The sequence below is a fragment of the Nannobrachium achirus genome (assembly GCF_963921795.1).
Source record: "Nannobrachium achirus genome assembly, chromosome: 20".
NCBI lineage: Eukaryota > Metazoa > Chordata > Actinopteri > Myctophiformes > Myctophidae > Nannobrachium > Nannobrachium achirus.
This window is the reverse complement of record NC_137827.1, coordinates 1366483-1427430: the sequence shown is the minus strand read 5'-3', so window position 1 is coordinate 1427430 and position 60948 is coordinate 1366483. Positions and strand designations below refer to the sequence as shown.

The 60948-nt window shown below is 41.1% G+C and overlaps 1 protein-coding gene across 1 annotated transcript; it reads left to right on the top strand.

Moving 5' to 3' along the window:
- Positions 1-210: 210 nt before the first annotated feature.
- Positions 211-22103, top strand: LOC308306451 (glycine N-methyltransferase-like). Its single transcript, XM_080751459.1, has 7 exons — positions 211-305; positions 3185-3408; positions 14745-14872; positions 15913-16026; positions 19018-19160; positions 19323-19435; positions 21789-22103. The coding sequence occupies exons 2-7, from the start codon at positions 3200-3202 to the stop codon at positions 21958-21960; spliced, it is 879 nt and encodes a 292-aa protein (XP_080607585.1). The 5' UTR covers positions 211-305; positions 3185-3199; the 3' UTR covers positions 21961-22103.
- Positions 22104-60948: the final 38845 nt, after the last annotated feature.

The window sequence follows — 60948 nt, the reverse complement described above, 5'->3', positions numbered from 1 at the left end:
CATCCGGGGTGACCACATTCCACAGGGTCACCAGACTCGGCGTGACGCGGTGTCTCTCCTCCCACCGCCCTGCTCTCCTCCAATCAGCGGAGGAGGCGTTGAGCGCAGCGCGGCGCCTGATTGGCTCAAAGTTTCCTGTCGGGGGAGCGGCCTCTCCGGTCACGCCCACCAGCACGGACACCCCTTTCCGTGTAACGCCGCCGTCCGGAGGGTCTTTATAAATAAACACAGTGCGGTGTCACACTGATAGCTGTGACCCTGCTTTAACCACTACATTCCACTGCTGCTTCCATAAGGATCTACAGGTAAATATACTTTATTTACTGATTCTGTTGTAAGACATGTGTTAGGATGAGTGGGGAGGAAATACTCACATGTTTTACTGAAGTAAAAGTATCACATACTGTAGCCTATACTGTAAAAAGTAAAAGTATCGAATACTGTAAAAAATACTGTACAAAGTACTGCTTTATAGAAATATCCTACTCTGTTGTATGTCAAAGTCTGGAATTCCAAAGATGTAGACTACTTTAAGTGTAGGCTATTGGCATCAACATGTACTTAGAGTACCAAAAGTAAAAGTACCCACAAGTTTGAAAGTAGCAGATCTACAAGCTGTGAGCATTGTGAGCTTGTAGATCTGCTGTTTTTTTTTAAATGACCATGGTATAAAACAGGGCTAAAGTGGATTAATGTAGGCCTATATGGTTTATAATATAATCATTTGTTTCTGAAAAGTAACTAAAGTTTTCAAATACATGTAGTGAGTAGTGGATCCAATATGTAGTGGAGTAGAAGTAAAAGTATTGGAGATTAGAAATACTCAAGTAAAGGACAAATACCTCAAAATTGCACTTAATCCCATTACTGAAGTAAATGTACTTAGTTACTTTACATCATGTGTTATGATATCATTTGCGTTGTACTGTGTTTTACTGGTCTGTCATTTAATGTTGATGAATTGAGTACAAATGAAACGACCCCAATTTAAACAAACCCAAAGGCTCTCTTGTGGTGTTAAAGGGACATTTCACTTTCAAAAAAACCTTTTGTCATTTTATCATCTGTCAATCAGACCAGTTTTTAATTTGTTTGATTAAATATTTAGATATTTGATGTAAATGTTACCAGGCCCTCCAGGCCCAGGGCCTCTCCCCACGATAGATTGATTAAAAACACACATTATTTTATACTATTTTATACTCATACTACCCTCCTGAGCAGGCTGTTTTCGATTACTTTTTTCATTTATTTTTAATAATTATTTTTTTGTATTTCATTTTTTCCATTTTCCCAAATAATTATTAAAAATAAATGAAAAAAGTTATCGAAAAAACACGGCATGCTCACGTATTAGGAGGGTAGTTTGAGTCACCAGAAAAAATAATAATGGGTGTTTTTAATGAATCTATCATGGCTAAAATGGAGTTTGAAGTTACAATGGGTGTGTGTGGGGAGAAAAGCCCATAAGCTGTTTCCCTGTTGAAAGTGGAATATCCCTTTAAATCCTTGTTTGAGTTTACCAGTGACTGTACTTGCACTGTTCTCTATTTTTATCTAATAAAATATTCAATCAATCAATCAAGTCATGTACCATAGGGATGGGACGATTATCGTTATTATCGATTATCGTGATTTAAAAAAAAAAACTACAAAAAAACACTCACAATAATTTTATGTGAGATTTTGCTCAGAGTCCGTCATTCACTGGGATCAATTCACTTGGTATTTGCAGAGCTGCATTTCTGGTACCATTTAAACCCTCTAGAATTGGTCAAACGGACCTGGAAATAATGTACTTTAGTTGATACAGTCTATTTATTTTTTATTTTTTTCATTCTCTACCAAATCTATTTGCCAAAAAATTGCTGAATATCTGCTTGTAGATCTGCTATTGTTTGGCAAATGTTCTGCCCCGGGATAATGTTGGGGACCCAACCCAAAGTCAACTCAAACAAAGGGTCAAACTCGTTCTTCTGCTATGCCACCAAAATGTGGAACGCCCTACCGAAGGCCTTAAAGGAGTGTGGTTCCCTAGCATCCTTTAAAATCGCCCTGAAAAACCACTTACAGGTGGCAGCCGTTCGCAACTGGCAATAACAAACCTAGCTCAGCCTCCCCTGACCCCTCTTTGTATTTTTACCTACTGTATATATATTATTTTTTTTTTATTTTTTTTTATTTTACCAGTGAACTGTACCGTCATGAAACTGTACCTTTTTCTATGCAAACTGACAATAAAGTCTTCAATTAATCAATCAAGGAGGAGGTTTTTACCTAGAAACGGAAAAAAAAGATGTTGCTATAAAACGTTGCTTTTTATGTAAAAACTATAAAAAATGTTGCTATGGGGGTCATACATATAATTCTAGCGGTCCTTGGCATTAAAAGGTTTGAGCACCACTGAAATAGAAACATGTTTTTCAGAAAGTCGTAGATAGGAGGTTTTGGTGTTTAACACACATTTTCTTTTTAATTTTCCCAACAAAGTGAATGTTTCAGATAGGAGGTTTTGCCTTTTCCTATTCTAATAAAGTCTTCCCTCCCTCCAGGCTCTCCTCATCATCATGTCGGTGGACAGTGTGTTCAGGACCAGTACTATTCTAATAAAGTCTTCCCTCCATCCAGGCTCTCCTCATCATCATGTCGGTGGACAGTGTGTTCAGGACTCTCCCTGGGCGTGGGGTCTACTCTACCAGACCAGTACTATTCTAATAAAGTCTTCCTCCCCTCCCAGACTCTGGTCATCGTGGTCATGTCAATGGACAGTGTGTTCAGGACCAGTACTATTCTAATAAAGTCCTCCTCCCTCCAGGCTCTCCTCATCATCATGTCAGTGGACAGTGTGTTCAGGACTCACTCTCTGGGCGTGGGGTCTACTCTACCAGACCAGTACTATTCTAATAAAGTCCTCCCTCCTCCAGGCTCTCCTCATCATCATGTCGGTGGACAGTGTGTTCAGGACCAGTACTATTCTAATAAAGTCTCTCCTCCCTCCCAGGCTCTCCTCATCATCATGTCGGTGGACAGTGTGTTCAGGACTCTCCCTGGGCGTGGGGTCTACTCTACCAGACCAGTACTATTCTAATAAAGTCCTCCCTCCTCCAGGCTCTCCTCATCATCATGTCGGTGGACAGTGTGTTCAGGACCAGTACTATTCTAATAAAGTCTTCCTCCCTCCCAGGCTCTCCTCATCATCATGTCGGTGGACAGTGTGTTCAGGACTCGCTCTCTGGGTGTGGCGGCGGTGGGTCTACCAGACCAGTACGCTGACGGCAAGGCGGCCAAGGTGTGGCAGCTTTACATCGGAGACACGCAGTCTCGCACCGCCGAGTACAAGAGCTGGGTGGTGGGCCTTCTGAAGGAGCAGGGGGTCCGCACCGTGCTGGACGTGGCCTGCGGCACAGGGTCAGTATGAGGGGGGGGGGGGGGGGGGGGGGACCACATGGACCCCTGAGGGTCCGTTTGGTTCCACCTGGTAGCCTGCTGCCACAGTTACAACATTGACTGTAGTTAATTTGTTGTGAGGGTGCATTTGGAAAATAATAATAGTAATATTTTGTGGGGGTCCATTTGGTTCCATTTGGTACCCTGCTGATCATACTATGGTTAATATGTGATGGTCCATTTGGTTCCATTTGTTGACCTTCTAGAGCAGTGGTTCTAAACCTTTTCAGGCCGCGACCCCCAACATAATCATATTGTAACTGGGGACCCCCCACCCTGACAAGCACTAAGAGTTGAGGCATTACATTTTGTATAACACGGTTCTATTGTGAAAATAGCAGATCTACATGCTCACAACGCCTCTGCCTCTAATATTTGACAATTTGGCCAATGTTTGATATGTCATTTTAGAGATATTAAAAAGTCCTTAAATTGTCACTTTAGAAATGTGCAGATACCCTCTATACACTTAAACTTAATGTTGGTTTGTTTACTGTTGAGTGAGAAAACAACGTTGCACATTAAGTTAATCATCTGGGGACCCCTCAAAATAATTTGAGGACCCCCCTGGGGATCCCAACCCACAGGTTGAGAACCACTGTTCTAGAGTTACAACATTGATGATAATTTAATTCTGGACCCTCACAAATGGAATGGGTTCCTCTTGTGTGAGGGTCCATTTGGTTCCATATGCCTCTGTAGGAACTTCCAGCATTTGATACCAACTCCATGGCTTAGTAAAACACAGATCATCATGGTTATATTGTGAGGGTCCATTTGGTTCCATTTAGTGTTACTCTCAGGGCTGGGATATCTATGATTAAAATGTAGTTCTTCTATTTAGGACCCTCACAAATGGAATGGGTTCCTTTTTTGTGAGGGTCCATTTGGTTCCACATGCCTCTGTTGGAAGTGTTCTGTATGGATGGATTGGATGCTGATCATTTCAACTCTCTGATAATTACCTATGGTTCTATTTAGGATCCTCGTCGTCATAAAAGCTTAATTCTTACACTCTCAGAGTTACAACCTTAATAAGATGATGGTTCTATTTAAGACCCTCACAAATTGAAAAAACTAAATAAAAATAAAAATAAAGAAAAAACACACGAAGAAAGCCATTTGTTTGGTATTAAAACAGGCAGATAGATTAATTAACAACGTTTGCTTTTCAGGAGCTGATATTATTATCAACCAGCAGGGATTATATTCATTTCAAGAGTGAGAAATCACAGTAAACATTCTTCCTCCACACTGGGAGAGAAAACAGCTTGTGACAGTTTGATGGAATGCATTTCACACACGAGGCAGTGAACACGTTTCCCCTGCATATTATGAGCTCTGGGTTTCTTTTGACCCTGACCTGAGCGCAGCGCGCATACTGGTTCTTATCAGAGTTATGTTGTCTGGACATGCGTCTACACATCGACTTTGGAGATCTTTGTAGATCTGCTATTTTCCCAACAGACGCTGAGAATGAAATGTGAAAACGTGCAATGTTTTCGAAACCTTTTGATAACACAAATCTTCTATGTTCCCCCCTGGTACAACATGTTTTCAGATGGGGACGAAATAAATACGTTGGGTGAATTTAGTCATTAAAGTGTGTGAGAACAACAAACAACATGAGACCATTAGAAGTCCTGCCCTCATAGTTAAAGGAGCTATAGTCAACTTTTTCTTGAAAAACGGATGCTAAAATAAAAATAATGTTTCGAAAATATTTTATAAAAAAATAAGCTTCATATATGTGTTTCAATTAAAAAATGACCACAAAAAGCGGAAAAATAAAGATAAAATAATCATTTTGGCCCTTTGTTTACATTTTTCGGACCCTGTAAATGTAAACAAAGGACCAAAATGATTATGTTATCATTATTTTTCCGCTTTTTGTGGTCATTTTTTTATTGAAACACATATATGAAGCTTATTTTTTTATAAAATATTTTCGAAACATTATTTTTATTTTAGCATCCGTTTTTCAAGAAAAAGTTGACTATAGCTCCTTTAAAGACGGGGTGAAATCAAAAACATGTTTTTAAAACTTTTAGAGCATATATGTAGTGATAATATGGCCATACCTATCACTAGATGCCAGTGTTAGGTATTTTGTGTATATTTATATCAAAGGTCCCTAAATAGGCCATTCTTAATTACTTCCTGTGAACAGAAATTCAAAAAGTGATGACATCGATAGGTCTGCTTGCATATAAATGAACCTTTGATTACATTCACCTGTTTGTTTCCCATTGCTGGCTCCCATTACTCCCATTACTCAGATTTTAAATCCCATCGCCTGAGGGGCTGGTCCCCTCGGATAGGTTCAGAAACACACAGGCTTCCTTTTCAAACTGAAACTTCAAAATAAAATACCCAAAATAGTCATTTCATTGGGTCTTTAATTGTCGCTTATTTTGTGTCTTGTTTTCGTAGACCAGAGTCGCTTGGGTTCTCTCTTGCAAAATGTTGTTCTTTTATTAAGTATAAAGCTGTCAAATAGGACAGTCATTTCTTTGTATATTTAGGTTATGTCTAATGTGTCATATCTGCCAAGCAGAAACAACAAAAACACAATTAAATCGCTAATCGCAGTTATTTGAGGGACAATTAATCGTCACGTACAGTAAATTGTCATAATTGTGACAGCCTTAAGTGATATTTTCATCACAGACCCACGAGGGTCCGTTTTGGACCCCGGTGTGGGTCCCTTTGAGCAGGGCTTCTCAACCTTTTCAGACCGCGAAACCCAAAATACGTCATTATATTTTAACTGGTGACCCCCCCCCACCCACCCCCACCCTGACGAGCACTAAGAGTTGAGGCATTACATGTTGTATAACATGATTCTATTGTGAAAATAGCAGATCTACATGCTCACAACGCCTCGCATTGCGTGGCGTTGCATGTAGATCTGATATTTTCACAATTTCTGCCTCTAATATTTGACAATTTGGCCAATGTTTAATTTGTCATTTTAGAGGTATTAAAAAGTCCTTAACTTGTCACTTTAGAAATGAGCAGATACCCTCTATACACTTAAACTCTATGTTGGTTTGTTTACTGTTGAGAGAGAAAACAACGTTGCACATTAAGTTAATCATCTGGGGACCCCCCTGGGGGTCCCGGGCCACAGGTTGAGAAGCAGTAGTAATTTAACCCCTGGTTGGTTGGACGGTGGGAGCAGGGTCCACAGCGTGTCCCAGTGACCCCGCGACCCCCGGCCCGCTCCCAACCGGCGGGATCCGGAACTTATGACGGCTTTGACACCGTCGTCATGGTTACCATAGTTACCAGGCGATAGTGTATCTCTGTTCCCTTTAGAGCAAGGTCATCCTGTGTGTGTGTGTGTGTGTGTGTGTGTGTGTGTGTGTGTGTGTGTGTGTGTGTGTGTGTGTGTGTGTGTGTGTGTGTGTGTGTGTGTGTGTGTGTGTGTGTGTGTGTGTGTGTGTGTGTGTGTGTGTGTGGATCATTTAATTTTTTCTTTTTTTACCTTAAAGGACCTGTCATTCTGAAAAGCCTTCTAAATCCTAATCCAAATTCTTCTTGAAAATACTTCAAATTTGTATTCCTTTAAGACAGAACTGTGTCACTTTGGCTATTCAAAAATAGCAGACATACAAGCTCACAGCATTAAACACTTTCTACTAAAATCTTTGCTTCTGGGGGGGTCCCTGGAACAAAATATTTTGAGAAGGGGGTCCGCACACCGTCAAATACATATAATTCTACTGAACTCAAGGGCAAGGCCAGCACAAGATTAGTTTTTTTGTGTGTGAAAATAGCAGATCTACAAACGCGACGAGGAGTATTCATACTTTAACTCATAGTGCTGAGGTTGAGTACTTTGTTCAGCAGTATTGGATGTTGTCTGACATGCTGGAGGTTCTGTAGTTTCATAAATTATTATTATTTTATTATATTGTTTTGAACAGTGGTCCCAAAAACCTTTTAGCTCGAGACCCACATGCTAAATCTGATGTCTCCGTGAACCGTGACACTCTCTAGGCCCTTCTAAGCAGGGGTTCTTTCTAGGCCCTTCTATCCTCTAAAGCAGGGGTTCTTTCTAGGCCCTTCTGTCCTCTAAAGCAGGGGTTCTTTCTAGGCCCTTCTATCCTCTAAAGCAGGGGTTCTTTCTAGGCCCTTCTGTCCTCTAAAGCAGGGGTTCTTTCTAGGCCTTCTATCCTCTAAAGCAGGGGTTCTTTCTAGGCCTTCTATCCTCTAAAGCAGGGGTTCTTTCTAGGCCCTTCTATCCTCTAAAGCAGGGGTTCTTTCTATGCCCTTCTATCCTCTAAAGCAGGGGTTCTTTCTAGGCCCTTCTATCCTCTAAAGCAGGGGTTCTTTCTAGGCCTTCTATCCTCTAAAGCAGGGGTTCTTTCTAGGCCTTCTATCCTCTAAAGCAGGGGTTCTTTCTAGGCCTTCTATCCTCTAAAGCAGGGGTTCTTTCTAGGCCCTTCTATCCTCTAAAGCAGGGGTTCTTTCTAGGCCCTTCTATCCTCTAAAGCAGGGGTTCTTTCTAGGCCTTCTATCCTCTAAAGCAGGGGTTCTTTCTATGCCCTTCTGTCCTCTAAAGCAGGGGTTCTTTCTAGGCCCTTCTATCCTCTAAAGCAGGGGTTCTTTCTAGGCCTTTCTGTCCTCTAAAGCAGGGGTTCTTTCTAGGCCCTTCTATCCTCTAAAGCAGGGGTTCTTTCTAGGCCCTTCTATCCTCTAAAGCAGAGGTTCTTTCTAGGCCCTTCTATCCTCTAAAGCAGGGGTTCTTTCTAGACCCTTCTATCCTCTAAAGCAGGGGTTCTTTCTAGGCCCTTCTATCCTCTAAAGCAGGGGTTCTTTCTAGGCCTTCTATCCTCTAAAGCAGGGGTTCTTTCTAGGCCCTTCTATCCTCTAAAGCAGGGGTTCTTTCTAGGCCTTCTATCCTCTAAAGCAGGGGTTCTTTCTAGGCCCTTCTATTCTCTAAAGCAGGGGTTCTTTCTAGGCCCTTCTATCCTCTAAAGCAGGGGTTCTTTCTAGGCCCTTCTATCCTCTAAAGCAGGGGTTCTTTCTAGGCCTTTCTGTCCTCTAAAGCAGGGGTTCTTTCTAGGCCTTCTATCCTCTAAAGCAGGGGTTCTTTCTAGGCCTTTCTATCCTCTAAAGCAGGGGTTCTTTCTATGCCCTTCTATCCTCTAAAGCAGGGGTTCTTTCTAGGCCCTTCTATCCTCTAAAGCAGGGGTTCTTTCTAGACCCTTCTATCCTCTAAAGCAGGGGTTCTTTCTAGGCCTTCTATCCTCTAAAGCAGGGGTTCTTTCTAGGCCCTTCTATCCTCTAAAGCAGGGGTTCTTTCTAGGCCTTCTATCCTCTAAAGCAGGGGTTCTTTCTAGGCCTTCTATCCTCTAAAGCAGGGGTTCTTTCTAGGCCCTTCTATCCTCTAAAGCAGGGGTTCTTTCTAGGCCTTCTATCCTCTAAAGCAGGGGTTCTTTCTAGGCCCTTCTATCCTCTAAAGCAGGGGTTCTTTCTAGGCCCTTCTGTCCTCTAAAGCAGGGGTTCTTTCTAGGCCTTCTATCCTCTAAAGCAGGGGTTCTTTCTAGGCCCTTCTATCCTCTAAAGCAGGGGTTCTTTCTAGGCCCTTCTATCCTCTAAAGCAGGGGTTCTTTCTAGGCCCTTCTATCCTCTAAAGCAGGGGTTCTTTCTAGGCCTTCTATCCTCTAAAGCAGGGGTTCTTTCTAGGCCCTTCTATCCTCTAAAGCAGGGGTTCTTTCTAGGCCCTTCTATCCTCTAAAGCAGGGGTTCTTTCTAGGCCTTCTATCCTCTAAAGCAGGGGTTCTTTCTAGGCCTTCTATCCTCTAAAGCAGGGGTTCTTTCTAGGCCCTTCTATCCTCTAAAGCAGGGGTTCTTTCTAGGCCCTTCTATCCTCTAAAGCAGGGGTTCTTTCTAGGCCTTCTATCCTCTAAAGCAGGGGTTCTTTCTAGGCCTTCTATCCTCTAAAGCAGGGGTTCTTTCTAGGCCTTCTATCCTCTAAAGCAGGGGTTCTTTCTAGGCCCTTCTATCCTCTAAAGCAGGGGTTCTTTCTAGGCCCTTCTGTCCTCTAAAGCAGGGGTTCTTTCTAGGCCCTTCTATCCTCTAAAGCAGGGGTTCTTTCTAGGCCTTCTATCCTCTAAAGCAGGGGTTCTTTCTAGGCCCTTCTATCCTCTAAAGCAGGGGTTCTTTCTAGGCCCTTCTATCCTCTAAAGCAGGGGTTCTTTCTAGGCCTTCTATCCTCTAAAGCAGGGGTTCTTTCTAGGCCTTCTATCCTCTAAAGCAGGGGTTCTTTCTATGCCCTTCTGCCCTCTAAAGCAGGGGTTCTTTCTAGGCCCTTCTATCCCCTAAAGCAGGGGTTCTTTCTAGGCCCTTCTGTCCTCTAAAGCAGGGGTTCCCAAACTGTTTTGTCTCAGGGCACCCCATGAATACTTTTTTAATCCGAGGCATAATTTTCACTCCCAGCACCTTATATTTATAGCATATCGTCGTTGTCGGGTGGAAACCTTGTATGTCCAAAACCGTTCGTTTTGTATTTATCATCTATATCGCGAGGCGTTGTGTGCTTGTAGATCTGCTGTTTTCACTAGTTTTGTGCGACAGTCTTGTATGATGAAGCAGGGCTTTGCTTTACCAAAAGACGTACACATTTGAAACTTGGAGATACGAGGTTTCTGCCCGAGAGTGACGATATTTTAGTGATTATGTTGCGAGGGTTAAACTCAAGGTCAACTTTGAGATAACAGCCATTTTGGTTAGAACTGACTGAAAATAACTTTGTTCTTTAAAATGATACCAAATATTTTTGTGTCCAAGTGGCCAAATAAATTCCAAATATTATCAAATGATCTCCCCTGGACTGCCGTCACGGCAGTCCACTTTGAAAACCCCTGCTCTAAAGTATGGGAGTTGAACTGGACCCCCCCCCCCCCCCCCCCCCCCCCCCCCCAACCACACACATCCTGACAAGCACTTGAAATTGTAGGAGTTGAGTCTCAGTTGACCTCGGTTCCATGGATAAATATTGTGAAAATAGCAGATCTACAAGCTTGTAGATCGCTTGTAGGTCCCCTATTTTCAAAACGTATGCCTCTTTCTTACATTATTTGACAATCAGTGTACAGACAAACGGCCAATGAACGTTCGTCTGTCCCACTCTCGGCTAATTGGCCAAGCTTCGCTGTACGCCTAATGAAATGAACTAAGCACTGCTCATTTCACTGGGTGTGATTTTTCATAGTATATTTTTTGAAGCGGTGAAAACCGCTTCCAATGAGTGGCTTTGTGTGTCCCACGCCCATATATGGTCATTTCAGTCCAGAATGAACAGGTTTTTTCAAGAAAAAAGTGTGTGTTTTATGTCCATATATGGTCATCTCAGTCCAGAATGAACAGGCTTTTTCAAAAACAAAATGTATGTCACCTCATGTCCATATATGGTCACTCCAGGCCAGAATGAACAGGTTTTTCCTGTCCCGTACGTCCAGAATATCAGTCCAGAATGAATAGGCTTTTTCAAAAAGTAAAATGTGTGTCCCATGTCCATATATGGCCATTTCAGTTCAGAATGAACAGGTTTTATCTGTCCTGTATGTTCATAACTCTAGAACACATAGAATAAAAGTTCACCGCTTCACTTCGAACCGAGTTTGATTTTTATTTTAACTTCCCTATCATCTGGGGACCCCCCCCCCCCCCCCCTCCCCGCTGCTTGCTAATCGTGGATTATTTCAACATGTGATTCAAACATTAATGATTTTTGTTCTTTCTTTGACTGCTAAACGCAGCCAAAGCCACCAGGCTTTAATACGTTTGCAGGCAGGCTGCAAGGAAACAATAGAAACAAGACTAAATTGTTTAAAAGGGGGGGCGGAGTGAAAATCCTGAAAGGAATGCAACAGTGGACACAGGAGGGGAGGGGAGGGGAGGGGAGGGGGGGGGCTTTGGTCCTGTCCTGTTCTCTTCTCTGTGTTGTTGAAGCCAGAATACCTTTAACCCTTTATCCTCTGGGGAAGCTTCTGTGGAACCATAGTTTATACATATATATATATTGGCTATTCAAAGATAGCCTTCGTATTACTTTTTTTAAAGTAAACATTTTTAACTGAAATCTTTGCATCCATGGGGGTCCCTGGAACAAAATATTTTAAGATGGGGGGGATGGGTCGGCGGCGGCCAAATGCATATCATTTTGGGGGTCCTTGACATGAAAAAGTTTGAGCACCGCTGATTTAGGAATAAACCCCTTGAGATGCAGCAACCCGTTTCTGAGGACGTCCATCCTAGACACAATGATAGGCCCTCCCTGAACACCTGAGAGCGCCACAGTCTACTGTTGCTTTTAAAAATGGACTAAAGACACACCTTTTTAACAAAGCAGTTTCTTAATAATCCTAGTTAATTTTGTCTATGCCCTGTTTTAGCTTAGTTTTTATCCCATTAGCCAAGCTAAGTTGGGTCCTATCTAATGGACTGGTTGCCTATATGCTTAGTTTTTATCTGACCCATTAGCCAAGCTAAGTTGGGTCCTATCTAATGGACTGGTTGCCTATATGCTTAGTTTTTATCTGACCCATTAGCCAAGCTAAGTTGGGTCCTATCTAATGGACTGGTTGCCTATATGCTTAGTTTTTATCTGACCCATTAGCCAAGCTAAGTTGGGTCCTATCTAATGGACTGGTTGCCTATATGCTTAGTTTTTATCTGACCCATTAGCCAAGCTAAGTTGGGTCCTATCTAATGGACTGGTTGCCTATATGCTTAGTTTTTATCTGACCCATTAGCCAAGCTAAGTTGGGTCCTATCTAATGGACTGGTTGCCTATATGCTTAGTTTTTATCTGACCCATTAGCCAAGCTAAGTTGGGTCCTATCTAATGGACTGGTTGCCTATATGCTTAGTTTTTATCTGACCCATTAGCCAAGCTAAGTTGGGTCCTATCTAATGGACTGGTTGCCTATATGCTTAGTTTTTATCTGACCCATTAGCCAAGCTAAGTTGGGTCCTATCTAATGGACTGGTTGCCTATATGCTTAGTTTTTATCTGACCCATTAGCCAAGCTAAGTTGGGTCCTATCTAATGGACTGGTTGCCTATATGCTTAGTTTTTATCTGACCCATTAGCCAAGCTAAGTTGGGTCCTATCTAATGGACTGGTTGCCTATATGCTTAGTTTTTATCTGACCCATTAGCCAAGCTAAGTTGGGTCCTATCTAATGGACTGGTTGCCTATATGCTTAGTTTTTATCTGACCCATTAGCCAAGCTAAGTTGGGTCCTATCTAATGGACTGGTTGCCTATATGCTTAGTTTTTATCTGACCCATTAGCCAAGCTAAGTTGGGTCCTATCTAATGGACTGGTTGCCTATATGCTTAGTTTTTATCTGACCCATTAGCCAAGCTAAGTTGGGTCCTATCTAATGGACTGGTTGCCTATATGCTTAGTTTTTTTATATTCTGTATTCTCTGCCTTGTTTTATAGTTCTCTGCTTTGTAGCACTTTGAGATTTGCAAGAATGTAAAGTGCATTATAAATACAATTTATTGTTATTAATGATACAGTGAAATGAATACACGTTTTCAAAGAAAAGGAAACATACATTTTTCATTAAAACAAATCGTAGGATGGGCCTCAGGACGTATAGGGTTAATAAACCCTTTTACCCTGCAGTGCATGCATGGCCTCACTGACTAAATCACAGTAATTGTGATTTAGTTTTAGTCTTTTGAATAACACGTCATTTAGTCCTATTTTAGTCATCTGGAATTGTTTAGGGGCGGCATAGCTCAGGGGTAGAGAAACTGGTATTAGAGCACGAAGGGTATAAATCCCGAAGGGTTCCCAGTTCGAATCCGGGCTCCCCCTGAGTTAATGTCGAAGGGTCCTTGGGCAAGACTCTGAACCCCTAATTGCCTCCGGTGAGTAGGTTGGTGCCTTGCATGGCTTCCTCCGCCACCGGTGTATGAATGTGTGTGTGAATGGGTGAATGTAATGCACAATCTATGTAAAGCGCTTTGGATTAAAAGCGCTATATAAATGCACCATTTACCATTTTAGTCTTGGTCTAGTCTTAGTCGACTAAATATCAAAATGTTGGTCTTTTAGTCAACAAAATGAACACTGGTTGATAATGGGGCTTTTAAGCCGTGACATCATTTTGTAGTCAGACCTCCAAGCAGATTTATTGTCAATATCTGTCCCTCGTTATTTCAACAGATCCGATACAAAAATAACGACTAAAGTATAATTCTACCACTTTCCTTTCAACAACAAAGAGAAGAAAAATTAGTAAATAGTAAAAATAGTAAAAAATATTCTCTTTTTGGCCCCAAAAGTTCTCCTCTGCCTACAAAATGATGTCAGACTTAACAGCCCCATAGCAGTGTTTCTCAAATGGGGGTACGTGTACCCCTAGAGGTATGCAGGGGTACTGCGGGGGGTACAGGAGAAAAAACTAGAACATGGAAATTATGTATTTTAATGTTATGGTTAATTAACATTGACAGACTTTGTGTGAACCTGCTCTTCTGTGAATTAAACCAAATTACACCAATAACTTGACCTTTACTGTTGTTGAATAGAAAGCAGCTATTTGACATTTTGCTGTTTTTATATTGAAAATATTGGCATGGGAACTGACATTTTGATGTCAATATTTCTAAGTAAAATGCTGTAGTCAGAGGAAGGGGGAACTGGGCTCCTGAAATCACTAAGGGCTACTGCAGCCAAAATAGTTGAGAACCACAGAATTAGAGGATCCTTGACCAGTAACTGGTTTCTCTCTGGTAACGGCTTTGCGTGTGACCTCACTCTGGTGTCACAAGGCGTCTTGGGGACAGGGGGTCAGGGGCCATCTGAGGAGGGTTCCCTCCCCCCACAGGGGGCCATCTGAGGAGGGGTCCCTCCCCCCACAGGGGGCCATCTGAGGAGGGGTCCCCCGCGCCAGAGGGGTGGGTGTCGTGGGTGCCTCCCCCCAAAAAACACTATTTTTAGGGTCACTGGATTGTGAAACACCACCACTCACTTCCTGTGACATCAGACCCTTGTTATGATAGGAATGAGCATATGATTAGCCACATATTGTGTGAGTCTCATGTGGTTTATAACATAATAGATCTATGATGTCAGACGTCAGTCATATCCATATTTGGAAAAATATTAAGTCCACAATTTTTTAATGTTTCAGAGTGGTAATATAATAATAATATTTAATATTTCAGAGTGGATTCCATCATGCTGGTAGAGGAAGGGTTCAACATGGTCAGTGTGGATGATATTAATATAATAATAATAATCATATTTCATATTTCAGAGTGGATTCCATCATGCTGGTAGAAGAAGGGTTCTCCATGGTCAGTGTGGATGCCAGTGATAAGATGCTGAAATACGCTCTGAAGGCTCGCTGGGACCGCAGGAAAGAAACCGCCTTCGACCAGTGGGGTAGGAGGGGAGGGGAGGGGAGGGGGCTGGAGGGGAGGGGAGGGGAGGGAGGGGAGGGGAGGGGAGGGGACGGGACGGGAGGGTCTCTCACTGTTTTTACTCAGATTTCATTAGGGTTCAGTTCAGTAGTTCAGTTTCTTCTCAGATCTTTGGCCAGGATCAAGGAACTCCAAATTAACTTGTTTTTGGGCCACAAAGCCTCATCTGAACAGTTCTAAACACCAGGGTTTCTCAAAGTGGCTGCTGTGGCAATCTAGGTATACAGAGCCATCTCAAACAGGTTCATTTTCTTCTGTAATATAATTCAAACATCTAAACTTTCATATATTTTAGATTTAGAAAACCTTTATTTTTGTGCTTACATTTAGATTTTTTATGGCATACAACTTCAAAAAATCCATATCTCAAAATAAGGATTTATAATACAAAAATGTCAACTTGTATGTTAATTTATGCACTCGGTACTTGATCTGGAATACTTGAGAGATGGCTCTGTATTTGAAAAAATATATACATTTTACATTTACATTTCTGACAAGCAGCAATCTATATTATCGTCGTTGTCGGGCAGAAACCTCGTATCTCCAAGTTTCAAATGTAAACCTTTTTTCGGCAAGCAAAGCCCTGCTTCATCATGCAAGGCCGTCGCACAAAAGTAGTGAAAATAGCTGATCTACAAGCACTCAACGCCTCGCACCGCGAGGCGTTGTGTGCTTGTAGATTGGCTGTTTTCACTAGTTTAAATCATTTTTAAAATGATAAATGCAAAACGAACGGTTTTGGACATACAAGGTTTCCACCCGACAACAGCGTTATGCTTAAATGATTTTGATTGATGGATAAATTCAGGATAAATGAGTGAAATTGGAAGCAATGAAAAAGAAAAGAGACATAATTGTAACTGGAAAACTGATGAATGTGTTCTCTCCTGATCTAGAGCTCAGACATTTTAACTAAATCTGTTTTCTTTGAAGCAGAAACGTATCATTTCTTTAACTGTTTGTTGTCAGTGATTGAAGAGTTTAACTGTTTGTTGTCAGTGATTGAAGAGGCCAACTGGCTGTCTCTAGCGGAGGACATCCAGAAGCCCGGCCCCGGGTTCGATGCCGTCATCTGCCTGGGGAACTCCTTCGCTCACTTACCAGACTTCAAAGGTGGGTCCACCGCCCATGAGGGGGCAGCAGCTGATCTACAAGCTCAAAACTTGTCGATGTAGATCGGCTATTTGACTTTTTTTTTCTTCAAAATAGTAAAAAGGCAAAGAAGTTTAGTGATAAGCGGTAAGGCAAGGACGAACAAACAGTACAGCTCCTGGTGTCTGTAGTTAAATGAAGAGGAGCCAGAGGTGCTGACAGCTCTACCAGGCACATACCATACCTAGAGAGCATCGCATCGCAGGTACATTTAGTGATTTCCATTTAGTGATTTTAAGAAAGAAACAATGTAAATCGATTCATAAACTAACAGGCAACCAGTGGGAGGGACTTTAACTTGACAGTAATGTGTGTCCTGACTGCCTGCTGTCCCGTCTTAGTCCGTGTGCAGGCTGCTGCGTTCCTCGCGCCACCAGGCTTTCTCGGAGGAAAGCCTGTTATTGGTTTACAACAGAGCATATGAGACGTTTTTGACGTGAGCGAGAGCGAGCGACTTTTCAAATGGGTCTGAGCGGTTTTGGAGCGAGGATTTTCCTCCGCTCCTTGGAGCGCCGACCTCCTCCGCTCCTGGCCGACCCTGTTGGGGCCGCGCGCTGCATGTTTCCAATAAAACAGTGTCGATTGCAGTCCGTGGCAGTGCAGCCATGTCGGCACCGCGGAGAGGAGAACAGACAGAGAATTCCCTTTATCACCATTTCACTCAAGTCAAATGTATCTTTATCATCCACACATAGGCTATGTTTATTATAAATAACCTACCTTGTGTCAGTTAAGTTATATATCACCAGCCAGTCAACGGATACGATTTGAAATGCAAGTGAGACTGATTTGGCTGAATGAAAAACACACGCCACGAGTCGCCTCCCTCTCTCGGTTGTGGTGATTAATCAATAACCAACTGAATTTAATATTGCCCGTCTTATTAAAAAACACAATGCCTTAGATGGATGGCGTCTTTTGTAACATTGAAGGCAGGTGTCCATCAAGCTGAGGCTCACGTTACAGCAGACATTTGTGTTGGGAACACACTGGCAAAGGAGAAAGTGTTTCGGATATGGTACCACATTTTTTATCTTTATTTTGGCTGCTGACTCTGATTGACGACCCTGAACGGAGCGCTGAGCGAGAAATGCGAAAATCAAGGTGAGCGACGGAGTGGCAGGGAGCGGAGCGGCCCGGTGGCCGACCAGAGTGACGAGTGAGCGGGACAAGAGTCCTCTGGAGCTCGGAGCGGCTTTCGTTCCCGCTCCGCTCCGCTCACATGCTCTGGTTTACAACGGCCCTTTTGATCCGGTCTAGGCGGAAACCACAAGTAGAAGAAGCGGCGTCACTTTGTTTTGGTTCCCCCCGTTTGTTTCCCCAATCCCTGTTAAAATGCTCCAGTAGCCTAGTGTAGTCTTACCAGTCGCTAACAGTTGGACTAAAAGATGAATGTACCAAACACATTTTCCAAAAGCAAAACTATGCCGCATCAAGGGGTTTATTAGGTAGGCCCTAAAAGTATGTCCTTGAGCGCAGGGGAAATATTTAGGGTTAAACTGAATCCGGTTTGAACTTTCCGGCCAACTTGTAGTCCTTTAACCCATTTAGAACAGGTACACATTATTGTGTATCAGAATTTTATGCTTTAACTATTGAAAAATAGCAGATATACAAGGTGCCGTGCTGCGAGCTTGTAGATCTGCTATTTCTTTTAAATCGTGAAAATTTGAATTTTGACTCTATTCTAAATTATAAGTGTCTTTTGAATCCTTCTAAGAGTTTTTTTGAAAAACCCATGTATGTATGTCAGCAATCTGGCCAGCCATCGGCCAACCATGTATTTGTCCTTTACTTTATCCATTGCATTTTATATTGTTGTTTTTTATTCATCTAAAAACATTGATAACATATTGGTGCTCCTTCCAATTTGATGGGTGGTCCTAAATCTTTTCTTGTGCCCTTTAAATTGGTAGCACCAGTGCTACTAGGTACAATTTAAATTGGTAGCACCAGTGCTACTAGGTAAAAAAAGTTAATTTCGAGCCCTGGATGGTGTGTTGTATTTCATAAGACCAGAGCTATCAGAAGTTAGCTCTGATGGTGTTGTACTGTGTGTATTTCAGGGGATCAGAGTGATCAGAAGTTAGTTCTGATGGTGTTGTACTGTGTGTATTTTAGGGGACCAGAGCTATCAGAAGTTAGTTCTGATGGTGTTGTACTGTGTGTATTGCAGGGGACCAGAGCGATCAGAAGTTAGTTCTGATGGTGTTGTACTGTGTGTATTGCAGGGGACCAGAGCGATCAGAAGTTAGTTCTGATGGTGTGTTGTATTTCAGGAGACCAGAGCGATCAGAAGTTAGTTCTGATGGTGTGTTGTATTTCAGGAGACCAGAGCGATCAGAAGTTAGTTCTGATGGTGTTGTACTGTGTGTATTTCAGGGGACCAGAGCGATCAGAAGTTAGTTCTGATGGTGTGTTGTATTTCAGGAGACCAGAGCGATCAGAAGTTAGTTCTGATGGTGTTGTACTGTGTGTATTTCAGGGGACCAGAGGGATCAGAAGTTAGTTCTGATGGTGTTGTACTGTGTGTATTGCAGGGGACCAGAGCGATCAGAAGTTAGTTCTGATGGTGTGTTGTATTTCAGGAGACCAGAGCGATCAGAAGTTAGTTCTGATGGTGTGTTGTATTTCAGGAGACCAGAGCGATCAGAAGTTAGTTCTGATGGTGTGTTGTATTTCAGGAGACCAGAGCGATCAGAAGTTAGTTCTGATGGTGTTGTACTGTGTGTATTTCAGGGGACCAGAGCGATCAGAAGTTAGTTCTGATGGTGTGTTGTATTTCAGGAGACCAGAGCGATCAGAAGTTAGTTCTGATGGTGTTGTACTGTGTGTATTTCAGGGGACCAGAGGGATCAGAAGTTAGTTCTGATGGTGTTGTACTGTGTATATTTCAGGGGACCAGAGTGATCAGAAGTTAGTTCTGATGGTGTTGTACTGTGTGTATTGCAGGGGACCAGAGCGATCAGAAGTTAGCTCTTACGAACATCGCCAGCATGGTGAAGCCCGGAGGCATCCTGATCATCGACCACCGTAACTATGACTACATCCTGGAGACGGGGATGGCGCCACCGGGCAAAAACATTTATTATAAGGTTTTTACTTTAATTAAACATTTATTACAATGTAATAGGCTTTAATAAAACATATATTATATGTTAATAACCTTAACAAATCTATATGTTAACCTGTGTGTTTGTGTGTGTGCGTGCGTTTGTTTGTGTGTGTGTGCGTGCGTGCGTGCGTGCGTGCGTCAGAGTGACCTCACCCAGGACATCTCCACCTCAGTGCTGTGGGTGAACAACAAGCCTCACATGATCACCCTGGACTACACTATACAGATCCCTGATGAGAAGAACCCTGATGTCAGGTAATAACTACCCTACGTACCCTACACACACACACACACATACACAATCAGTCATTACAGTAAAATCAGTCATTACGATGACATCAAGGCCTGCCAAAATACATTTTAGTTGACTAAATCAACTCTAGATTTAGTCGCCTAAAATCTTATGATATTTAGTCGACTAAAATTAGACTAAAACTAAAACTTTTCAGGTGACTAAATTATGAATAAAACTAAAAGACATTTTATTCAAAAGACTATGACTAAAACTAGGTCAAAATTTGCTGTAAAAAAAAACACTGCAGTGCTGGCATTGCATACAAATTCAAATGCACTTGGAATGGGCTGATTTCACAATTTCTGCCTCTAATATTTGACAATTTGGCCACAATGTTTCATTTGTCATTTTTGAGGCATTAAAAAGTCCTTTAATTGTCATTTTGGAAACGTGCAGATACCCTCTATACATTTAAACTTTGTTTTTGTTTTTTACGGTTGAAAGAGAAAACATTGTTGCACATTAAGACCCCCTGGGGGTCCCGACCCATAGGTTGAGAACCACTGACTCAGAGCACCTTGACAGTTGAAGCTGTGCCTGACTGTTGTTTCATTCTGAGGTCTTTGTCGCCCTCCTATGGACAAAAGGCGATACTGCAAGTGAGACTCAACACCATTATAAAGCATGGCTCAGGTCACAGACTCATAGAAGCAGTGAAATGATGTTGTGATATCAGTGCTCATGGGATGATCCAGTCAAGGTGTATTAAGTAACACATGGTGCAATAGGCCTACAGTGCCTTTATCCAAGGTACTTCACATAGATTGTGCATACATTCACCCATTCACACACACATTCATTACATTCACCCATTCACACACACATTCATTACATTCACCCACACATTCATTACATTCACCCATTCACACACACACATTCATTACATTCACCCATTCACACACACATTCATTACATTCACCCATTCACACACACATTCATTACATTCACACACACACACACACACACACACACACACACACACACACACACACACACACACACACACACACACACACACACACACACATTCATTACATTCACCCATTCACACACACATTCATTACATTCACCCATTCATACACACATTCATTACATTCACACACATTCATACAGTGATGTCAGAGGAAACCATGCTTGGCACCAACCTGCTCATCAGGAGCAGTTAGGGGTTCAGAGTCTTGCTCAAGGACTCTTCAACACTAACTCTGGGGGAGCCCGGGATTGAACTGGGAACCCTTCAGGAACCCTCTGTGTTCTAATGACGGTTTCTCTACCCCTGAGCCACTGCCACATGATGAGATTGATGAGATGTATTAGTTTGTCCACGTCTTAGTCAACGTAGCGTTTTTAATAAGGGTTTATTTAGTGTGTGTGTGTGTGTGTGTGTGTGTGTGTGTGTGTGTGTGTGTGTGTGTGTGTGTGTGTGTGTGTGTGTGTGTGTGTGTGTGTGTGTGTGTGTGTGTGTGTGTGTGTGCAAGGTTCTGTACACAAAAATTATGCATGAAAGTAAAGAAGGAATAGCAGTAAAAAGGAGGTTGAAAACAGGACGATGGCATATTTTCGTGAACAGAAATGCCAGCTTCTGTTACTCAGATTTCAGACTCCATATAGCATTCGGAGATTGTGGAATAGTTCAGCTCAGGGGTTCCCAAACTTTTTTGTCTCAGGTCACCCCATAAATATTGTTTTAATCCGAGGCACCCCTACATTATAATTTTCACTCCCAGCACCTTATATTTATAGCATATCGTCGTTGTCGTGTGGAAACCTTGTATGTCCAAAACCGTTCGTTTTGTATTTATCATCTATAAAATGTACTAAACTAGTGAAAACAGCCGATCTACAAGCACACAACGCCTCGTGATGCGAGGCGTTGTAGATCGGCTGTTTTCACTAGTTTTGTGCGACAGTCTTGTATGATGAAGCAGGGCTTTGCTTTACCAAAAGACGTACACATTTGAAACTTGGAGATACAAGGTTTCTGCCTGACAGTGACAATATTTTAGTGATTATGTTGCGACGAAAATGTTGAGATAACAGCCATTTTGGTTAGAACTGACTGAAAATAACTTTGTACTTCAATTTTAAAATGATACTACATTTTTTTCGAGTGTCCAAATAAATTCCAAATATTATCAAATGATCTCGCGGCACCCCTGGACTGCCGTTCCGTGCCCCGTCACCCACTTTGAAAACCCCTGGTCTAGCTACACAAGACTTGTACTAATACAAACTGTGTGTGTGTGTGTGCGTGTGTGTGTGTGTGTGTGTGTGTGTGTGTGTGTGTGTGTGTGCGTGTGTGTGTGTGTGCAGTAAGTTCCGTCTCTCCTACTACCCCCACCGTCTGGAGAGCTTCAAGTCTCTGCTGACCGAGGCGTTCCACGGTAAGCTGCAGCACAGCGTCTACGGAGACTTCAACACCTACCAGCCTGGTCAGGACAAGGCTCCTTGTTACTTCATCCACGTCTGCAAGAAGACCTCCTAGACTACAGGACAAGGCCCGTGTTATATCCACGTCTTGAAGAAGACACACCCCTGCATCGGTTTGGCCATCATACTTTATTTTTATTTCACTTCATCACGACCAGACGTATCGGCTGTCATGCTACAGATACGGTCACATACAGTACGCTTATAGCCTGGCGTTCCTTTTTTTTCTCGGCCAAGATGTTCGTAGGGCAAAGTGGTCAAAGATTCTCTGAAAAGATAATTGCAAGCTCACAATGTGTTGTGCTGTTGTGCCATGTTGTGAGCTTGTAAATTAGATGTATATATTTTTGTTTGAACATGTTTTGACTGAAATACCAGACAAAACATGGCTGGTTCTAGGACCCAGGTCTCTAGCATGGGTCAGGCTTCCGCCTACAAGTGCCTGCCTTTAGCAGAGCTGCAAACCCTCCTGTCTTTAGTTTAGTGGATCTGTAGACCCAACTGTCCTGCTGTCTTCTGTGAATTCATTTCTGTCCAAAACACATTTCATGTGTTTCCAGAATCACACGTGCTTTTGGAGATTTATTTTATTTTGTCAACTGTGACTTTGAAAAAAAAACAGCTGATCTACAAGCTCTCATCGCGTCACGTGGTGAGCCCACAGCGCGCGGCGACGCGTTGAGGCCGCGTGGAGATCGGCTGTTTGCGCGACTTTCGCGCGACACTGTTGAACGACGTACAGTAGGGCATTCATTTAAGAAGAAATACAATCAAACAAACCAAGTTAAAATGTCGTCATCTGCATAAACGGTACATACCATATAAGGTAAACGTTACATACCATATAAGGTCATTTGACTTGTAGACGTGCATTATATCACCTCTGATTATAGTTAGGCTTTGGTGTCAGTAAGTTTAATTTAAAAAGAGCTTTATTAGTAAAGGATTGTAGTTGATCAAATTATACCGTTCATATATTATATATATTTTGTCTTTTTGAGAATGCACAAATTCCCATCGCAGAATATGATGTCAAAATTGGGTTGTGCAATTATTGAGATTCTTTCACATCCACCAACTATTTAGAATAATAGATTTCCTTCAAAATGATTATGCAACTTTTTGCATGCATCTGCCAGGCACAGTGATGATGCAATGGCTTTATGGTAATCTTTATATAGGGCTGTGTTTCTCAAAGTGAGGTCCAGGGAACCTCAGGGGGTCCTTTTGAGGATTCCAGGGGGTCCCCAGCAAAAATGTGGTAAAATGGTATACAGTACCATAGCAGCAAAATCAGTTTAAAAACTTTAAATGGACAATATTGCCCTACTTTGGCTATTTGAAAATAGCCAATCTACAAGCTCACAACGCGCTGGGAAGCAACGCGTTGTGAGCTTGTAAAATATAAAGTGAAACCTTTCTATTTTATTACTTTTTTTATTTCTTTTACATTTTAACCTTCACAGTTCACTTAATTTTAGTTTATACTGTACACTTGTGCCTTACCAGAAAACTTGGTATATACATACATACATACATACAGTACATAAAAATTGCAATTTGTTTTATTCTTAAAGTTGTAAAAGAGAAGTGTGTGAAATTATTTTTGAAATGTTAGCATAATATTTCTGAATGCTGTTAAACATTCTGTGCTTTCTTAGAAGAGAAGTTTGTTGATTTTGTATTTTATTTTACCCACAGGTCCAACTACAGTACGTTGTGTTTTCATTTTAACAAATGAAAAGTTTAATCTGACATGATTAGACTCCTCCTTACTTCCAATGATTCTAATGAAGGCTCCGTTCCATTTAGTGTTATCACCTTTTTGATTTCAAGGACCTTCATAACTGTGGGTCCATTTGTACACTCTCAGAGTTACAGACCAATAAGGGTCCATTTGTAACCCCCTCAAGGAACCATGAGGGTCCCTGGACCACACTTTGAGACCCTCTGGTGTAGCAGAGTGTTTCCAATATCAGCACCCTGACTCTGTTTGAGCAGAATGGAACAGAGCCTTCATTAGTATCATTGGTAACACTGACTCTGTTTGAGCAGAATGGAACAGAGCCTTCATTAGTATCATTGGTAACACTGACTCTGTTTGAGCAGAATGGAACAGAGCCTTCATTAGTATCATTGGTAACACTGACTCTGTTTGAGCAGAATGGAACAGAGCCTTCATGAGTATCATTGGTAACACTGACTCTGTTTGAGCAGAATGGAACAGAGCCTTCATTAGTATCATTGGTAACACTGACTCTGTTAGAGCAGAATGGAACAGAGCCTTCATCAGTATCATTGGTAACACTGACTCTGTTAGAGCAGAATGGAACAGAGCCTTCATTAGTATCATTGGTAACACTGACTCTGTTTGAGCAGAATGGAACAGAGCCTTCATTAGTATCATTGGTAACACTGACTCTGTTTGAGCAGAATGGAACAGAGCCTTCATTAGAGCAGAATGGAACAGAGCCTTCATTAGTATCATTGGTAACACTGACTCTGTTTGAGCAGAATGGAACAGAGCCATCAGTATCATTGGTAACACTGACTCTGTTTGAGCAGAATGGAACAGAGCCATCAGTATCATTGGTAACACTGACTCTGAGCAGAATGGAACAGAGCCATCAGTATCATTGGTAACACTGACTCTGAGCAGAATGGAACAGAGCCTTCATTAGTATCATTGGTAACACTGACTCTGAGCAGAATGGAACAGAGCCTTCATTAGTATCATTGGTAACACTGACTCTGAGCAGAATGGAACAGAGCCTTCATTAGTATCATTGGTAACACTGACTCTGTTTGAGCAGAATGGAACAGAGCCTTCATTAGTATCATTGGTAACATTGACTCTGTTTGAGCAGAATGGAACAGAGCCTTCATTAGTATCATTGGTAACACTGACTCTGTTTGAGCAGAATGGAACAGAGCCTTCATTAGTATCATTGGTAACACTGACTCTGAGCAGAATGGAACGGAGCCTTCATTAGTATCATTGGTAACACTGACTCTGTTTGAGCAGAATGGAACAGAGCCTTCATTAGTATCATTGGTAAGAGACCAGTTTATTTCTAGTATGGCTGCTTTCAGTTGGTTTTATGAGTCCATTACCACAACTTGAGTTTAGTTTGCTTATAGACAAGGCAGCATGTTATGGTACCATTATGTGATATCTTGTAATAATAATAATAGTAACAATAGATTTGGGACAAATGATTAGTTTGAGGTCAGCTGTAAGGTTCACATTGTGGTAGTTTTATTTTTTATTTTATTTTAATGCTGGATATTAGTGGCTTCAAGCAGGCAGGCACAATGATAGAACTGGAAGAGTCTTAAAAAAGGTTAAATTGTTTACAATGGTTATTGCTCATGTGATTGTTCAAATTGTTTTTATGTAAAATACAAAAAAGCTTTTAAATAAAAGAGGAAATAAATCACTTTTCTTTGCATTCTATGTGTCTCGTGTTTTGTATTCATGTAGATATAGTCATATAATATGATACGTTGTAAAAAATGGACTTTAGAGCGAGATTAAAAAACATATTAATGATTGAATAACGCTGTCCTTTATAGAGCAGTGACGGGTAGTAGGATACATGTGATCAGAAATGGAATAAATTGCTGCTTTGGACCAAACAACTGCTGGATCACCCTGGAAGCTTCCAAAAACACTTTTAAAGGTAGGAATTTATTTATTTTTTCACCGAAAAGACATGAGAATTCCTAACTGGGGGACCCAAGAAAGAGCTTCTGGAATCACTGGTGAGACAGAGCAGACAGCCTGTGTGATCAAGTTGACACAATGGACTAAGAGAGCTATAAAGGCTGTTGCTTCATCAAGATGGCCTGTGTACCATTGTATTTCCCTGCCATATTGGAAGCACCATCGCAACTTTGGCCACATAAACCAGACATGGGTAGATTAAGCCTTAGCAGGACATCATTAATCATGTTAGCAATTGTCTGACCAGTTGTCTCAGACACCATGTAAAGCCCAATGAAGTCTGAATGAAGAGGAACCAAGTTCCCGTCTACAGTATGTAACGCAGGCAGATGGAATCCTGCTCTGCACCAGATATATCTTGCGTTCCATCTATAACAGAAAACTGCAGAATAGAAAGACCCCTGATTGTGTCTCTTATCTTTCAAATTAAGAGTATTTCCCATTACAATCAGAATTTCATTCTGTGCAGCACCACTGGTGTAATTTGAAAAAACTCAAATTGGACCCGTCTGTCTTGGCCTGTGTGTGTGTGTGTGTGTGTGTGTGTGTGTGTGCGCGTGCGCGTGCATAGTGGTGTCTTTGGTGTATGATATGATCCAAGATAGCGCCGCCCATGGCTGCTGTGGTGACTACGTGTGTTGCGTTCTGTCGGTGTTTTTGTGTTTGTTTGTTTTTGTTTTTGTTTATGTTATATGTGAAAAAATTGATTTGAATGCAAAAATGTAGTATGCCAAAGCAAATTCCTATGTGTATTACACAATGGTTAATACAGAAATCTGAATCTGAATCTGAAATATGGTTAAAGGAGTATGTTTTCATAGACCTTCCTACCTGGTTTGGCGAATTTCCCTCATTGCTGCCTCTGTTCTGAGATCTGTTGATCCTCACAGCTAAAAGAGGCTCTTCATTATCTCCCCATCTTTTTTTTAATTAATGGTCTGTTTATGGTTCCTAGAGAGGCTGTTATTGCGTTAGCAGCAGTAAAATCATGAGAACAGGCCAGGGGAGTTTAGTTTCCTCAGCCCAGGCCAGATTCTCGCCTTCTCGCGAGGCTTCCGTGTCTGCTGGGCTCCCCTATGACTCCCCTAGCTGGCCCGGAGGTCTGAAGGCCCCCAGCAAGCAGGTCAGGACCTGGACCAATCAGTGACGTCTCCATTGGGGCCAGATCACAGCCCATATGGGGATGATGTTGACGTCATTACCAGGACGTCATATGGACTTTTTAGTTTGACAGGATTATTGTTAGTGTGGGACACTGTAGTTCTGGATAAACTTTTCCGCTGCCTTTGTACATTGATGGAAAGTGATGTCACTGATTGTGATTGTAGTTGAGTTCAACAGGGCAGTGGTGCTGGTGAGGATTGGTGGAGCTTTACATGATGTCCCCGGCTATGGGGACAATGGGGGAGAAGTGCAATTGGAATTCAAGGACCTAAAATTGGTCTAATAGAGGTATATATTTGAAAGTTTTTTTAGACGTCTAAGCTTAGACTAGACGTTGATTAGAAGTTATTTCAAAGGCTATACATAGACATATAGTTTATATATATATATGTCTATTAGACGTCTAAAATATAGACTGTGTATATATAGACGCCTAGATTAGCACGAGATATCCCTAAGAACCCGACTATAGGGAACCACTGCTGGTCATCAAATTATTGGTTTAGGAAAGAGAAAAAAAAAAAAATATCCATGAATTCAAGTCTCCATCGGGGGAGTAATCCATAGAAACAAAGATTTTTGGGGGTTGAAAGATTCCTTTAAGTAAAAGGTTGTAGTGTTTTCTCTATCACTGCCATCAACCTCCTTCTTGGCTGCAGTTTGCCTCCCAGTTCAACCAATCAGCAGCTGGAATGACTTTGACTTTCCTTGGTTCAGGATGCTGACTTCATTAGTTCTTATTTCCATAGACCAATTATTTGTTTACAAACATTGAGACTGAATGCACAGCTGACTGTATCATGTAATCAATTCCCAACAGATCCCCAAACCTGTTGCTTTGGGGAGCACTGCTCCAGTAACGTCCTCTTATGTGCTAGTGAGGTGCGCCCATGGGTGCGCCCTTATCGAGACATATATACTTCATTGCGCCACGGTATTCCGCGTCAAGAGTAGCTGATATACAAACTCACATTGCGTCACCAATGCAACCCTGCGCTCGGTGTCGACACCGTCGCAGGACGGAGCATAATTAGGCTTCATGGACTGCAGCTGGGCGAGCAGTAGACGCTCTGGTGATCATGAGGAGCGCTCCCTCTGTTCTGATGACGGTGAATGGAGGTGGGGTTTGAAGGACAACTGTTTTGAATCGCTATTATTGTTTACAATCAACAGAAACTAAGGATTATATATTTCAAGAGTGAGAATTTACAGTAAAGATCCTAAGCATTCTTCCTCCATACTGGGAGAAAAACGGCATCTGAAAGTTTGATGGAATGCATTTTTAAACACGAGTGCCATCCATTGCATCCTATGAACGGTGGGGTTCATTTTGTGCCGACCCGCGTGCGCATACTGGTTTTTATCAATGTGACATGGACCATTAAGGCATCTATACTTCTGATCCAACTGAACAGAGACACCTTGGGGGTGAAATGTGTCATTGCAGCCTGTGTGACATGATCCTTGAAAGGAGAATTAATTAATTAAATGTATTTGTAACGGCCGGGTTACACCAGAAAATGTGCGCACGCCTGTGCTGTCTGTGCGTGTGAGAAAAGCCCCTAGCTACACCAAGGAGGGAGTGTATGTGCGGGAGACCAGAGAGTCCAAAACGCATACGCCTGCGTACAAAATGGAACGATCCTATTTTTAGGGAATGCGTATCCGTGGTTCGCGCTATCCGTGCGCCTGGTGTAACCGGCTGAATTGATATACCGGTACATTTGATCTTTCCAAAACGCTCAGACGCGCGCAAGCCCCGCGTACGCACTGAAAAGCCTTGGCGTAGATTCAGCCCGGCCGTCAAGATTATTATTATATTTACAAAGTGCTTTACAAAACAAGGCAAAACAGCAGCATGAACATTACAGATAAATATACAACAAAAGATTAGTGAATAAAAATACATAATAATGGAACCAAATGGACCCTTCTGGCTCTGTAACTCTGACAGTGTACAAATGGAACCAAATGGACCCTTACAGCTCTGTAACTCTGAGAGTGTACAAATGGAACCAAATGGACCCTTACAGCTCTGTAACTCTGAGAGTGTACAAATGGAACCAAATGGACCCTTACAGCTCTGTAACTCTGAGAGTGTACAAATGGAACCAAATGGACCCTTACAGCTCTGTAACTCTGAGAGTGTACAAATGGAACCGAATGGACCCTTACAGCTCTGTAACTCTGAGAGTGAACAAATGTAACCGAATGGACCCTTACAGGTCCATTTGGTTCCATTTGAACACTCAGAGTTATGGGGCATCTTGAAATTAAACAATATGTGAACCACTGATATAAACAGCATTATGATACATTCATATGCCTGATATGTAAATCTATAGAATCTCTCCATATTCAATCTAACCATACATGTGTTTGGATTACGGCTGGAACAGATTCATTTCGATTAATTAATTACAGAAAATTAAAGCCTCTAATTATTGAGATCTTGTTTTAATCAAGTCCCTGCCCTATTGGATGTTTGATTAGCCTACAGTCTGTTCAATCTGTTTTTATCTTCTTTCTTCTGGTCACATGACAGAAATGAACACGATGTGGAAGAAGAGAAAAGAAGAACAGTAAGCGTGCAGAGATGGCCTCATCTTCAGGTTAACACGTCAATGATTGATATGATAATATTGTTTCGAATATTTACAGTTTGAAATGAATAGACTAATAATTTATGACTATTGCTCTTGTATTTCCAGGCCCCAGTAAAAAAGCCTCAGAGATGAGAATCATACTTATGGGACATGCATGTTCAGGGAAGAGTTCATCAGGAGACACCATCTTGGGTTCAGAGCAGTTTAGTTCAGAGATAACAGTTCAGTGTGAGAAGAGACAGGGAGACGTAGCGGGGAGACTTGTTACTGTTGTTGACACTCCAGGATGGTATGCCGCTCTAAACAGAACACCTGAGCTGATCAAACAGCAGATTGTTCTTAGTGCATCTCTGTGTCCTCCAGGACCACATGCTCTCCTCCTGGTTATACCAGCAGGTGATTCACTTACAGCTGATGAGTATAAACACATAGAGGATCACATGCAGCTTCTCGGTCCCACAGTGTGGAGTCACACTATGATCCTGTTCACCGGGGTAGACCTTCTAGGAGGTACGTTCATTACCTCCTTACTAGGAGGTAAATCCATTAAGAAGTACATTAAGAGTGAAGGAGAGGGCCTGCAGAGGCTTCTAAAGAAATGTGGTAACAGATATCATGTCTTCAACAATAAGAACAGGGGTGATGGCACTCAGGTCACAAAGCTTCTGCAGAAGGTAGAGGAGATGGGAGGAGATAAAGGAGGCTGTTTTGAGATGGACAGAGCAGTGTTAGAGGAGACTGAGAAGAAAAGGAGAACACAGGATGAGGGAGCAACACGACGACAGATGAAGGTGAAGAAAGAACGAGAGAGCATCAGGTCAAAGATGGGTATGTAATTAATTCATTTAAATCACATCTGTCACTAATACACTTCTCAATACACAGACAACATGATGTTTTAATTAAAGGCGTCAAAATTATCACGTCAACTGCGGTAATTAAATATTTTTATTAATTGCGTTAACATATTTAACGCAATTAATCCAAAAGCAGAATGACCGGCGGTGGAACACTGTCTTACTGTAGCCTATAGTGCTGCCACTGCTCCTCCTCCACCCCCCCTCCCCTTTCTACACAGGAGCATGTCACTCTGACTCTGCAGCAGCGAGACGGAGGAGAGCTCAGAGCTGCGGTTTCAAAGTGAAACAGGATTTAGATCTTTCACTGGAATAATACCTGATCATCATACAATACATCTAAAAAATATATAGTCTAGCCTACTTCTACCTCTGTTCCTAAAATCCGCGATGTTGTTGGGCCTGGGTGCTCCAAACTTACTTGGATCAGATGAAAGACCGCACGGCGCTGCCAGGCATGACATTAGCTTAACGATCGCCTCTTGAAAAGGCGCATTTGACCCAGATAGATAATACAGGCAATCAACAGCACAACATTAATGGCAGCTGTTACAAACGCTTGTTTTCTCTGTCTTGTGCACGTGTGTCAGCTGTTTTATCTGTAACCTAGATGTAAAATAATTCCGTGTTGTATTGCAGTGGTTCTCAACCTGTGGGTTGGGAACCCTAGGGGGATCCCCAATTTTATTTTGGGGGGTCCCCAGATGTTAAGCTTAATGTTAACATTGTTTTCTCACTCAACAATAAACAGACCAACATACAGTATAAGTGTGGCATCTGCACATTTCTAAACTGACAAATTATGGGCTTTTTACTAGGCCTATACCATACCTCTGGTCAAACATTAGTCAAATTATCAAATATTAGAGGCAGAAATTTTGAAAATAGCAGATCTACATGCTTGTGGATCGTCAGGGTGTGTGTGTGTGTGTGTGTGTGTGTGTGTGTGTGTGTGGGGGGGGGGGGGGGGTCAATAATCAAATATGATTATTTTGGGGTCACAGCCTGAAAAGTCATGTGTAAGCCAGTGTTTTAGACATAGCCATAGGCCTATTGTATAAATATTTGCTATTGCTACACAATAAATGGTAAGGTAAAAAAATGCATAAATAGTAATAATAATAACAATAATGATAATAAACATATATATAGGCCTACATATTGTATGATAAATGTATCTTTGCCTTTAGCTTGCCATTACCGCAACAATATACATAAAGAAATGGCATATGTTGGACATAGTTCGATTCGTGATTAATCATGATTAATTAATTTTTGAGCTGTGATTAATCTGATTAAAAATTTTAATCATTTGACAGCCCTAGTTTTAATCAATGATCATCATAAAATAATCTAACACATCAACACATTTACAGTAGACATTTGTGTTTTTATTTGCTAAAAGTGTAATTTGAGAGCTGTTTAGCCATGCATTGAGAGTGAATGGAGAGACAAATATCACTATTCTCTGTTGACCACTCACAGCACAGGAGTGGTCAACTGATTAACGTTTCAGCAATGCAAGCTGCCTCCATCAGGGTTAAGACTGACATGTTCTAAAAGTAGTTAAATTACACAGGTGTGATTGATAAGGATACTGTCTAATTGTTACCTGTTCTCACAGACACACACTGACCACTGACCAATCAAATACATCCATCCATCACTCAATAATGAGTCTAAATTAATAATGAGGAAAATATAAAAAAGATGAATCAATTACAAAAATAAAAACAACAGTATTCAGAATAACAGTAGGAATAGGGTAAAATAGTTATCGATGCTGTCGGGTGTCCACATCTTATCCTTTTTATTAACATTTTAGTGAAAATAGACAACCTACAAGCTCACAATGTGTTGCATTGTGACACATTGTGAGCTTGTAGATCTGCTATTTTCACTCCTTTTGTGTAATGCTCTTGTATGCAGTTTGGTGTTAATTTAGAAAAAAAAAACGAGGAATTTGAAACATGGAGATATAGGCTAGTTTAGCCCTGTGGAGTGCGCGTAGGGCACATGTTTTGCCTGTGAATTGGGACAGCACTGCTGAGTGCGGAGCCGAGCCGAGAGCCTCTGAATGGAAACAAGCAAAGCCAAACGGGGGCCAGTGATATTTTCACCGCTGTATTTGTTTACGTTCTTAAACACACTCATCGTTTTTCTTGTCGCACGGGCATTTACATATTTTAGGATAGTAATAGTATTTAGTTATTTGAACATCATATGTGTGGTCAATTAATAATGACAGAGCCTTGTTAAAAATATGCCATGGCACTGACAGAGAATTCATAAACCGGTGTGTATCGTCCTGGGATAGCCTACGCATGTCTGTCTATCAGGCTGCTTTAGCCTAGAGCAGGGCTACTCAACTTTCTTTTTTTTTTTGATTAGTATTTTATTGGATGTTTTTCTTTTAAAACAGTACACCAGCCCATGGGCTGACACATGACAGACAACTTAGTTGGCAGACGATTATTGACAAATGGTGCAGTCAGAGCGATAAGCCAATAAGACAACAAAACAAAACAAGGACAAAGCAACAAAACAATAAAACACCAAACAAAACCAACGCTAGACAACAATGGGGGGGGGGGAAGGCTATGCAGTTCATATCTTTGACACATTTGAGTCTAAGTTGACTCAACTTAAGATGGCTCAGGGGCCACTCAGCAAAATACCAAAAGTCCAAAGGGCCGCAAGCTAAAAATTACGGTCCCATTTTGGACGTTTACAATGATTTTACAGTTTACAGTTTACAGTTTACAGTTTACAGTTTAGGCATTTAGCAGACGCTTTTAATCCAAAGCGACTTACAATAAGCAGATAACATCACAATTTTATAACACACTTCATGACAAGTCTAATAATTAAGGAAACGCACAGAAAACAGACACATTTCCATCTATATAAGCCAGGCAGGCCAAACCTCATTGAACCAAAAGATTGTCATGGATGGAATGATGAAATGATCAAATTTGATCAAATTAGGCTTTATTCACAAAATGTGAAGTGAAAATGAACAGATCTAGTTCAATCTTTTTGTAACCTCCCCTGTGTCTGGGTATGCAAGACTAGTGAACTTTGGCAATGTAAAGGTATGTTTTCTCATGCCAATAACACTCCTTTTCTTTAATAGGATAGATTTAAAATAAATAGACGTTTTTATACTTATTATTAAACCACTCAAACCCCAGCATCCCTATTCTTGGGGGACATTCACCAAAAATAGCCGATCTACAAGCTTACCACAAGATGCATTGTGAGCTTGTAGATCGGCTATTTTTGGTTAAGAGTTGACGTTGTATGGAAAAATAACTCAAGCACAGTTCAACTCTGCCTCAGATGCACTGTACTTGTAAAACAGTTTGATGCTTTGAGCTTTGTAAAACACAACTGCTCGTTGAAGGAGATTAGTGGTACAATAAGCATAGTTCCCTGGCTGCTGCGATCTGTTGGAATGCGTGCACTGTCTGTCGGTGCTGACAGGCGGAGTCACGGAGGCAGAGACAAGCACAGACAAGGACTACGTCTTCACTAGCCTAAAACATGACGGTCGCGAGCGTTCATATCGCACAACCGTCTTACGTCTCACTCTCCATTCCAGTGAGCCCGACTGTGGTTGTCTGCTGCAAAATCTCCGCAGATTTGTTTGTCTGACTGTCTCGTTGTCCTATAGCTTTTGGTTTAGCCACCCGCATCTTCGCACTGCTGTGTTCTTTCTGGGTTGAGTAGCGTGGGCCTAGAGGCTACATGAGTATCACTGCCCGCTCCAGGAGGGGGCGCTTCTGGCTCAATTCACCATGATAAAGCCTATTTTAAAATATCGTTGTGATGTTCGATTATTCAATGCCGACTGACATCTGCTAACATTGCCCGCGCGCGCACGCACGCACGCACGCACGCACGCACGCACGCACGCACGCACGCACGCACGCACGCACGCACACACACACACACACACACACACACACACACACACATAGGCCTACTGTAAATGTTGAATGTATTCTTTCTTATATTTCAGGTGATGCCCTCCATCTGTCAGAGATGAGAATTATACTTCTGGGGTTTAAAACACATTCAGGGATTATGAGTGAATCAGGAAACATCGTCTTGGGTTCAGAGCAGTTTAGTTCAGGGGAAACAGATCAGTGTGAGAAGAGACAGGGAGACGTAGCAGGGAGACGCCTCACTGTGGTTAACACTCCTGGATGGTGGGGTGTTGACACTCTAACTAAAACATCTGAGCTGATCAAACAGCAGATAGTTCTTAGTGCATCTCTGTGTCCTCCTGGAACACATGCTCTCCTCCTGGTTATGGCAGCAGGACTCTCACTTCCAGCTGATTGGTGTAAAAACATAGAGGATCACATGGAGCTTCTTGGTCCCACAGTGTGGAGTCACACTATGATCCTGTTCACAGAGGCAGACTATCTAAGAGCTAAATCCATTGAGCATTTCATTGAGAGTGAAGGAGAGGGCCTGCAGAGGCTTGTAGAGAAATGTGGGGACAGATATCATATCTTAGACATTGAGAACAGGGGTGATGGCACTCAGGTCACAGAGCTTCTGCAGAAGGTAGAGGAGATGGTGGCAGGAAATGGAGGTCCAGCAACACTAACACCTGACAGTGAGTATTTAACTGTTTATCTTCTATAGTATAATGCTAACATGCTAACTAATGTATTATTTTAAAATGCAGGTAAGTAAAATCCTGCAGATGCACAAACACGGAACACATCACAATGTGACGTGTTGTGAGCTTGTAGATCTGCTATTTTCACAAATAGAGCACAAATGAAGTATATAATTCATAATGCACTTATCACTTACTAGAAACAACTCAAAAGTAACATTTTTGTCTTTAAAAAGTAGTGGAGAGAAAAGACGTAGATAACTATCATATTCATGTATAATATTTAATATTTGAGTGCATTAATTACTAGGGGTGTAACGATATAGTAACTGTATCGAAATATCGTTTTTAAATTAAAAAATCGAAGTATATCGAAATGAAAACAGCTCAAATCGAATCGTATCGTTTTATTTTGTATCGTATCGAATCGGCAGTGCAAAGAATCGATTGTATCGATACTACCTACTTGTCCATTGTATTTAGCATTTTTAAGAAGAAAAATGTAAAAGGGGTGGTTTAATTACTTTTCTTTTCCATATAGCTACATGGTCTATCAATAAATGTGTGCAATCTCTGGGTTCATGTCAAGGTGCCGGTTTGTCAATATACAATGTCCATGTATTTGGCAGATAATCACTGTGTTTACTTATTTATATCCATAATAATACATGTTTCCCTTAAAAACCTGCACTATCCACACCTTTCACACAGATTTAATTTCTTTGCTAAATAGTTACTATATCGATTTTAAATCATTGAATCGTATCGTATCGCCATGAATGAACCAATATCGTCCATGTATCCTATCGTCAACCATGTATCGTGATGCGTATCGAATCGCTATTAAAATGTATCGTTACACCCCTATTAATTACCCTGCTAACCATTCAGCCTGAGTAGATGGTGAGCAGAAATGTGTCAGACAATCCCACACAATTCACATGTACAGTATACACACACACACACAGGCACACACACACACACACACACACACACACACACACACACACACACACACACACACACACACACACACACACACACACACACGCACACACACACACACAGGCACACACACACACACACACACACACACACACACACACACACACACACACACACACAGGCACACACACGCACACACACACGCACACACGCACACAAGCATGCACGCACACAGTGATGTCTCTAATCTTTTGAGCAGTCGTTGAGCAGACCAGTGGTATAACCCTATATTGTGTCCTGTGTTTGTCATTACAGAGCAGTACAAGTGGCAGTGTGTGGCGTTGTATGACTACGTGTCACAGCGGGAGGATTTACTGGAGCTCAAAGTGGGAGACATCATTGATTTCATTGGAGAGGTACATTTATTATACCCTCAACTATCTAACACACTAAGCAACAGGAAGACTGTTACTGTATTAAATAACTACAAGTTATAGAAACGTGTTGCTATTTCACTAAAATCTGTATTTTGGCAACACAGATTTAGGAAAGCGTATTTAGTAGGGATGTTCGATATTTTTTAACCGATAACCGATATTGACCAACTCTTAATTTCCGATACCGATATATGCCTGCTTTTTCACCAAAAGTCAACTAATTTTCAGGTAACATCACATATCTAATAAAATAAAATACCTATAGTATCAATATAATATCTAATAAATCTATTAGAAATCTATTTTTTGGAAGGAACTGAGGAAACTGTTAGCAATGCAATGGCTATCTCTATTATTTTATCTTACAGGTATGTTTAAGCTTTTATTTCATATTTACATTTCGATTGTGTGATATATTATATCACACATCACACATACCATACAATAAAAAACTGTTATTATGCTAATATCGCTAGATAATATCGGACATCCCTAGTATTTAGGATCCTAATACTTCCCGCTATGCCACCTGCTCTGCCACTTCATTTGGTAGAGAGCGAGTGGCACTGACAATGGAATACATGACATGTAGACATTGCGACATAACATCTGTTCAATGGTTCATTCTTTCGACACAGGTGAATGTTAACCTGGTGAAATGCTAACCTGCCGACGTGGGTGAATGTTAACCTCTATGCCTAAACCTAAACCTAACACTAACCTCAGTAACCCTGACGTGGGTGAGTAGCTAACCTGCAGACTCCCTTAGTCGAAATGTTGGGACGTAGAAATAGCGAGATTTCTCCGTCACAATGACATTCAGAGGTCTCCTTCTGACCTAATTATCCACAAATCTCAGTGGTTCTATTTTTAACATAATCAGCTGAAGTGAGTGTCAGTTCCTTGTGTCATTTGTGCCGCATTAAGGGAAGGTGAGGGCCGCATGTGGCCCCTGGGCTGCCAGTTGCCCATTCTGTATATCCATATATGGACTAGACACTGATGATTAATGTGAAGCATGAAGGCAGTCAGAGCAATCACAATGGATGAGTGGATGTCTAGCCATGGAACCTGGGCAGCAGAACCAGCAACGCAGGGTTAGAGGCCAAATCAACATTAGTGAACAAATAATAACATGAATCACTCCTAAAGACTCACTGGGAGTAGCCTACAGGTGGATAAACAATGCTTTGTGTCTTGTGCCTTCAGATTGACGATGGCTGGCGGAAAGGCATTTTGAATGGCAAGGAGGGGCTTTTCCCTTCCAACTATGTGAAAGAACTGGAGGCATCAGGAGAAGACAAAGAGCCCAGTGATGCTGCAGCAGATAAGACAAGTAAGACTGACAAGATGTCTGGGCTTTTCATTAAGGAGCTACACCATGAAATTAACCTGTGTGATGTCAACTAGAGCTTGATCAGCAAGACAAGAGAGAGATGGGGGTGGGGGAGAGCCTATTTAACCCATGAAATAAGCTGTTACACCAATAACTAGGTCTAACAGCCCATCCCCAGAATATACCAAACTATAGCCAGGATTAAAGTGTTCTAGTGTTTTATAACCCAGGGTATAAAACATGTGAGCTCCGAATGTACCCCTTTATTCCAGGCTACACCCCCTTGTTTAGCATTAAGTAATATTCCAATATATTTCTAATATCTGTAATGTCTTATTAAGTGATACCTGTCCAGTCCAGATTATAACCCTTGTGTTTTCATTAATAAAATAACATAAAACACCCTAATATTAACTCACATGTTTGTGTTTTAATTTCATTCGAATGTGTTTTAATTTCTTTTACAGCCAAACCCAAAGCATTGAAACCACCTGTCCCAGGTGAGTGCAGTTTAAAGTCGGTCGACTCTATGTACTGAAAAACAAACATTTAAACTAGCTGTTGTATCTGTGAGCGTTAGCGGACAAAGTACTCTATAGTTTTCCATTGCATGACAACTATATATCATATCTAACTATAATTAATATTTAATATTTGTGTGCATTAATTACCCTGCTAACCATTCAGGCTGAGTAGTGCTTAAAGGAATAGTCTGTGATGTCACCGTTTCAGACCACACCAGACTACACCCCCTGTTTAGCAATAATTCATAATTTGTATTATTGCCTTATTAAGCTATGCCTGTCTAGTCCAGATTATAACCTTCATGTTTTCATTAAAGGGCCATTTAACCTATGATGTGTTTTGCATCATATGATGCAAAACGCATCACTGATGATGCAAAATGCATCACTAGTACATGCTGAAATACTAAAATATCTCAAAACACAGATTGATGGTGTCCCAAACTCAATAAAATAACATCGGGTTGTCCCAGAGGTGAAATGACCCTTTAATAAAATAACATACATCACCACCTTGCAGTCCGAACAGGGTCTTATACATGTTTTACATTTTCACCACAGTTTTACATCAGGTGAAAATGACATCCTTTATTAATGCATTTAGCTACGACTGTGACTGCGTGTTTGGTGTTTGACACTGTGTTGATTGACTTAAAAACGTAACTGTTTGTTTCTAACTTGTTTAGGTAATATTAGCTCACATGTTTGTGTTTTAATTTCATTTGATCCAGCTAAACCCAAAGCAGTGACAGCATCTGTCCAAGGTGAGTGCAGTTTAAAGTTGGTTGACTCTACAGTATGTACTGAAATACTTTTTTTTAACAAACACTAGCTGTTACTGTATCTGTGATGTTACAGAGTAGCAAGGATGGCCCGTTTTTCTCAACAAAGATTTGATGAGAAATGTGTTTTCTTGTTTGGACTGTATGGTGAAATAGAGAAGCTTTTCTGCTCCCAAAGCCTTTAGCCTTTATTAACTTTATTAAGGCATATTAGCTTGTGTTTTAATTGAACTGTAAAATGTGTATTTCTTCCAGCTCAATCTGAAGGAGCCTCATCTGTCCCAGGTGAGAGCTGTTCACTCTAAATAGAGACATTCATTTAGGTTATTAACTTCTAATTGTAGCTTGTTCTTTTAGGACAGTTTTTGTTCCTACCTCATAGACACATGAAAAACAGAAAATGTACAAACTATGGCACCACCTCTTAAGCTTCTAATTGTAGCTTATTCTCACATGCTAGTTAGTTCCTTGTTAGTCCAGGTGTAACCTAGTTGTTATCTTTTCCAAGAAGCAAAGTGTGTAGGGCACGACTACCGTTATACTTCTCCAGGAAGCTGTCTTTCTGGACCAATCACAAACTGTTTTCATGACCAGGAATTGTAAACAGATCTACAAAGCATCAACACAACTTCCTTGGATGATTCTTTCTGTACTTCTTTCTCTTTCGTGTATGATGGTCAAACATCCAACTCAGCCTCATGTTTCCACACTCCCTTGTCTCTGGTCCCGTGCCGGCCTCTGAAGGTGTTCTGTTCAGGGTGATTACCACTATGTGTTCTGTAGTCTGCTCAGTCTGGCCATACTGGCATACTGCTCTGTCTGTCTGGTCCCACTTCTTCATATTTACTAGAAGCAACATCAGACCCCAGTGCACTTCTTCATAGTTTACTATAGAAGCAACGACTCCAGTGCACTTCTTTATAGTTTACTAGAAGCAACAGACCCCAGTCTGTCTGTCCCTCATCATCCATCCATCCATCTCTTCTAAAATACGGAGGAATCAAACATCTCCAGATGAGGACCTCACACTGATTACGGCCAATCAGATCTGTTTTTTGTTAACCTTCATAGCCTATTTAGAAAATATTATTATAATATTATGTGACTTACCCCTTATTCCTAAACTTATTTGCCTTTTTTCTTTTTTTTTACTATTTTGAAAAACATTTTAAAATACTTCAACAATTAAGAAAATAAGTCTAAGGGGTATGGCACTGACGGGTATGGACAGTATAACATTGCATGACCTCAGGTTATGGGATATAGGGCGTTTATAGGAATGGACCCTGCAGTCTAGCCAGACAGGGTCTTATACATGTTTTACATCAGGGGGAAAAAGCATCCTTTTTTCTTTACTGATTATATTGTTTTTTTAGATTGATATTCATATGCATTTGTTATATTGTTGTTGATGTTCTGACATGTCGTCATCTTGTTTATTATAGTGATGTATTATCTGCTTATTGTAAATCGCTTTGGATTAAAAGCATCTGCTAAATGCCTAAACTGTAAACTAAATGCCTAAACTGTAAACTGTAAACTGCTTACTAATTAATATGATTTAATTAGGACTGTGACTGTGTGTTGGTTTAATTGACTTAACAACTTAACATTTTGTGTCTAACTTCAGAGAGTGGCCGAGTAGAGGAACTCACAGCTCTACTGAAGAGAGAACGGCAGAAACACACACAGAAGTTCAAAGAAGCGCTGAGGGAAATAGAGATGTTACGGGAACACGTAGACAAACTGGAGAACCAGAGACAGATGCAGGCAGAACAGAAACGTGAGTGAAGACTGAAGAGACTTGTTGAGTTTATTATGAACACATGGAGATTACTGTACAATGAGTTTATATGAACACATGGAGATTACTGTACAATGAGTTTATATGAACACATGGAGATTACTGTACAATGAGTTTATATGAACACTTAGATTACTGTGCAATGAGTTTATATGAACACATAGATTACTGTACAATGAGTTTATATGAACACAGATTACTGTACAATGAGTTTATATGAACACATAAATTACTGTACAATGAGTTTATATGAACACATAGATTACTGTACAATGAGTTTATATGAAAACACATAGATTACTGTACAATGAGTTTATATGAACACATAGATTACTGTACAATGAGTTTATATGAACACATAGATTACTGTACAATGAGTTTATATGAACACATAGATTACTGTACAATGAGTTTATATGAACACATAGATTACTGTACAATGAGTTTATATGAACACAGATTACTGTACAATGAGTTTATATGAACACATAGATTACTGTACAATGAGTTTATATGAACACATAGATTACTGTACAATGAGTTTATATGAACACATAGATTACTGTACAATGAGTTTATATGAACACATAGATTACTGTACAATGAGTTTATATGAACAGATAGATTACTGTACAATGAGTTTATATGAACACATAGATTACTGTACAATGAGTTTATATGAACACATAGATTACTGTACAATGAGTTTATATGAACACATAGATTACTGTACAATGAGTTTATATGAACACATAGATTACAGTACAATGAGTTTATATGAACACATAGATTACTGTACAATGAGTTTATATAAACACATGGAGATTACTGTACAATGAGTTTATATGAACACATGGAGATTACTGTACAATGAGTTTATATGAACACATGGAGATTACTGTACAATGAGTTTATATGAACACATGGAGATTACTGTACAATGAGTTTATATGAACACATAGATTACTGTACAATGAGTTTATATGAACACATAGATTACTGTACAATGAGTTTATATGAACACATAGATTACTGTACAATGAGTTTATATGAACACATAGATTACTGTACAATGAGTTTATATGAACACATAGATTACTGTACAATGAGTTTATATAAACACATGGAGATTACTGTACAATGAGTTTATATGAACACATAGATTACTGTACAATGAGTTTATATGAACACATAGATTACTGTACAATGAGTTTATATGAACACATAGATTACTGTACAATGAGTTTATATGAACACATATATTACTGTACAATGAGTTTATATAAACACATAGATTACTGTACAATGAGTTTATATGAACACAGATTACTGTACAATGAGTTTATATGAACACATAGATTACTGTACAATGAGTTTATATGAACACATAGATTACTGTACAATGATTTATATGAACACATAGATTACAGTACAATGAGTTTATATGAACACATAGATTACTGTACAATGAGTTTATATGAACACATAGATTACTGTACAATGAGTTTATATGAACACATATTACTGTACAAGAAGTCATTGAGTGTGAATGTTCACACAGTATTCTGCTGAAGTTACATATTTGAAAGGAGGCACCTCCACATTATTTGTTTGTGGTACTAAGCCTAAATCATATAGTTCCAATGTTGGACCTATATGACAGTATGATTTCCATTGGCTCCATGTCAAATTTAGGATTGATTTAACATTTTTGTGAACAGCTTTTAAATTCCTCAATGGACTGAAAATGTCTGCCGTTCATCTAAACTTACTATTTATTCTATAAAAGAGACCTCACAGCAGACAGAGAACCAGGACATGAAGGACAGTTACAGAAGCTCACTGTTCAAATGGAAGAGCTGCAGAAGATCAAATGTGAGTCCACATTATTAATATCTCTAACATTGTGAAATCATTTTACTTGCATTAATTCTGATTATATATTGGATCAGTGAATCAGATCTTATATTGTACAGGGAATCGGCTCTCAAAGTCACTCTTTTTGCACAAAGACAAAACACATTCTGACACAACACCAAGAACGCCATTTGAAAAATGTCAACGAGGATCCAGATCTTCAAATAATAAAATTAACAGAAAGATGTATTTTTATATATATATATATATATATATATATAAATGTATAATAACAATAATGCCACACTGGGTTTTTGTATCGGCAGAATCTGTGTTAAGTGCTAAAAGAGTGACTTTGAGATATGTTGCACCTTCACAATCTAAGTCAATGTGGAGATTATTTTCTAATCAATGTGATAAATCTCAACAATTGGACTAATTATCATGACAAAGTAACTACACAACCCAAACCTCTACCACAGTGTCCTTGTGCTTTTCCATATTTGGTTATTATATAATTACACCACTCATAATCAAACACATTTCTCCTTCAAGGTGCTTCTGCAACTCAGCAGCAACATCCGACCCATGGAGAGGCAGCGAAGAAGCTGAAGACTGTGAGGGAACAGTTTGTTCAGAGAATCTCAGAGGTTAACCTGCATTCTCTACTGGACAGACTTCTGACCAAGGATGTCATCTCTGATGATGAAATGGAAGCAGCCAAGGGGGAAAAGCTCAGAGCAGACAAAGCGCGGTACGTTATCGACACGGTGAAGAGAAAGGGAGACCAGGCCAGTTCAATAATGATCGACATAATGATTCAGCTGGATCGTAACCTCGCTGATTTGCTGCAGCGCTGAAGCTGCCACTACACTGTTAGAAGCCTGTAAGAAATCAGGAATCAAGTGTGAAGTAAAGCATTTGAATGATATGTAACATGAAAATATTATGAAAGCTAATAAAGCTAAACTATGTAACCTTAATGTCCTATCAGGGATTTTAACCCAGGTCTCCTGCACAAGAGCAGAATATTATTATTATTATTGTTGTTGTTTTTACCACTGAGCCAATAGAGCCTGCTAGAGCTGCTTGCTCAGGGGAGTCCTCAGAGTTACTGCCGTAAGGGTCCATTTGGAACTCCCTCAGGGACCCCCGAGGGTCCCTGGACCTCACTTTGAGAACCACTGCCCTACACTCTTAGAATCAGGAACACAGATCATTGTTCATGATGATTCTCTTCATGGATTCACTCTGTTTGACACCGTGAAACTCAGGGATTTGTTTCTCTCTTTGGTGTGTAAGCTTATTCTAAATAAAAAGCCATTTACTATAAAGTCGTTGTGTTGTCCTTTTTTATCTTGCAGGTTTTTACGGGTTAACATGTTATCTCCATGCCTTTTTTTCATACCTTGGACAACTAGCCTACATCTGAAAGCACAGGCACATCTGAAAGAAGCAATTAATCATTGTAACAACCAGGGTTATGAACTTCTAAGAGTGGGAATATTTATAAATGCAAGTTGAAAAACAAATGATCTGTTACATTTATTTTTACCAGCCAAACGTTTAAATAGAAGCCAATATTTGCTGTAAAGTTTTTTTTAGAACCCTTGGCAGGGTTAAGGGAGAATTTATCATGTGTGGGTTTCTCTCTTCTAATTGCTGGGCTGATTGAATGACATGTGTAAAGAGATGGAGAGAAACCCCTTGCTACTTAAATACTCTATGAGGATGAGGAGCTTCATTCAAAGTAATACAAAATATACAATTATGACAATATAAACACAAATTAGCCCAATTGTATTTCACGTTTTCAATATTCAATAGCTGACAAGAAATGAACTTGGAGCCAATCCTCAATGCAATTCACCTGGAAAGTTGAAAAGAGCAGACAGCTCCCTCTTCTGGCAGTAATAGAGATCACCATTAGTCCCATAGACAAGATAATAATGTTTAATAGACAAACACAATGAAAAGCAAACAATGAATGCATGAATGAATATCCTTAAACAAGATATTTTTTTTGGGAGGCTGCACGTTGGTATAAATTCTGTATAAATTCAGCTCATTGTTGGTCAGAGGCAAATTAAGGGGCCAGCTTTAAAGTTATAAAGCTTATAGTTTCTCTAAATATCACAGGTACATGTATGGAGTACTAACTATTATTTCAGGGCAGTTCATCTATAGAAGTACCCCTGCAAGGCAAATGACGTCATGATGATGACCGGTGACTCCGGTGACGTTCAGAACCAGGCCAGATCACAGCCCATATGGGGATGATCTTGACTTCTTTACCAGGACGTCATAAGGACTTTTTTTTTTAGTTTGACAGGATTATTGTTATCGTTTGTAATGTTAGTTGAAATATGAGCATATACGGTTATATTCCGGGACATATATGACTAGTTATGATATTTATCTGGCCTCGATCGGACTGATTAATCCAGGACGTCCGTTTACGTGGGCAGGATTTATGTTGGTTGAAATCAGGTGATATTCTAGACCAGATCTGACTATAGTCATCATGGTTTGACTTGATCTGGCCCCCAATGGAGACGTCACTGATTGGTCCAGGTCCTGACCGTGGAGACGTCACTGATTGGTCCAGGTCCTGACCGTGGAGACGTCACTGATTGGTCCAGGTCCTGACCGTGGAGACGTCACTGATTGGTCCAGGTCCTGACCGTGCTTTGCTGGGACACAGTGATTGCCATTGGGTGTGTTCCACACATTTGCAAAGTGGTGGACACTTTAGGGTGCAAACTAGAAGTCACACTTTATGTGTGAATGGATGAAACTGATGAAGGGCACATTAATCTCCTCCATTAGCATGGTTACACTCACTGCCTTACATTATTTTAGGGCACAAAGGCCAAATGCCAGAGCAGGAAGGCCATGCAGTCTGACCATATCATATATTATGTATTTTCTTTCATTTCATCAGGATGCTGTTTATATTATTCTGGGAACTGTGGTTAAAACGTGGCATAATATACATTCACTGAAGTGAAACACTATCATTCTGGGTATTGCACTGAAATGAATCTGAGTGACTCATTTTAGACAGGCAATCTGGTGGGCAGCTAAACACATGTAAACAAAGCAGCTGCTATGTGCTGGCAGTATAATAGGAGCCAATGTGCTTTCTTATCCTTATAAACCTCTGTGAAAATGGTTGATTATTGCATTACAGATTACCAATTATTAGAAACCAGGGAGATCAATCAGGATTTCAAGGGCAAGAATCCTGACAGCATTCCAGTTCGTTCTGCACATTTCTTGTCAGGTAGGTGAAATATAATAATGATAATAAAATAAGAATGGTACAGTATAATATCTAATATCTGTGATCTAATTTCATAGCCTACAACTAGCCGCAAATTGCAACACTAGATTTTTTTATACTCGGATGAATCTAGGGTTGCAATACCTCCCATAGGGATCCAATGCATGAAAACAGTTTTTCAATTTGCGGCTAAGGCCTACCTCATGAACATAATGTCACCCTCCCTGTGAAGAAGTCACTTACATAATAAATACAAACAGCTTTAAATGCTGACATTAATTTGACTCAAGGCTTATGTTTCTACAACCTTTCTGGCTTATCTTTTCAATGGCATTACTGCAATGTGTCATTAGGCCCTATAAAAAAACATGCCAATGCAATTGTAAACATTTTTTTTGGGGGGGGGGGAGTTATTATTGACTGTTTTGAGGTTTTTATTGACCATCCATTTAACCTTATAGCCAGAGCACAAATATGATCTTCCTATCACCATAAACACAGTAAAAATGTGATTGGTATTACATATTCTCTTACACATTAAATGCATAAAGAGAGGAAGAGTGAAAACTGTGTCTTTTTGCCAGGATGTTTCCTTGTGATTTAGTCCTATAGCTTTAATATTATGCAGGATGGCTCAGTTAAACTGGTCACAGTTGAGCCCAGCCACAGCCAAGCCTCCATGAATCCAGTCCACTTCTCAGCAGTTCTCCAGGGTTCCAGGGGTGTGTTTAGGATTGATTGAGAATGGAGTTCCTGAATAAAAGACAAGACAACCAAACATAAGCTTGTAAGAATAATCATAACTTAAACATTTACTTTCTAAATAAATGACATCATGTAGGCTGATAACACTGGCTCTCAGTGTGGGGTCTTTGAGGAGTTACATGTCTGTACACTTATAAGAGTACAAATGGAACCAAATGGACCCTTACAGATCTGTAACTCTGAGAGTGTACAAATGGAACCAAATGGACCCTTATAGGTCAGTAACCTTGATATTGTACACATATGGAACAAATTAGACCCTAACGGGTCTGTAACTTTGATATTGTACACAAATGGAACCAAATGGACCCTTATACAGATACATTGATTCCAATTTGTACAATATAAGTGTTAATATAATTATTGTAGGTGGATAACATTGTAGTTTTGGAGCTTGGAGTAATGCATATCAAACTGGAGATCCTTGGAATGATATATATATATATATATATATATATATATATATATATATATATATATATATATATATATATTATAGCCACTCTGTAAAGCACTTTGAGCTGCATTTCATGTCATGAAAGGTGCTATACAAATACTATTAATATATTACCAGTAAGACTCCCTAATCGGGAGATAAGCGACCGTTGGTCGCTTATCTCCACAAATAGGCCAAAAGTTTGTTTTACCAATTATCAAGACATACGGGCAGTTGACAGTTTGCCATGGTTACTCATTGAAGTTGAATCTCCATATATGGAGATAACCTACGCATCACACTAAGTCTGACCTCACCAGCCCATATTTGGGCATGAGCAACTTATGTCTCCATATATGGAGATATGATGACATCACACAGTCCTCAGCCGATGATGTGCCGTGATGTCATACAATACACAAACGAGCCCTACAGTATAAAGGGGCAATTCTTGCCAGGAAAGAAGCATTTCTTCGACTCAGACCTTATCGCCAGGGTTGGCTTATAGCAGCTGTCGGTAGGACCATATATGGATTCTGTTAGTGTGGATCTCCTAACAGGGCATCATCTGGGATACAATCCCTTTTATGCCCATATATGGAGATCCCTAACAGAATCCCTTTCATGCCCATATATGGAGATCCCTAACTGCCCATATATGGAGATCCCTAACAGCATCCCTTTTATGCCCATATATGGAGATCACTAACAGCTAACAGAATCCCTTTTATGCCCATATATGGAGATCCCTAACAGAATCCCTTTTATGCCCAAATATGGAGATCCCTAACAGAATCCCTTTTATGCCCATATATGGAGATCCCTAACAGAATCCCTTGTATGCCCATATATGGAGATCCCTAACAGAATCCCTTTTATGCCCATATATGGAGATCCCTAACAGAATCCCTTTTATGCCCATATATTATGGAGAAATCCCTGCTCTGAGTATCTGACATCAGTGTGATGTCACCTGTTTATGCCCATATATGGAGATCCCTGCTCTGCGTATCTGGTTGCTATGGTAAACAGTTGGTTGCTAGGGTAAAAAAACATGGTTGCTATGGTAAACAGTTGGTTGCTAGGGTAAACAGTTGGCTGCTAGGGTAAAACCATGGTTGCTAAGGTGGTTGCTAACGTACACTAACAGACCAGCAACAACAGACTGTTGCCACAGCAACGTACACAAAGGTTTGTGTACACATGTGGTGTGATGTCATACTGATGCGGAGATATGAGCAGGGCAAAGGTGTGACGTGTGACGTGTGACGGACGGACGGCCGGTGGAGGTTTTCATAGTAAACTGCTCCCTGACGGTCGCAATTATCATATATTATTATTATTATTATATACATTTTCTAAATGGAAAAGATAGGTTGATCTAATAACGTTACCTACCTTAGATTTCACAGTGATTGCCATTGTGTGTGTTGTTCCACTCATTTGCAAAGTGGTGGACAGTCTGGACTGACGAGAGTCAGTAGGCTATTCTGACCAGCACTCCTTGGTTAATTTCTCGCTGAGTAGATGAGTATTCCTGACACGTAGCGAGACTTGTTGGCGAGACTTCTCGTGAACTTCTTTCCTGCGACTCTACCGGTTACCAGCTACTGTAGTCTAGCCAACAGTGTAGGCTATATGGTGTGTGCGTTGGCTCTTGCCAACATGCCTGGCACTTTGGCTGACTGGTTAGCGCACATGCCTGGGATATCGGGGTCCCGGATTCACCTCCCGGCCGACGTTACCACAGTACTGTTTAGGTAGGATACAGCTTTACTGAGCTGTATTCTTCCCAAGCACACCTCAATATTACTGCTTACTGCTTTACTGAGATACACTAGTCTACCATCACACCTCAATACTACTGTTTACTGAGATACACTAGTCTACCATCACACCTCAATACTACTGTTTACTGAGATACACTAGTCTACCATCACACCTCAATACTACTGTTTACTGAGATACACTAGTCTACCATCACACCTCAATACTACTGTTTACTGAGATACACTAGTCTACCATCACACCTCAATACTACTGTTTACTGAGATACACTAGTCTACCATCACACCTCAATACTACTGTTTACTGATACACTAGTCTACCACCACACCTCAATACTACTGTTTACTGAGATACACTAGTCTACCATCACACCTCAATACTACTGTTTACTGAGATACACTAGTCTACCCAAGCTCTGTGTGTGTGTGTGTGTGTGTGTGTGTGTGTGTGTGTGTGTGTGTGTGTGTGTGTGTGTGTGTGTGTGTGTGTGTGTGTGTGTGTGTGTGTGTGTGTGTGTGTGTGTGTGTGTGTGTGTACACTGTATTATTGAAGATAAGTTTGAAAACGCATGAACTTGTTGAACATGTACAAAGTGGATTTAGCCACTAGAGAGCGTTACCCTTCCACCTCGGTCCAGTGCCTAAAAAGAAATAAAGAATGAAAGATTGAATTATTATTTATTTAGTCCTGTGCAAATTACGGTGTGCGCGACCTTAACTGGCAGTCTGTCGGTGTGTGTGTGTGTGTGTGTGTGTGTGTGTGTGTGTGTGTGTGTGTGTGTGTGTGTGTGTGTTTGTGTTTGTGTGTGTGTGTGTGTGTGTGTGTGTCCCACTGAGCATTTTTATGTCCAGCAGGAGAATGAATTTAACCCTATGTTTGTGCAGAATCTAGGCTGTCTGATGATTAATATGTCTAAGCATGGTCATGTTGGCTTTAGGCCAAGACGCAGAGAAGTAGAATCGGTTTGGTTTGGGAGGTCTGAAGTTCATCATTATGACACGGATAATTATACAAAATACAAGGATTTCTCTTTTCAAAAATAGCAGATCTACGAGCTCATTGTGAAGTAGATGCGCTATGAGCTTGTATATCTGATATTTTTGAATAGTCCAATGTATAACAATGTATAATAAGCCAATATCAAATCTGAAATGACAAATGCTTTCTCGGTTTTAATGGGTAAATATTAAATTACTGTTGTTGTTATTGCATAGTTTAGTTTTAGTTAAAGGAGTAATTCACCCTCAAAATGACTTATATTGATTACTCACGCCATGGAGACTTGAAATCATGGATATCTTTTAGTTTTTGTCGCATTGCTAAGACAATAATTTGATTACAATAAATGTACCCCCATTGATTCCGGATGGGGACCCAAATGTATTTGCAGGTGTAAAAAAAAATATTATTTAACTCAAGGTCTTCATGGCGTAAGTAATCAATAGAACAAACGTCATTTTGGGGGTGAACTACTCCTTTAAGTGTGTAGTAAGTGCAGGGTGCTTTAACCCTTAAGTGCTGTTCGGGTCATTTTGACCCGTTTTACATTTTCATTTGGAAAAAAAAGGTAGAAGTTTAAATGTTTTCCACCTGAAACTCACTGGCCTTAACTCTTATACTGCTTTGAACGTTCCTGTTCGCCCCAATTCTTGAGGTCGAGTAGGGCCAATACGGCCGTTCGTTCGTTTGATGTTTTTTATGGATTATGATAAAAGACGTCCTTGCGCAACTTTTGAATGCATAATTGGTCGTCGGTGTCGTTTTGAGGACAGCCGGAAACCGTTCATAAAAAAAAAAAGTAAACAGACTGTCCTGGCTCCGCCTGCCCAGAGCGACTCTGCGCCTGCCTAGCTGCCAGGGGCGTCAATTGGGTATGGCAGGGGTATGCAGCTGCCATACCTTGACAGGGGGAAATAATAAAAATGTACTTTTCATCGTGCCTGTTGCTAAGGTATGGCAACATGACTGGTGTCTTCACCAGACACCAGTCATGTTGCCATACCTTAGCTTGTTCTGAACTGACGCCACTGCTAGCTGCTAGCAGCCTTGAGGGACTATATTGTGTTATGCATCGGGCTGTTAGTAGAGAAAGAGAGAGAGAAACGTTGGTAAAAGCGATCATTTTGTCGGAAATCAGTTGTTTTATAGTATTAGTAGTATAGTAATTGTAGTAGGTAGTAGTATTTAGCAGTACTAGAATATTGAGATGTATTAGGCCAACTCAGCCTCAACTTGCTGGTATCATTCCGCCGAAGTGCGACCCAACCCCCCCTGGCTGAGGAGCAGCAGCAGCAGATCCACCGATAGAAATAAACTTTGTTAGAATTAGGATTACACAACCTACCCGTGTTGGTGACCCAGGACCAGCGCCCATGGTGGTGGTGGTCGTGATGATGATGATGATGATGATGATGATAATGATGATGAAGAAGAGAAAAAGATCACTGTAGCCATTGTTATTGAAGATAAAAAGATTGAAGATGGTGCCAGTCGCGAAGAACCGGGGTCCAAAAATGGATCAAGAGCCTCGTGATATTGTGGAAACCGATCCCGACGGAGCTCGACCCCCGTGTAGGATGGATCCCCCCGCCCGGGGGCTCACATCGCCGCAGCAGCAGAGACCCATGTACCGCCGCGAAAAGACGGACGAACTGGGCGATTTGGCCAATGAAGAATGGCTTCCGCGTAGAGACCCCTCGGAGAACAGAGGCCACGATTCTACTGTCCAAAGTAAGACTTCCAATCCAGTGCATGTATGTATTGTATAGTTGTATACTGTATATAGTTGTATACTGTGTGATAACAGAGCATCCGTGTGGAACTGGAAGCCTGGGATGGGGGGATGGTCAGTGATCAGTGAGATAGGGTAACGGTTTTCCATTGCGACGTGTTGCCACTCCGACATTGGGATCCGGTCTAGAGCCCGCCTACTGCATCCGGCTATTTACACGTACACATACATGCAAGAAATGTTTCCGTATCCGGACCGGATCAGTAACTTGATCCAAGCAGTTAGGATCCACGTGCTTGGTTTGTTTTTGTCGCTACTCAGGACACACGTGGAGTTCCTATCACGCGCGTGCACGTACCGCGTGTAGTGTACGTGCACTGCACAGCCTACTAGGATTATTTGATGGGAATTTAGGATTTATTGGCTTAGTTTGTGTGTGCGTGCGTACGATGCGTGTGTGTGTGTGAGAGAGAGGGAGAGGTTTCTTTTTATCGTCATCATCATCATCATCATCAGTAGCTGATGATGTAGCTTTTCAGTTCAATTCAAAGGAGCTTTATTGGCATGAGAAAACATACGTTTACATTGCCAAAGCAAGTGTTACAAATAAAAACTGTTGAAAATGGGGAACATATATACAGTTGGAGGGAGTACAGCTTTGTGTAAACAGAGCTATGTTGCATTGTGACATTTTATATAGGTATACAGGGTATAAAGGGAATTTCACTGTGACAGTAAATGCATGGTAACTATTTACTATAACTGCATTTTATGTTATATATGAACTTATTGTAAGTCATTTGCTAAATGTCAAAATTGTAAATTGATTTGTTTAGATATAAACTATTTGATATTTTCCTGGCTATGATTTTAGATGATGAGTCGACGATGATGATGAGCCTACTTCTTCATTTCCACATCGTGGTCGTCCAAGGACAAGGATAGGTAAAGAAAAAACAAACTTTTTTCTGTAAATCAGACTTAGCACCATGCACATGCTCACATAGACATCAAAGGGGGCTTGAGCCCCTGCCCTTTTATCCATCTGTAAAAAGTGCCCTCTCCAGACCATGAATGCTGTTTTTACATAATTACTATATATATATATAATATATATATATATATATATATATATATATATATATATATATATATATATTTGTGTGGTAAGCAGGAAGTGCATAGAATGTTAGAGAGGCAGGGGTTGACATTTCTAAAACGGCCTTTTGATGAAAATAGTAGGCCCCCAACCTCCACGCATTCTGCTGTGACGCGTTGTGAGCTTGAAGGTGTACTATTTTTCATGTATTTTATAGTAATTATGTATTTGTATAATTTACAGATCGACCATGGGCTCGTGTACGAGTTCAGCAGACCCGGTGGAGCCCTTCCGGAGGAGCCTGGCTGGAGTGAAACAGAATGGAGCCCCAGGCCCTGTGCAGGCTGAATGACACACACGCACGCACGCACGCACGCAAGCACGCACGCACGCAAACACACATATACACTCTGTAGACATGTAGTGTCACAGTGAGATAAAGAGAACCCTGAAAGCTGAAGCAGGATTCAGGCTGAAGCTCAGTTCACTGTGTCAATGTTCTGCACTGCTCTTACTACTGCTCTTACTTCTCTTGTGTAAAAGTGTGTAAAAAGACACTTTTTCTTGTTTTTATTTTTTTGAATTTGTTTGTAAACAACCACTGATCATAGGTGTGATGTTACTGAAGCCAACAATAAAAGGCTAAAGAGAGATTTCTGCCTGAAAATGTATTCTTCACAAAAATGCATTTTTCTCAGCTTTATGTTCTCAAAGAGCTGTTTTTAGGCCACATTCTGCAGCTTCTAGCTAATGAACAGAACAAGATAAAAACTCGAAATCTTTTTCTGTTGCAAAGTAGACATTCTATTCTTCGTTGCCATATAATTGTTGTCTTTATAGTCGAAACCAAATTTCTCCAGTAGGCCTTCAAAGATGAGCGACAATTCTCAATTTAGCTGGCAGTGGATTGAGCTTTTTGTTCAATTCTGTGGCAGTAAAAGAGTTAAAGATTCTTCTGAGATGAACATGTAAAAAAAATATATATTTTTGCACTACACCCATGCTACACCCCCCTCATATTTTTTGAACCTTTAGTGCTGTTCGGGTCATTTTGACCCGGAAGCACAGATGCACAGAAATACACAGTATTATGCCAAAACACAGACTCACAGTCACCCCCACTTCTAACACCCCCCTTCCAAAGCCCCATTCCGAACCCTCTCCCCCCTCCCCCACACCCCCCCCCCCTCCCCACAACTAACCCCCCCTCCCCTGATGCACAGAAATACAAGGAATCATGTACAAACACAGATACACAATCACCCCCTAACCCCTTCCACCCCTCCCCCCTCCAACCCCCCCTCACCTCACCCTTACCCCCTCCCCTCTAAACCCCCCAACCCAACCCCACCTCCCTCCCACCAAAAAAACCCCTCTGTCCTAGTGTATATGTTCAAGTGTATATTCATATGTGACGTTCATGTTTGTTCACATGTGTGTTCAGCTCTATGTGAGAATGATGTCCTGTTCTTGAACCACAAGTATTCAATTAATGGGCATATTGGGGGGGGGGGGGGGGGGGGGGGGAAAGTTCATAAAAACATTGATTTACATTTTTTCCTATAAGCATGAGCAATATTGCCCAGTATTAAATAAAGTCGTTGTTTTACATGAATTTCAGCTAAATCAGTGTTCAGTGTTTAATGTGATATAGCAAAGCAGAAATGCAAACATTTACCATATATATCATATGAATTGTTTGGTATTGAGTCAAAGTCAATGTGTGATGATGATTTGTTAAGTTAAAATTTATATTAGTGTTGTTTTTTTTAAACCAAATATCCCCCGGGTCAAAATGACCCGAACAGAACGAAGGTATAGTGAATCTGAACAGAACTTATGGGTTAACTAAAATCAATACAAAAAGCCGACCAACCTTTGGGAGTTCTGGTCCTCACTATTCAAATTATAAAAAGGCAACACAGGTTCGGGATAACTTATATTTAAAAAGGCAACAACTTAAAACAGAGTCATAATTGAAAAGGTGAACATTTAGTTTGCCCCTTTTAGAAGGGCATCTAAAACAGTGGTTCTCAACCTTTTCAGGCCGTGACCCCGAAAATAATCTCATCTTAACCCAGGGACCCCCCACCCTGACGAGCACTAAGAGCTGAGCCATTACATTTTGTACACAATTTCTGCCTCTAATATTTGACAATTTGGCCAATGTTTAATTTGTAATTTTAGAGGTATTAAAAAGTCCTTAAATTGTCACTTTAGAAATGTGCAGATACCCTCTATAGTCTATACACTTAAACTTTATGTTGGTTTGTTTACTGTTGAGAGAGAAAACAATGTTGCACATTAACACATCGGGTGCTCCTGGATTGCCCCATTTATCCCCTCTTGCTGCCCAGGCCCACCACCATTGTGGCGAATCCGGCCCTGCTGCGTCAATGCATGCGTCATGACGTCACTTGGTCACATGAGCGCAGACAGGATGTTATTGTGTAACATACTGTATGGGCTAGTGTTGATCATAGCTGTTCACTGCCGATCAAAATTTTGACATTTTGCCGCACGCGGCCACAGTTTTAGCCATAAAACAAACATCAGAGATAAAGGGCGTTAAAGATGGGGAAATGCATTGGAGTATACGGAGAAAAACGGCCGCGCGATGCTCTCAGCGTCGACTCGAAGCGACTAGCGGCTAATGGGCTACATCCAGGCGCAGCCCCAATCTAAAGGTGAGATTTAAAGTTAATACTGTAAATACAGTAAACACGTCAACGCGTCGTGGGCCTCCAGCGACAACAAAGAGATTGGCGTGTAGACACCTCGTGGGCACCCCGCTGAGTTAAGTTAATCATCTGGGGACCCCCCAAAATAATTCAGGGACCCCCCTGGGGGTCCCGACCCACAGGTTGAGAACCACTGATCTAAAACACCAGCAAAACAATAAAAACAACTACCAAACTAAAAGGACCCTCTGCAACTACGAACAACATTATGCTGGTCCCTTATTGGCTGTGTGTGTGTGTGCGTGTGTGCGTGTGTGCGTGCGTGCGTGCGTGCGTGTTGTGAGTGTCAGTGGTGCAAGTAAATAAGTACATTTACTAAAGTACTGTACTTAAGTACAATTTTTAGGTATGTGTACTTTACTTGAATATTTCAATCTCCAATACTTTTACTTCTACTCCACTACATCTCGGAGACAAATATTGTACTTTTACTCACTGCATTTATTTGAGAACTTTGGTTACTAGTTACTTTGCAGATATAAATGTAAATATTACAAGACATACATTAATCCACTTTAGCCCTATTTTATACCCAGGCTATTTGAAAATAGCCGATCTACAAGTTCACAACGCGTCGCGTTGTGAACCTCCACCACCTGTTCCCTCCCCACCGGGTCACTGATGCTATTATAGATGGGCATTACTCCTAGTAAAGGGAAGTTATCACGCCAGCATGCATGTGTTTGTACAGTTTAAAGTGACGGTTGCTAGAAGTCATTCATTGTGACTGAACTGTGCCCCTCCTCCTCCTCTTACAGTGGAGCTGCTGAGACACCGGCGAGTGGCGACACAGAAGTCCTGCACTGGATCTTACAATACTTAACAATACTGGCCGTCTCATTGCTGCTGTGGCGAGGCACAAAAACACGATTGGATTCAACGCTGGACTTGCTGGACTGGATTTACCCAAACTGTTGGTATTTCTAACCTGCATGACTAACCGACTTGCTCCCTTCCTTCCACTGTTTTATATCAAACGTTGCTGTTTTTACATTGTTGCATTGGTGATTTGAAACGGTGGCTTGCTATTTTATTATTGATGAATTGATGAATTGAAACAAATTACATTGCATAATTGTTTGTGTTTAGACATTATAATAAGTGGTGTTGAGTCATTCACTTTGTCCTGGTGTGAACTCAGAGTAGTAGCAACTCTCCCCAAATCCCTGTCACCGTTCTGCCCCAGTCTGTGGTTGGTGAAACCTGGTAAACTGGTTGTGTGTGCATCATGTGACTACCTGGATGCATTTACCTCATACCTCACCTTGTTCTAATCTAAACACAATCCAAACTGACAATATGTTGCATTTTATTTTTATGACAGCTGCAGCCCTGTGAGAGTTACAGTATGAAGCACAGGCTGTAAAGCAGGCAGTTCCTACTTGTCAACCAACCTGGACCAACCTGGACCATAGTGGACCATAGTGGACCAACCTGGACCATAGTGGACCAACCTGGACCATACTGGACCATAGTGGACCATAGTGGACCATAGTGGACCAACCTGGACCATAGTGGACCATAGTGGACCATAGTGGACCAGCCTGGACCATACTGGACCATAGTGGACCACAGTGGACCATAGTGCACCATAGTGGACCAACCTGGACCATACTGGACCATAGTGGACCAACCTGGACCATACTGGACCATAGTGGACCACAGTGGACCATAGTGGACCATAGTGGACCATAGCTGCAACCACAAACCCAACAGGTAATTGGGAACGTGTCGATATTTCAACATAACATTTGTTTTACGTCCCAGTATTTCAATGCGGGTGAATGTTAACCTGGTGAAATGCTAACCTGCCGACACTGGTGAATGTTAACCTCTATGCCTAAACCTAAACCTAACCCTAACGCTAACCTCAGTAACCCTGATGCTGGTGAATGTTAACCTTTATGCCTAAACCTAACCCAAACCCTAAAGCTAACCTCAGTAACCCTGAGGTGGGGGGGGGTAGCTAACCTGCCGACGCCCGTACTACAAATAATGGGATGTAGAAATAGTGAGATTCCCCCAGGTGATTAACCCTTGATGTCCTGTATGGCAACACTACAGACACACAAAGACAAAGATGCATGTGTTTGTGCATTCGTTCATTCATTCACTTGCGTGTGTGTGTGCGTGCGCGCGCGCGTGTGTGTGTGTGTGTGTGTGTGTGTGTGTGTGTGTGGGGGGGGGGGGGGGGGGGGGGGGGGGGGGGTGTTATGTACATGCATGCACATGTACTTGTTTGTCACCACCAGTAAATATGTAGGGATTGTATGAACATGTATGCTTTAGGGCATTAACGACTTGTGATTTTTGCAAGTCGACTCGACTCAGTAAAAAGTTGAGTTGAAGTCGACTTTATCGTTTGATGACGTCATCACATCACACACTTATTTGGTGGGGTCCCCAGATGATTAACTTAATGTGCAACATTGTTTTCTCACTCAACAGTAAACAAACCAACATAAGGTTATAGAGGATATCTTCACATTTCTCTGACAATTTAAGGACTTTTTAATACCTCTAAAATGACAAATTAAACATTGGTCAAACTGTCAAATATTAGAGGCAGAAATTGTGAAAATAGCCGAGCATGTAGATCTGCTATTTTCACAATAGAACCATGTTATACCAAATGTGATGTAGCACTGTAATATTGGATCATGCTGTTCTTTACAATAAGCAATCCTACTGTTTGAATGCTGTACAGACGCACACAATAGAAACACGATAGAAAAAATAGAAAGGATTTTTTTTCAACGGCTTTCTCTGGTGGGAGTGGACTTGTGTAATGAAGTCGACTCAGTTGACTTGTCGACCTTTTGGTTAATGCCCTGGTATGAAGGTGTATGATAGAAATTAATTAATGTTCCACAAGGATGAAGGATTTGAAGAGTTGACAAAGATTTATTCCAAAGAGGCAAATAGTTGAACATAGTGTCAGCATTCACAGGATCAGGGGAGAAGGCCTCCTGGCCTCTCCTCTCAGCCCCTCCGGGCACAAGCCTCCCTAGTACCATTACCATACAGCTCTTATAGTCCAAGATGCTCTTCTAACATGTTAACATGGTCTTATAAGGATATGTTCTAAACATAAAGACAACATACAAATAGTTATACAGGGTACAGATTTGCTGACAGAGTGAGAGAGCAAGCATAGGTGGGGGAGAGAACTCAGCTGTTAGATTGACAGCTGCAGGTACAGCTAAATGAGTAGCCTTGTGAGATTTAGACTTTAGATTTAGACTGTATACTTGTTACTCTATAAATATTTCTACCACAGGTGAAGCAAAGACAAAACTTTCACAGCAACACACATGCATGATGTTGTGTAATCTGACAGTGTGTTTTGTGTCTCTTGGCCAAAAGACAGCCTTCGGTTGAGCAAGAGACACAGCAACGACAAAAAACCAAACAACATTCCATTGACAATGCATTGGACTCGCCCCTCCCCCCTCATTCTCAGACGATACGGAGAAGATGTCTCACGCATCTGTGTGATTGCGGCCTTAGGCTCTCAGCAATAATAATGAAATAAGTAACATGAGCACAGTGTCAACACACACACACACACACACACACACACACACACACACACACACACACACACACACACACACACACACACACACACACACACGTGTGTTTGCAGATAAAATTACTGTTAGAATAAAAGGTATAGGAGCCCCAGGGGTCAATTCAGTTTTAAGAGGTAGGGGTGTGTGTGTGTGTGTGTGTGTGTGTGTGTGTGTGTGTGTGCGTGTGTGTGTGTGTGGTGCGTGCGTGCGTGCGTGCGTGCGTGCAATGTTTGTTTATGTACAGGTAGGGATTCTATGAGCAACATGTTGTATGAAGGTGAAGCAAGGATACAACTTTCACCCCAACATGTCTGGATATGTCAGTCATAACTCTACAGCATCCTGAACTGACACTGTGTTTTCATAATCCCTGTGCAGTCATGAAGACATGTTGAAACTGGTCACTTACATTCCTACTCTGAGCCTCTGCAGACGTCTTCCTAGAGCAGCAACACAACACTGGTAAGATTTATCATTATAATCAACCTGGGCTGTGGATCGTTGAGCATTGTGAGTGAATCTTTTGGGGAGTTGAGTGATGTTTAACTACTTTTTTAGGGGCGCTACAGTATATCTGCATATCTGAATGGTTACAGAGCTGGTAGCAGGGTCTATAGCTGAATGGTTACAGAGCTGGTAGCAGGGTCTATAGCTGAATGGTTACAGAGCTGGTAGCAGGGTCTATAGCTGAATGGTTACAGAGCTGGTAGCAGGGTCTATAGCTGAATGGTTACAGAGCTGGTAGCAGGGTCTATAGCTGAATGGTTACAGAGCTGGTAGCAGGGTCTATAGCTGAATGGTTTCTATAGCTGAATGGTTACAGAGCCGGTAGCAGGGTCTATAGCTGAATGGTTACAGAGCTGGTAGCAGGGTCTATAGCTGAATGGTTACAGAGCTGGTAGCAGGGTCTATAGCTGAATGGTTACAGAGCCGGTAGCAGGGTCTATAGCTGAATGGTTACAGAGCTGGTAGCAGGGTCTATAGCTGAATGGTTACAGAGCTGGTAGCAGGGTCTATAGCTGAATGGTTACAGAGCTGGTAGCAGGGTCTCTATAGCTGAATGGTTACAGAGCTGGTAGCAGGGTCTATAGCTGAATGGTTACAGAGCTGGTAGCAGGGTCTATAGCTGAATGGTTACAGAGCTGGTAGCAGGGTCTATAGCTGAATGGTTACAGAGCTGGTAGCAGGGTCTATAGCTGAATGGTTACAGAGCCGGTAGCAGGGTCTATAGCTGAATGGTTACAGAGCTGGTAGCAGGGTCTATAGCTGAATGGTTACAGAGCTGGTAGCAGGGTCTATAGCTGAATGGTTACAGAGCTGGTAGCAGGGTCTATAGCTGAATGGTTACAGAGCCGGTAGCAGGGTCTATAGCTGAATGGTTACAGAGCCGGTAGCAGGGTCTATAGCTGAATGGTTACAGAGCTGGTAGCAGGGTCTATAGCTGAATGGTTACAGAGCTGGTAGCAGGGTCTATAGCTGAATGGTTACAGAGCTGGTCAGGGCCGGACTTACCATTGGGCTAGGGTGGGCACGAGCCCAGGGGCCTCAGGGGAGGGGGGCCTCAAAAAAAAAAAAAAAAAAAAAAATTTTTTTCAAAAAATATTTTTTGGACCCCAAAAAATGTAGTAGGCATGATCGCAATCTCGAAATTCCATGTTTAACCCCCATACCAACAAACATGGCAGCCATGTTTGTTTACATTTCAAGAAAACATAATGGCTGCTAGCTCATGAATGCCTGAACGGATTTCCATTCGGATTTTTTTGTTTGAAAGCTGTGAACAGTGTGGAGACACGTGGTGCATGATCTAGGCATGGGCGTGCATGATCCTTGCACTATGAATTACATGGAAGTCTATGGAGAGGGAGGCGTTGTGGAACTTGGAAGCCATTTTGAAAAGACCCTGAATGAGTACATTTAATGATGACATTTTAAAGTATTGCAATC

Bases quoted from the DNA above. Each gene is read 5' to 3' on its own strand.
- LOC308306451 (XM_080751459.1), top strand. From the start codon at position 3,200: ATGTCGGTGGACAGTGTGTTCAGGACTCGCTCTCTGGGTGTGGCGGCG. The intron at 3,409-14,744 runs GTCAGTATGAGG...TTCATATTTCAG, and splicing joins GACGTGGCCTGCGGCACAGG to AGTGGATTCCATCATGCTGG. The intron at 14,873-15,912 runs GTAGGAGGGGAG...GTTTGTTGTCAG, and splicing joins AACCGCCTTCGACCAGTGGG to TGATTGAAGAGGCCAACTGG.